Source organism: Festucalex cinctus, chromosome 12 (assembly GCF_051991245.1).
Source record: "Festucalex cinctus isolate MCC-2025b chromosome 12, RoL_Fcin_1.0, whole genome shotgun sequence".
NCBI lineage: Eukaryota > Metazoa > Chordata > Actinopteri > Syngnathiformes > Syngnathidae > Festucalex > Festucalex cinctus.
Window position 1 is genome coordinate 17,878,077 of NC_135422.1, and position 69,275 is coordinate 17,947,351.

The 69,275-nt window shown below is 38.1% G+C and overlaps 5 protein-coding genes across 10 annotated transcripts in view; 1 reads left to right on the top strand and 4 right to left on the bottom strand.

The window, feature by feature from the left end:
- Positions 1-2,883, top strand: part of LOC144031103 (otoferlin-like) — a 37,368-nt gene extending 34,485 nt beyond the window's left edge. The window contains exons 41-43 of the mRNA XM_077537861.1: positions 207-385; positions 2,219-2,319; positions 2,475-2,883. Of these exons, the coding sequence (XP_077393987.1) occupies positions 207-385; positions 2,219-2,319; positions 2,475-2,655 (461 nt within the window). The 3' untranslated portion in view covers positions 2,656-2,883. The remainder of the gene's footprint in view (positions 1-206; positions 386-2,218; positions 2,320-2,474) is intronic.
- A 2,645-nt stretch (positions 2,884-5,528) lies between these two features.
- On the bottom strand, positions 5,529-26,304 carry loxl3b (lysyl oxidase-like 3b). Of its 6 annotated transcripts, XM_077537863.1 has the most exons (18): positions 25,642-26,304; positions 24,157-24,439; positions 22,805-22,876; positions 22,385-22,732; positions 21,244-21,407; positions 20,942-21,159; positions 17,444-17,509; positions 15,852-15,908; positions 14,966-15,176; positions 12,338-12,518; positions 11,947-12,101; positions 10,412-10,582; positions 8,455-8,614; positions 7,242-7,485; positions 7,052-7,167; positions 6,785-6,921; positions 5,898-6,009; positions 5,529-5,815 (listed from the first exon to the last, which is right to left on the bottom strand). In XM_077537863.1, exons 4-18 carry the CDS (start codon positions 22,722-22,724, stop codon positions 5,742-5,744), a joined length of 2,406 nt encoding a protein of 801 aa, XP_077393989.1. In that variant the 5' UTR covers positions 22,725-22,732; positions 22,805-22,876; positions 24,157-24,439; positions 25,642-26,304; the 3' UTR covers positions 5,529-5,741. The 6 variants fall into 6 exon arrangements, with proteins under 6 accessions (XP_077393989.1, XP_077393988.1, XP_077393991.1 ...); XM_077537862.1 differs by lacking the exon at positions 24,157-24,439; XM_077537865.1 differs by lacking the exons at positions 17,444-17,509; positions 24,157-24,439.
- Positions 26,305-26,449: 145 nt separating this feature from the next.
- Positions 26,450-35,794, bottom strand: pank2 (pantothenate kinase 2). Its single transcript, XM_077537868.1, has 7 exons — positions 35,322-35,794; positions 33,150-33,502; positions 31,223-31,476; positions 30,967-31,143; positions 29,422-29,545; positions 27,933-28,058; positions 26,450-27,842 (listed from the first exon to the last, which is right to left on the bottom strand). The coding sequence occupies exons 1-7, from the start codon at positions 35,560-35,562 to the stop codon at positions 27,792-27,794; spliced, it is 1,326 nt and encodes a 441-aa protein (XP_077393994.1). The 5' UTR covers positions 35,563-35,794; the 3' UTR covers positions 26,450-27,791.
- Positions 35,795-36,566: 772 nt separating this feature from the next.
- Positions 36,567-46,170, bottom strand: mavs (mitochondrial antiviral signaling protein). Its single transcript, XM_077539577.1, has 5 exons — positions 46,063-46,170; positions 42,772-42,894; positions 41,937-42,117; positions 40,039-40,562; positions 36,567-39,191 (listed from the first exon to the last, which is right to left on the bottom strand). Exons 2-5 carry the CDS (start codon positions 42,892-42,894, stop codon positions 38,721-38,723), a joined length of 1,299 nt encoding a protein of 432 aa, XP_077395703.1. The 5' UTR covers positions 46,063-46,170; the 3' UTR covers positions 36,567-38,720.
- A 6,383-nt stretch (positions 46,171-52,553) lies between these two features.
- Positions 52,554-55,142, bottom strand: LOC144031669 (G-protein coupled receptor 151 protein). The gene has a single exon (XM_077539024.1). It carries the CDS (start codon positions 55,041-55,043, stop codon positions 53,895-53,897), a length of 1,149 nt encoding a protein of 382 aa, XP_077395150.1. The 5' UTR covers positions 55,044-55,142; the 3' UTR covers positions 52,554-53,894.
- Between the last annotated feature and the right edge of the window lie 14,133 nt (positions 55,143-69,275).

The following is a 69,275-nucleotide window of genomic DNA, read 5'->3' on the forward strand; positions in this document are numbered from 1 at the left end:
ACACGAAAATAAGGAAGCAAGGGAGGACAAAAATGACAGATGGAGGGAATGAGGAAGTAAAGAATAAAAACAGGAATGAACCAAGAAAAGACGAAAGGGATGAAATAAGGGTGGCAGAAGAGATGATTAGAAAAACAAGGAAAAGAAAGAAGTAAAATATAAAGCACGGTCGTTGATTTTCCCACAACACGTTTGCCCGTGAACAGGCGCCATCGAGCTGGACCTGAACCGCTTCCCACGTGGCGCAAAGTCGGCCAAGCAGTGCACCATCGAGATGGTGACCAACGAGGCCGACATGCCCGCCGTCTCCATCTTCAAGCAGAAGAGGATCAAAGGCTGGTGGCCCTTCGTGGCCCGCAACGAGGACGACGAGTTTGAACTCACGGTAAGCTCCGCAGATGAGCTTACCGTTATTAATAATAAACCGACCGAATCGCATCATCTGAGTTACAAGTGGTTCCATGAACTGGAGTCATTCGCCTGATTCAACCGAAAGCGTTCTGGTCTGCTGATTTTGTGATATTAACAAATAATCTGTTTCCATGATTCTGATTCAGTAGTGTTAATTTTGTCTGCCATTTTGAAATTTCGTCTCAGCTTTAGTCCAATTTCAGCCACGCTTGTAAGTTGTTGTTGTTTTTTGTTTTTTATCACAGATAGTCAACCTCATCCCATTTTTATGTAGTCCATTTTTAGTTGACTATAAATCTAGCATTTTAGTGTTTATTTTGCTCCAAAAAAATATAATTTTAGTCATTAGTTTTAGTCAAAACAAACTGTCAACGTTTTAGTCAGGACAACCATGTTACCCCTGTACAGTATATATATTTTTTGTCAGTAGATTATATCTTACATAAAATGTTCTCATCTTTTTTGATGAAAAACAACTTCAAACGCAACTAGACTAAGTGCAATTTCTGGAGAAAATGTGGGAATGCTCAAAGTTGAATGCTAAGATTTTGAATGCATGTGGAATGCTTATGAAGCATATTGAGAGATAAATTATGAAATTATAACCTCCTGGTTACTGGACAATGCACTTTATCAACTGTGCCACCAAGCAGTATCAGACACCTGGTAATGATGATAAGTTATATGTATAGAAGTGGGCGTGGAAAGTGATGCTTAGAAAAAGTTCAATGTCTCTACCATTAAAAACGAATGGGGAAGAGTTGATATAAAACGTTCAATTGTGCAAATACTGTAAGTAATGTGGAATCAGACGATATATACCCCAAGAGGCGTGAATTTTTTAAGCTAGTTGAAATTTGAACAATGTAAATTGGAAGTATTATGTGGGCAATGTTACGCGGCAAAAAAGTGTGGAGAAGAAAAATCACAATAACTTATGTGGGAATACTTCAGCATTCCCACAATTACAGTGGCTGCTTAGGTTCCATGCTATGAGCTAGTAGGTTAGCGAGCTTTAGTTAGCGGTTGCATTAACATTATTGTTGGAACGTTATAGCCATTGGATTAATGTTAAGTTATAACTATAATTTACTTTTTAAAAAAAAACAAAAACAAAAACTTTTACAATGAATCCACCTCCTGTCTGTCTCATGTTTGTGCATGTTGCACTCGTTAGCTGCAGATTTGAAAGGGGGCGTGTCACTATGTGTCACATGAGTGTCACAGTGACAGATTAGTAGAGATGAGATTTTACAAAATCATATCATTTTTATCTCGTTTTTATTCATGAACTGAAATGTCCATAGATTTTAGTCCAGTCCATTCTCATCTCGTCTTCATTAGTCAACGAAAATGCAGATTGATTTAGTCCCAGTTATTGTTTATTTATGAGGGTTTTAGTCTAGTCTAGTCTAGTTTTAGTCCGGTGAAAAATATGTGTTGACAAAATTATTTTTGTTTAGTTTTTGTTGACAAAATTAACACTACTAGTGAGTCAGTGAACCAAATGGTCCGAGTCGGCGGCGTTTCTGTTGACCCGACTCGATGAATAGAATCACCTGCATTTCCAGTGATTCTTGATCGGATTCATCTGAATCATTTGAATCGCTCACCCCATTAAACGCGATCATCTGACTCGAGAGTTTGTCGAGCCGAATCGTCCCTCGTTCGCAAATTTTTCTGGAGAGTCTGCAATTGAGTCAGTGAGTCCTTTTCAGGAGTTTGATTCATCGTTTGCGTTCTCCGCTCTCACAATGCAAGTTTTTTTTTTCTTAACAACGATCAGTGCTTGTGTTTGTCATTCTAGGGCAAAGTGGAGGCGGAGCTTCACCTTCTGACTGGTGAAGAGGCGGAGAAATCCCCGGCCGGCGAAGGACGCAACGAGCCTGAACCTCTGGAGAAGCCCAAGTATGAAGTTTCTTTTCTGTTATCAAAACAACCAGTTGTGATCTCTTCTCACTATAAATAAACAACAAAAAAAGATTAAAAGTCGGTTCTATCATTCATCAGTTTGATGGAATGACTTCTAACTAGCATCTAACTTTGTTGTTCCTTCCCCTCAGCCGTCCGGACATCGCCCTCCTGTGGTTCCTGATCCCCCTCAAGGCAGCCAAGCATCTCATATGCGACCAGTACCGCTGGCTCACCATCAAGATCGTCTGCGCCCTGCTCGTGTTGGCCATCTTGGCTCTCTTCCTCTACAACATGCCCGGTTACATGGTGAAGAAAATGTTGGGAGCCTGAATTCATCATCATCAACATTATAACAATTGTTTGATTTTTTTTTTTTCTGAGCTAATTGTTCATGCCATTTGTGACATGATTAGTCATAGACATTCTGACAAGATTTCCATTGGTTTGAAATGTGGTGTTCTGTCACGTTTTGCACCTTTCAAGTGTTTGGTTTGGGTTCAAAATGTGTATTTTGTCACAAACAGTGTTTGTATGGGAGAGGATAAAGTCGGACTGCATTACTGTATGATATTTAAAATTTGTCAATAAATCATCTAAAGAAGCATGTTGGATTCATCGAGGCAAAAAAAAAAGGATAATATTGATTTAATATTATATTAAATTCATTCAATTTGTATTCATACTCACAAGCTCGTTCGCTTGTAGCAATGTTTTTGTTGTTCCAACTATTAAGTAACAAATTCGCTTGACGTCTTTGTAACATCGTGAAAGAGGAAATCTGAAGTATATTTGGGACTGGACTGGAAACGATAGTTATTGTTTTGAACGTACTGTACTATATTATTTTTTAAATTTAAAAAAAAAATGTTTAGCTATAAAATGAAGGGGAACATGGAAGATGCCAGGATTGAACTCTCACATCGAGCATTTTACCGATGAGCTGCAGCACTCCGATGTTAGCGCCAGAGTAAGCACAAATGCTGCATTCGAGGATGGTCGGAAGTCGGATATATCCGAGTTGGTCTTTCGTTCCGGTGGACTTACTTTTGACCAATCACACTGCGCCTCCCGGAGGATGCGGAAGCGGCGGAGGAAGAAGTCCGCGACAACGAGCGGTAAATTTAAAGGGGCTGTCTGCCGGTTTGACTCAGGAAAATGCACTTTTTAAATACAGGATTTAAAGAAACAAACGGCTTATCAATTTATAGATATGGGCTTTTCATAACGTGTGGGAGTGATTTTGTCCTAACAAACCCTATTTTTTTTTCACTCACTCACTCACAGAACGTACATGTGTGAATGAGTGAGTGAAAAAAAAAATCCGCGCGTGCTTTCAAATTGCCGCGGGAGTGACGTCACGCAGCAGACACGTTCGCCCGGCCCCGTTTGCGACACGCCACGCCCCCGCTCTGCGATTGGCTGGAGGGGTGTAAACACTGTCTTTCCACAGAAACGGCCCACTGTTTACAAAACAAACACAAAATGGCAAAATACAGGATGGGGGGGTGCGGGTTTAGGACAAAATCACCCCCACATGTTATGAAAAGCGCATATCTATAAATTGTGAAGTAGTTTCTTTCTTTAAATCCTGTATTTAAAAAGTGCATTTTCCTGAGTCAAACCGGCAGACAGCCCCTTCAAACATATTACCCTGTTTTTAACATCCAAATGTGTTTGATATTTACTGTATCGTGTGCCAAATTAGTTAAATATTGACGGCATGCTTTGAGCTTGTCTATTAAAAATGATAAAAGACGGCGCTAAATACTCATTTATTTCCGTGACATACACGTCCTGTTTACTCGTGGGTGAACGCATATCACCAGGAGAGTAGCTATAATATAGTTGTAATGCTATCTGGTTCAATTTGCTGTATAGTCAAATTAATATAAACGCAGCTTCTACAAGGTATTATAAGGAGGCTGTTACGAATTAGTATTAGATCAACAAGATTATACCAACATGTGATATTGTTTTTATATAATGAGATCTCATGTTATTTCTGTTTGCCTGGCAGGCACTGTAGAAGTCGTCATCTCCCTGAAGGGGGCAAGAGGAGGATCCACTACCAGCCCAGACACCAGGCCAAGCGGACGCTACAAAGCTACCTAAACAGGCATCATGATTCACAGGTGGACACAGTTAAAAATATTGTACAGAGGGCGCTGTTGAGCATCGCGACCAATCTGGACATTGCAGCCTGATGAAGCTTAATGGGATTGCAGTAACGAGTTAACAGCTAAGCGCTTCTTAAGTCGATTGAAATAACCTCTGCACGCACGCGAGCCACACACGACAGCCAAGACCGTCGCACACTCGTGGCGGCTCGTCAACAGAGGGCGCTGCTGACTCACCTTCAATAAGAGTACAATTCAGTCATTCTGAAACGCATTCACTCCCAGCTATTTTCACTGAAGCAAGCGGATTTTGACTGATTTTGCAAGGCCCACAGAATATTGTGTTCTATTGCTATAAAAACATGGGACCTACCAAAAGAAAGATTAGAGTCTCTTCTTTCATCAGTAAAAAAAAAAAGTATTTTTCTATCTGTTTCCGTTCTGCAGCAATTAACATTAGAATATCGCTAAGTTTCATCATTATTCACAAACCTGTTGAAAACACTGGCAAAAACACCTTGTTGCAACGTGGCCTTGGCTGATCTCTTATACTCTGCTGCCACCTGCTGGCCGTTTCTTGTATTAACTACCATTGCTTTAAGCAACCTCTTCAGGTCAGAAGCTGTATCAAAGCCTTCTGTGTGCCCTAGCATAGAAAAAATAAAAAAACGTATAAATACGTTTTTGGTCGGGAAGGAAAACGGATTAAAAACATACTTACACGTTTTTGTGATTGAATGAGTTAATAGAAAAGATCAGGAACACATTGATTTTCAGAACTAGTTTTACCAACCACCTCTTAGACGTGGATCCGAGTCAGCCAATTATATTATTTCCGGTCCGGCTCTTGCCAATCACGTTGCAGATTCTGGAAAATGGCAAAAAAAAGAGAAATTTTGTAACTCAGCCAAGTCACATGTAACATCTTTAGAGTTGTGAACGTACCAGCAGCAGCTCGAACAATCCATCCGTCAGGATCTTCACCAATCTTATGTAAACATTTACGAACATTTCATTGTTATCAAATAATCGTCTCATTTAATTGAGTGCAGCAGGTGCGATTACATCAGTGTACATACAGCAACATCATTTCATTTATTTATTTTTTTCTAATCCTTTATCGTAAAATCCTAAAAATAAAAATACTGAGAATTTTTGGAGCACCTTTGAACAGGTAATAAATACATTCATAAGAATAAAAAACAGCTCAAACACGGTTTTTCAAAATGGAAACGTCCCCCCCACAAAAAACGATGACGACTGAACAAAATGTCTCCTTCCATCCATCGGTCGTCGGGATTAAGAAATCTGGTTGTTCAACTGTCCCGGGTACTTCTCGAACCTTCTCTCTGCCTCCTCGCTGAAGGCGTCGCCTGTGGGGAGGTTTTTGCGGGTTTGAACAACACACCATCCAAAAAAAAAAAAGAGTGCTACTTTTTATGGGGGGGGGCTTACCAACGTGGCAGTTGTGGAACCAGATCCGATGGCCGTCGTACTTGCAGTTGCACTTCATGGCGTTGTTGGTGAAGTCGCTCTCAGCTACTTCCAAGTTAGGGTTGATGACCACCTGAGTGGACCAGGAAGTTAAAAATAAAAATAATAAAAAAAAAAAAAAAGGTTATGTTAAATGACTACGTGAGTGGACGAGGAAAAACAAACAAAAATGCTTCCTCGTCGTTTACCATTTAAAAAAAATAAAAAATTCTCAAGAATCTATGCCCCAAACTGAACAGGAAGTCAGCCATTTTGTATTTATTTTGGGCGTATTTTGTCAGTATTGCGCCCTGCAATGTTGGAATTTTATTTTACCTTAACTAGTTTTACTAATTAACATAAAATTGGACATAAATGTCGATTACAACAGGACGCACAAAAAAGTCCCAAGGACCGATGCCCAAAACTGCACAGGAAGTTGGCCATTTTGGTTTGAATCAGACACTTTGGGCAAGTTTTCTCAGGCGCTCCCCGTGTAAAGAAAAAAAAATAAAAAAATTAGCCCCTGACACCACTTTTACCAATCAACACAAAATTCGGCCTACACGTCAAACACAACAGGACGCGCAAAAAAGTCTCAAGGATCTATGCTCAAAACTGTACAGGAAGTCAGACATTTTGGGCAAATTTTCTCAGTCGCTCCCCGTGGAAAAAAAATAATAAAAAATTTGCCCCTGACACCACTTTTACCAATCAACACGAAATTTGGCGTACACGTCGTCACAACAGAACAAATAAAAAAGTCTCAAGGACCTATGCCCCAAACTGCACAGGAAGTCTCCCAAGGGTCCAAATGAGACCCAATTAGTGGCCACTGGCCAGTTATCCCACCGATGTACTCAATTTACCTGCATGATGTAATTTCCGGGTTTGACGTCGGTGATGTCGATCCACTGGCAGTCAATGTCGTGGCGGTACATGTCCCAGCATCCCACCGTGATGCCCTGGTCGCCAAAGTTGGCGCACTCGTAACGCTTGGAAACACCTGCGACGTGTGGCGCCACGTTAGCATTGGATGCTCGCCAGGTAGACACAACTGCTCCTTATATTCATATAGCGCATTTATGGGCATAATATTGCATCAAATTTTACTGTTCTGAAAAGTTTGTGTTGACCTTCCTGGCAGTCCGAGTCCTCTAGACAGAAACTTGCTTTGTGCCCTTCGGCCACTTTGGTTCCGTTGGCGTTGAGGAGATCGTAGTGGGTGAAAATGTCCATGCTGTGGTAATGTCTGAAAAAAACCCCAAAAAAAAAACAGATTCTATAGCTTGAAATACATTTATTTTATTTATTTATTTTTTTTACCCGTGACAAGCGTGCCACACCCACGAGTGGCGCCCCGCCTTGGGCTTGAAATCGGCGCGGCCGATGTTGTGGATCTGCGAAGAGAAGCGCAGCAGGCGGCGGTGACCGTACGGCCAGTTGGCCTTGGCGGCCGACTTGGACAGGCAGTCCTCCTCGGCGGCGCAGTAGAGCATGTGCAGGGGCCGGTCCTCGATGTAGACCGACTGCTGCACCAGCGTCGCGTTCAGGACCAGGTCTGACGCCGCTGCTCGCCAACCAACCACAAAAACACATTCGAAGTTACACTGTTGCAGAAATCAAGCATGGAGCGGTCATATGTTGACAAGTGGACATTTGGGGGCAAGTGGTGCAGTGCCCCACCAGATCACAAAGACTATAAATATTAAAAACGGACTAAAGTCAAATTTATGTCACCAAACTTTCAGCGTCAGAAACTCCAAAATCCACAAAAAGTCACAAAAAAGATGTCCCAATGTGACATGAGATTTTCTCAAAACTGCTCAGTGATTGTGCATTTTGGGCAGGTGAGGCAGTGCATCACCAGATCTCAAATATTACACGTACTAAAAATGAATTTGAATTAAGAAAAAAAACAATAATTCTAAAAATAAAAATATGCATAAAATTTGGGGGCAGGTTGGGCAATGCCCCACCAATTCTCACTGATTGTTAATGCCAGATACTTCAAAATACAAGAAAAGTCAAATTTTCAATGAAAAAGTTACCCCAAAATTTGCAGCATTCAACTTAAGATGTCCCAATGTGACGCAAGATTCCAGAATACCTTAAAATAGCTCCGCCATTTTGCACTTTGGGGCAAGTGAGGCAATGCCCCACCAGATCAAGCAGATTGAAAACATGTACTAAAAATAAATTGACAAAAAAAAAAAAAAAAAAAAAAAACAATGCTATCATAATATATTTTTCTAAAAAAAATAATAATAATAATTGCACAAAATTTGAATTGCAAAGTATGTCAGCACACCTCAAAAGAGTGCATTTGGGCACCAAATGGGGCAGTGCCCCACCAAGTCCCACAGATCGTAAACGTCCCAAACTCCGAAGTCCAAGAATAGTCGAATTTGACCACAAGAGATGTCGTCAGCACAGCTCAAAAGGCCAGAGTTTGAACAGTAATACCGTAATAAAAAAAAAATATATATATTTCATGTAAAAGATGTCGCGTTATAAAAAAAAGTTTGTGGCCACTGACTCTCGGAGCAGATGACGCCGGCGGCGAACTTGGCGGCGGCCTTCTGGCAATTGAGCGTCTTGTGTCGCTGGCACTGCGTCAGCGACATCTCGTTGCCGGTGCACTTGACGCCGCTCAGAATCATCTCGGTCACGTTACTGCTGTCCCAGTACCACGTTTCCTTGGAGGGCGGGGCAAACACAGAGTGGCCAGCCAATCAGAGCAGAGAAGACACACACTCAGGAAGTAATAACTCAGGGTGGGCACTTTTGGAATTAAAGGCAATATTAGAATTTTTAAACAGACAGAAATGCCATGTCATGTCATGTAGATGGTCTAAGGAGACCTTTAGATATATATGCAAAATAATAATCATTCATTCTTATTTTTTGTATTATTCATAACGTAATTTGAATTAACTAATCAAGGATTTAAATACATAATTTTAAAAAATAATACACGTGGTAATGTACATGCAGTATACTGTTCGACAAGTTTTACTTTTAAAATAAACACATTATTATTCCACACACTTTACTCAAATTAAATTAACCAAAAATGTTAAACATACATTAGAATTTTTCACTACTTTTTTACATTATTTACAATAAATTATTCAACCAACTATTCAATTCAAGTTATGTTTATATGCAAAATATATTATTATTTACAATAAACTAACCATTTATTGAATCAAGTTTCAAATATTAAATATAAGATATTATTTCACTTTTATTATTTTATTATATAGAGTAAACTAAGCATTTATTTAAGCAAATAACTAAATACATTATTAAATGTAGATGTTTTTTTTATTTTTTTTTAGAAAACCCTTTTGTCATTTGCAATAAATAATTTAATCAATTAGTAATAATTGTAAAAATGTTAAATGTATATAAAAATAAGTTTTTACATTATTTACAATAAATTAAACATATAGGCTAAAATATTCAGGTCAGTAATATTTTATTCTATTACATGTAATAAATAAATGAACCGATTATTCAACATAAATCATTTTAAATTATAATAAGTGTACATGTAAATGTGTTACTCATATTTTTCATTGTACTACTTGGTGAGGATAAGCGGTTGGTAAAATGGCTGGATGGATTAATTTCATGAAATGTTGAAAAAAATAAAATAAAATCACTGGTTGATTATTTAAAAGATAAGCGAAAGGTGTACTTTGCCCATCCCTTGCACTTGACCTCAGCTAGTATACGCAACTCCCAACTCCCACTTTTATTGTGAAGGCCATCGGGCAATCATGTTATTCTGGAAGGTATCCGTGGCACTTACGGTGATGGCGTGCATGGAGTAGCCCAGGCCGAGCTGCCTGCACGCCACCATGGCCTCCCTGGTGCTCCAGCCCGCGCTGCACACCGTACCCCACCTGGAGCCCACCCGAACCTCCACCCGGCCCTCATACGTGCTGCGGCCGCCCACCAGCCGGATCTGCGGACCACACGCCCTGCGGGGAGTCACTCGGGCGTCCTGCCCTTCACTCGCAACTCAGACTTAGTTAGTAATTGCATATGTCCGACCAGTAACTTGAACCTTTTAGAAGATGTGCAAGAGTGACCAATTATGGTTAAAAAAAAAAAAAACTAGAGCTAGTTAGAAATTCTACTTCAAACTCAGATGGCAAAAGTGGAAAATGTGTGCTGTGCGACAGTGTTAGAATGTCAGTGTGGGCTTTTTTTTTTTTTGGCGGGGGTGGGATGAGGTCAGCGCTTGGACCACGGCTTTTCTTTGCGCGCCACAAAGAAAAGTTATTTATAATGTACTGTCACACTTCAAGCTGAAAGTGCAAAGGAAAGAAAACAATGTGAAAAAAAAAAAAACTAGCGCAACTCTAAGGTAGTTTTGCCTCGCACCAAACTATGACATCACCAGGAAACATACGCGCAGTTTCATTTTGAAGGTGACAGTATATTATTATAGGCAGGCGACAAATGATTTGTTAGCAACCTACTTGGTTAGCCTGGTTAGCGTAGCCCAGGCCGAGCTGCCTGCAGGCCACTATGGCCTCCTTGGTGGTCCAGGTCTCGCCACAGATCAGACCCCAGGCTTGCGTGCCGTTGGCGTCCGTGCCCAGGACCTCCACACGGCCCTCGTAGCGGGTGCGCCCCCCTCCGAGTCGGATCTGTGTGGCGGTGGTCGAGCGAGGGTTAGCGCAAAGGTCTGGTGGAATCAGAACCGAAAACCTCTGATCCCACTGGAGCCTTTGTGAGCATTTACATGGCCAAAGTGAGACGCTTCAAGCTGGAAACAGTCCATGTTGAAGCCTCATCACTGCTGTCAAGACTTATTTTACTAACAAATCAAATTTGGCTGTGTAGGACGTACACAACATTGTGGAGCGACCATGTGTTTGGGTCTACTAGAATGTTAAATTTGAGAAACACAACATTGATGTGCGACCACATGTTAGGGGGGTACTAGAATGTAACATTTGACAAACGCAACATTGTGGAGCGACCATGTGTTAGGGTCTACTAGAATGTAAAATTTGACAACATTGTGGAGCGACCTCATGTCAGCACCTACTGGACCTTAATAACACTGACGCACACATCATTGTGGAGTGACCACACACTAGACTCAATGGAAACAAACAGGGACACACACAACATTGTGGAGCACTCACAACATTGTTAAGAGACCACATAACATCTACAGCAACATAAACAGCAACATTGTAGAATGACCACGTCAAGACTCTAATGGAACTTAAACATGGACCGACACAGCATTGTGGAGTGGCCATAGGATAGTGAATTCACACAGCATCGTGGCGCGACCAAGTCAGAGTCAACTCCGCACAATATTTAGAAGCAACCACACATCAGAGTCAACTAAATCTTAAAAACAAGGACGCATACAACACTGTGGAGTGACCACATGTCATTCTACTCCACTACATGAACTCAAATTGTTGATACACACAACAGTGTTGAGCGACAAAAGTTAGTCTACTCCTGACACAACATTGTGGAATGAGCACATGTCAGCGCCTACTAAAACATAAACATGGATTCACACAACATTGTGGAGTAACCACATGTCAGCGTCTCCTAAAATATAAACATGGATTCACACAACATTGTGAAGCGGCCATGTGCCAGAGTCTACTGGAACACAACATTGTGGAGTAACCACGTCCGAGTCTATTGAAACTTGCAGCACAATTGAGCAAACTCAACAAAGAATGTGCATATGGCCATACGCAAAACTGTGGAGTGACCACGTGTACTGCATCAGTGTAAAAGTTTGTCTTGACATCAGTGAGGTGACCATATCAGTTTGTTAGTGTTTTTGTTATCAAATTAGTAGACTAGGCACTAAATTGTCATGACAACGTCGCAGCATGACATCATCACAAAATATCAGTCGCAAACAAGACATGTTCCTGCACAACCAATCAGAAACTCCTCGCACGCGTCTTGTGACAAAACTGGCTGGCCCGAAACAGAGTCGTGCGGATAAAAAGCGAGGCGCGGCTCTGACCGAATTCTCCAGGCCCATGTAGGGAACGTTGCAGCGCACGGCGGCGTCCTCCGTGTGCTGGCAGTCCTCCGACGTGATGTTCTTGAACGGGCAGTTCCATATGGAACGCTCGTGGCCCGAACACTTCACCTCGTTCATGTAGATGGGACCCACTCCTGGAAAAAAGAAAACAAAACAAACAAGCGGAATGTTTGAGGAACATTTACAGGAACTGGGAAAAGACTTTTAACCAGGAAGGTTTATTTGCCGAAGTATGTCAGCATTAAAAAAAAACACTCCAAAGGAAAATTCCAGAGAGAAGTGATGCCTGTGAGTTCAAAGTTGAGGTCCCTGGGGTCGAGTCAAACAACCAAAGTCTGCAAAAGTGTGCGTGTGTGTTGGAGCGTCCCACCTTGGCCCATGCGCCCGCCCGTCATGGCCTCCTTGGCGCTGCCGAAGCCGAGCTCCCTGCACACCACGCTGGCCGATTGCAGGTTCCAGCGGTCGTCGCACACGCTGCCCCACTCGCTGCCCCTCAGCACCTCCACGCGGCCCTCGCCCAGATGGGCCCCACCCTTCAGCCTCACGTTGCTCTGGCGAAATAAAAAATAAATACATACTACGATGCACGCAACATTATGGAGCCATCACACGTCTGAGTCTACACAGGTATCATCGAGGAACGCAATATTGCGAAGCCAGTTTACAGGAATATATACATGGACTCAAGTAACATCGAGGAGGGATAACAACATTGCGGAGCAGCTTAACATTGAGGAACAATCACACACAACATTGTGGAGAGACCACAAGTCAAAGTTTACTTGAACATAAACAAGGAGGTATACAACACGGCAAACTAGAGCACCTACAACACCACGGAGGAACCACAACATTGTGACACGATCAAACACACAACATTGCTGAACAATGAGATTTTGGAACAATAGCAACATTGTGGTGTGACTACACATTTTACTGGAAGAAACACACACACACACACGCACACACACACAAAACAATGTGGAGCAACCATACGTCAGTGACTCCTAGAAAAATTTGTGGACACACACACAACATTGTGGTGTGATCATACACACAAAATTGTGAAGCACCACATGCCAGTGATAACTGAAACTTAAACAGGGATAACACAACATTGCAGAGGAACCACTACATTGTGGAGCGCACCCACACACACACGCACGCACGCACACCCACACACCAGTCTAATTGAGCAAATGCATGAACACACAACACTGTGGAGTGACCACACGTCAAGACTCGGGGAAAAAAAAAAAGAAAGAACACACACAACATTGTGGAGTAGAGGTGGGAATCTTGGGGCACCTCACGATTCGATTGCGATTACGATTCAGAGGCTACGATTCGATTATAAAACGATTATTGATTTCCCCCCAGGCAGCAGAAAAAAAACAATGTATTTTGGTGCTTTTAATGTTTCGTACATTAGTTACAAAAATAGTACAAAAGTCCTCTCAGGCCTAAATAAACTACTATTTCAGTATCAAGTTAACAGTTCAAAACAGTAAATAAAATACTCAAGTCCTCATTCTGTAACAACAGCTTTTAAGTATATTCAGTCTTCAACAGAATAAAACATAGCATTGAGCAAAAATATATTATTTTTATCCACTCAAAAGTGCACTGAGATATAAATGAAAGACAATGTGAACTACTACTTCAATACAAATGCCTAAAAAAAAAAAAAGTGCTTTCCTGCTTTTTAAGTTGTGTAAAGATGAACATGTAAACATTAAAGTTTCTCAGAGGTACAAAAAAAAAAACCTCAAGTGCTTTTCTGCTTTTTAACTTGTGTAAACATGAACGTGTAAACATTAAAGGGATCGTTCGGCTTTTTTAACATGAATCTCAATTTGATCCTCACCTCCCGTGTGTGCGATCAGCACTGACTTCTTTCTGACAGCGTTCGGTGACACGCGTTCATGTTCGACGTTGGACGAGAGGAAAATAGTCCAGCAAGCTGGCTGGGGTCTCGGAAATAAAGCCTTTTTCTTCTAAAAACTATTTGTTTTCAAAAGCGTGATACATTTCCACCACAATACTCTTTTCTGAATAAAGTCAGACGCCATTACCGCCAGCCACTACTTTTCTGTTCGTTCGTTCGTATCACTGCGCGGCGCCCTGTAGAACGCTAACCGACGCACTGCAGCCAGCTAGCTGATACTTCCGCCTGAAGTTGTTTGCCTTTTCGGAGCAGGTCTGATCTGACGAAGAGGTGGGTTGGTCAGCTCAGCCATGCTTGTTGTTGTTTTGAATGTCGAGGCGTGAGTTGTGGATGTGTACTCTCGGTCCGTCCCATTAAGCGTCCCGAAGACCGTGCGCGCTACTGCGTTTCAGTTCCGCGTACTTTCCGCTCCGGTCCACTTTTAGTTTCGGTTCCCTTGGCATATTTATATAATCGGAATTTGGACTTTTGTGAATCGTTCTCGATTGTTCCACGGCCGAATCGTGAATAATCTAAGAATCGGAAATTTTGCACACCTCTATTGTGGAGTGAGCACACATACAATATTGAGGTGTGGCCACATGTCAAAGCTTACCAGAACATAAACATGAAGCCACACAACAGTGTGAAGCGACAACAACATTATGAAATGACCACAACTTTGCAACATGACCATAGCTTTGTGGAACAACCACACTGCAGAGTGTACTGTAAACATAATGGAACAATAATATGGATACACACAACATTGTGGAGCAACCACACGGCGGTCAGACTACCATAACAAAAACATGGATACACACAATATTATGGAGCAACTACTGTATTGTTGAGTTTTCAATTCCAGGGTGTAAACAATTTAAACATGGCTGTGAACAACATTGTGAAGCGACCACAACATTGTGGAGTGATCACGTCAGCCATTATTAGTACATAAACATTAGACTCAAACAACATTGTGGAGCGATCCCATGCCACAGTCGCAGAGCAGGAACTAAAACATGGCGCTGAACAACATTGCGGAGTGTCCACAAACAAGTGCCCCCTTACCGAAGTTTTGGGTTTCATCTTGAGTGAGGCGTGCTGCGGCATGAAGAGCGCTCCCGGCGCGCAGCTGACAACGACGGGGGAGCCGCCGCGGCACGACGCCGTGTTGTTGGGCCCGTTGAACTCCATGGAGCACGCAGCCAGGTGCACCTCCGTGCCCGTGCACGCCACCGAGTGCACGCGGTACACGTTCTTCTGACGTTCCAAGAACAACCTGCGGGGGCGACAAGATGCATTTTGTTTCACTGTGGGACAACTTTTACCATGGGTTTTATTTTTTGTGTGTTTTATTTTTTTTACCATCAATCTTTTTTTATTTTATATATATATATATTCTTTTTTTTTTTTTTACCATGGATCAATTTTTATCATCAATCTTTTTTTTTTTTTTTAATTGTCGGTTTTTACAATTTTAGAATGTTTTTTTTTTATTATTATTATTATTTTTAACCATGAATAAATTTTTACCATTAATCTTTTTTTTTTTTGTAACTGTCGGTTTTTAGAGTTTTACAATGTTTTTTGTTGTTGTTGTTTTTTTGTTTTTTGGAATCATGGATCAATTTTTAACCATGAGTCAATTGTTACCATGAGTCAGGTGTTTTTTTTGTTTGTTTTTTTTTGTTTTAAATGCATTAGCCAATTTTTAACCATGAGCCAAATTTTGAGATGAGTCAGTTCTTAAAATGACTCATTTAACCCCCCCATTGGTCAGTTTTTGCTAGGAGGAGTAAAAATTTAATATATGTATATGCAAATGAGAGACAAAGGAGGACAGAAGAAGAAGAATAAAGTGTCAAATGTGACAACAATCTTCCCAAGCTCAGAAAAAAAAACTGAATTGGGAGTGCGCTTGTTGCCACGGCGACACGGTTAGCGCACACATTACCTTGGGGCGGGGCTGCTCTGTTTAGACTTAGCAAAAGCTTTACTTTTTGCTGCCTGCCTGCAAGGTAAACACGGGTTAGACGGCACAATTCCAGCCCAATAAATTAAAAGCATGAGGAATACATAGTTGAAAAGGAATGTGTCACTTTAAACATGGCAGCTAGCATTATGTGACCATAATAATAATGATTCAGATGGTTTTCCAAAATATTGTTCCAAGGCCGTTGTTTGTTGAAAGTGACACAATCGTTATTTCAAACACTAAAGAATGAAAATGAATGTGACTATATGACAAGGATGCTAAGTGCTAATAGTGAGCAATAATCCACTCATTGAAATAACAAATGCCATAAATGTAAACAAAAGGATGATTTTTGGGTTATCATAAGTAAATTCATGTTTTTACTCAGTTTTTCATTTTTTTTTAAATGTTTTTTTTTTTACCATAACCCAATTTGTCTTTTTCTTTTTCTTTTTTTTTACCATGACCCAATTTTTTTTTAAAATGTTTTAAACCACCAACCAGAATTTTGAGTCATTTTATTATTATTTTTATTTTTCAGTTATTTATTTTATTTATTTACCATAGGTCAATTTTACTATAAGTATTTTTTTAACATGAGCCAATTTATTTATGGGTGAATTTTTACTGTGAACAAATTTGACCATAGGTCAAAAATGTTTTTAAACTATCATTCCGTTTTTACAATGAGAAAAAAAATTGAAGAAAATATATCATATATTTTACCATGGGTCATTTTTTTAACCATGATTTAATTTTTTTCGTTTGTTTTTTGTTTTTTAAACCATGTTTCAGTTTTACCATTGGTCAATTTTTATTATGGCTCAGTTTTACCATGAGTACATTTGAATGAATTATTATTACTATTATAATTGTTTGTTTTTTTGTTTTGTTTCCCCCCCCCCCCCCCCCCCCATAAATCAATTTCACCATGTGTCATTTGTACAATGAGCCAATTGTTTACAACGGTCAATTTTACTATCGCACATTTTTTTTTTTAATAATGGGTGAATTTACAAACCATACAAAACATTAATCGTGTCATCTTTTATGGCATTTTTTGCATACTTATGGACTAAATGAGCTCACAATAATCTACCAGAGAGAATTTGGGAGGGTTCTTCAACAGGACCATTAAAACAATTTCAGCATAGTGAAACGTAAATAGAATTACGTAGTAGATTTTTTTTTCCCCAACTATTGTCCATTTGGCATAAATTTGTCAATTTTGAAATCTGCGTTATCAATTACGATGCTAACAAGTTGTTAATTGTTGAAGAATCCATCACAAGGCATTTCCTGCATGCAAACATCGAATAGCCAAACACTCACACAGAACAGACTTGGAAAAAAAAATGTCATAAAAGTCTTGTCAATCAATCACATCCGTCATCAACATGCCGCACGTGACAAAAGTCTAAATTATAGAGTTGCAAAATGATTCATTCATAATAGTGGAACGTAGTGGAACATAGTGGAAAGTGTTAATAGCTACTCTATGAAGAAAAAACACAATGCGGCCGCACGTTGGACACTGCGGCGGGCTTGTTTTCTCCCCGGCGACAGAGTACCTGGCACCTGCCGACGGGTTAACCTTTGACCTGGAGACCCTCTCGGCGGCGCGCTTTCTCAAACGTCTGCAACCACACGCAGTTCAAGTCACATTTACTATAGCGGCGGGCGGGCGGGCGCTTTCAAACGGTGTGACAGCATGTTTCTTGTTCAGTATGACACTTCTTACAGTTAATTGTGGAAATGCTGATTTATTTATTCTCACTTTTTTGCCATCAAATAACTCCCACATAATAGTTACAATTTACACGGTCAAATTTCAACTAGGGTCAATAAGTCACGCTTTCCGAGGTATTTATCATCTGATTCGGCATTACTTACAGTACTGGCACAATTTAACGTTAAATATCCACTTTCCCCCCCCATTCATTTTCAATGGGACTGACGAACTTCTTCTAAGTCCCACTCTGCTCAGTGACGCACTTGGTTAAAAGTGCAATGTCCAGTAACCATGAGGTCCTGGGTTCGAATCCCACCTCTGACTGTACATTGCAAATATATCCATGGCAATTATGTTTAGTGATATAACTGTATACCAACTGACTATCATATCAGGAAATGCTTTACAACTTCACTGAAATGATTAAATGCGAGTTGACTTTCATCAGATGGCTATTTTTTTTTTTTTTTTTTTTTAATAAATGCGCCATTAGCCATGAATTTGAACAAGGCAAGTTAGCTCAGTCGTTAAAGTAATTTCTTCCCCCATGGAGAAGTTGGATTCAAACCACATTTTGGTTCAAACACCCTCGGACCACATTTTAGTACATTCGATGGTTTGATACCAACTGACTACAGTTTCAGGAAATGGATTCTAATTTCTCTGAAATGATTAAATCCCACCTTAGACTAATTGCAGCTCAAGTTTTCTTCTTATTTATTTATCTTTCACCTTCAATTAAAACTTTTCAAATAATGTATCTTTCAATTCACCTCATAAGCATTCAGCTTTCAGCATTCCTGCGCAATTTCTCCAGAAATTGCACTTAGTCTAGTTAGTCTTACAGTTACTTACAGTACATTGTTATTTTCAGGTTTATTTCTTACAGCGTGCATTTGCTAGTAACGCGTACGTTTCCTGCAGTGGGCCGACGGGGGTCATCGGGGAATCGAGACGCCGACATTCCACAAGCGTAAATTGAGGTCAAACGTAAGTACGCAGATATTCCAAAAATTTCACATTCAGCGCACTTTTTTTTACCTCCGTCAGGCTGCATGAAGGCTTACTCACAAACTCAAGTCAACTCTATTTTTGGCCCACTAACCGTCGGATAGAATCCTCATGAAAGCAAGCGTACATTTAAAGTCGCAATTATCTACCAGGCGTCATTTGACAGCTATAAAATGCATGTCGGATGCTACTTCACTGGCTGCTAGTAGACAAAACACTGACTCGAATGTTGCCACAGCAACCGGGGATTTCCCCACTTTAGCGGTTTGTAATATAATACGGATGTAAAAATCAATCCTTTAACATTAATATGGTAAAAAAAATGTAAAAGTTATCATAAAAAGATTGAAAATTATAATAAAAAGTAAAAGTTGCTTCTTGAAAATGGTTGTTTTTTTTTGTTTTGTTTTGTTTTTTCGAACCTAAACCACAAATGGGTCCATAAACGAGGTCACCACAAGCGCCCGGTGACCAAACAGGATGTACAGTTATCCCAGGCGCGGATGTGGTTGGCTCCCGCCAAGGCTTCACACACCCCTGACAGACGCACATGTACAAACACACACACACACACACACACACGTGCACACTCCTCCTTGAGCTTCTACAAGACGCCTGCCCGACACACACACATTTTTAAATAAAAAGCAGGGGTTTTTTTCCCCCCTCTCAGGCCACCTGTGAGAGACAAATATTCTCATAGAGAGCAAATCTGCGAGTCGACTGCAATTCCCATTATGGATCTGGAGGAAACATTTAGTACAAGCTCGTTTTTGTTTTTTGTTTTTTTGTGCTCTAATTGCGAGTCATGTTGTAATCATTGCCATCTTTGCAGTCGTTGGACAACACACACACAAAAAAAAACCACAAAAAAAAAACCAGAAGGAGCCACGTGACTGGGAGCAACACAAATAGGAAAACACACAATTCATCATTGAATAATGTTGCGTTAGATGGACAATTTATTAGGCACACCGATACATGAGAGCCAATAGAAAATACCTGCCTAATAATGTTTAGATTGCATTGACACTGCCAAGGGACATTTTCAGGATTTTGAAATGTGTTTTGCTTTTATTGGCGATAGAACTAGAATTTAAATTTTCATATTTTTAATATCACAAATCAACAATGTAAATTTCATGATATTGTTACATATCTAGTTTTACTTTTCACAACAGTTTTCAATGATTTTCTTTTTATTTCTCATTAAGTTCATGGATGGAAATATACTAAATCTAAATGAACACATTTAATATAAATTGTTTAATATAATTATATATTTTATAGATGATTAAATATAACACTTATATGTTTTTATATTTTAATATAATTAATTGCATTTTTAACATACCTTTGAATGTTTTACAGAAAAAAGATAATTTAATTCTTAGTTTAAGTATTATTGATTTTTTTTCATATTTTAGTATTTATTATACTATATAGTATATACATTTAAATGATATGTTTTTACTTTTAATAAAACTAAACCTTTTTTAAATAAAGGCACAAAAGTATTGCAACAAATATTTTCATTTTTTTCCCCAATATACTTAATTACATTTTTTTATATCACTTTATGTATTTAAATTCTTATTTTGTTAAGTACTGTTGAGTTTTTTTGTTTTTTTTGTTGTTTTTTTAACACATTTTAACATGTTTAAATAATTAATTTACTTTTAATAAAACTACTCATTTTTTAATGCAACAAAATACTTATATTTTTCAATATACTTAATTGTTCATTTTTATGTCACTTTATGTACTTATATTTAAATTTCATTCCTTTTTTAAGAAGTATTGATTTTTTAAAATATTTTAATATAATTTATTATACAGTACTGTATGTTTAAATAATTAAATAATAGGCTTTTACTTTTACTAAAACTATTCATATTTTTTCAATGGTGCAAAAATAATGCAACAAATATTCTCCTTTTTTAAATATACTATAAATTTTTATATAACTCAATGTACTTTTATTTAATTCTTATTTTAAGAAGTATTGATTATTTTTCATATTTTAATATAATTTATTATACTCACTGTATATGTTTAAATAATTAAATAATATGCTTTTACTTTTAATAAAACTACTCATATTTTTTTTAATAAAGGTACAAAAATAATGTAACATATTTTTCTTTTTTTCAATTTACTTAATTATAATTCTTATATCATATGCTACAATTAAATCCTCTTTTTTTTTTTTTGCCAGTCTATTCATTTTATTAAAAACTCAATTATTTCCACTCATTTCATTGGCCTGCGTGCCTAACAAACAATGTGTCGGTACATCGCTACGGTAACCAGGGGGGTCACTGACCTGTAGAAGTTCTTGTTGACCTTCCTCTCGTGAGGGAATCCCAGCATACCGCAGACCACACGCGTGTTCTTCACCGTCCAGCCGGCAGCGCACACCTGCGCCCAGCCGTCCTTGTACTTAACCTCCAGGACGCCCTCCGTGACCGGCAGACGCTTCTTGGCCGCCGCCACCACCGGGCGCAGGCGCACCTCCTCCAGCTTGTTCTCGTCCACGTGGGCCTGGTTCAAAGTAACAAAAAAATTAAAATGACTATTATACTAAAATTGGGAACGGAAGAGTAACGTGAAAGGTAAAGGACCCACCTCGATGACGTTGGCATCGACGAATCCCGGAATCCTCTCATCTTTGCACACCACGCCGGCGTCCTCGTCGTGCGTGCAGTCGCTGTTGCCCCAGCCGCGAGATTTGCACGCGCCGACGCTTTGCTCGCCGCCGCCGCACTGCACGTTGTCCAGCCAGATCTTACCTTTAACATAATTGCAACAACTGCAGCCACAGATTTGATGGGGCTCCAGACTAACTGCCCCAAAATTGCATTTTTGTATTTTCAGAAAAGAAAGAAAAACAAAATGTAGTAACTTAATAGCTCAATGGGCACTTGTTGCTAGGCAGATTAGATTGGACTTCAGAATAACTGCCCCAAAATGTTCAGAAATTAAAAAAAAAAAACGTGTAGTAAATTAATAGCTCAATGGACACTTGTTGCTAAGCAGATTTAATTGGGCTTCAGAATAACTGCCCCAAAATGTTTTTGGGATTAAAATGAAGTGCATATATTTTGTAGGTTAGCGACAAAGTTTCTAAATAAGATTTTAGCCAGGAGTTTATCAGATTATTTAATTTGGATACATCAGGTTCTTGTTGTCAGGTAGATTTCATGGGGCTCCACAATAAGTGCCCCAAAATAGATTTTTTTCTTTTGCCGTTTTAAAATACTACATACTTTGTTGAACAACAAACGTCCTAAGTGACATTACAGTTTAGCTAACCAGGACAACTGCAAAGATTATTATTTTTCAGCAATAGCACAAAATCCCCAAATATATTTTTTGGGGGCTAAAAATAAAATACTTCCTAATGTAAATAATGTGCCAGAAAGCGAGATTGTATTGGTTAGGGCTGTGCAATTAATCAAAATTTAATTACAATTTTATTATGACACTCCACAATTACATATGAGCATATATATATATATATATATATATATATATATGTGTGTGTGTGTGTGTGTGTGTGTGTGTGTGTGTGTGTGTATTATAAATACTAATTTTGAGTTGTTTAAATGTATTTTTTTTAGTTTTTTCTTGTTTTGTGCCAAAAAAACAAAGTAATTGTCCTAATCGTGACTCAATTATTACCAAATTAATGTTCTTCATAATCGAGCAGCCCTAATTACAGTTGTCACTTGTTGCTATAGGCAGACTTCCCAGAGACAAATCCTACCTTGCCCCTGTCCGTATTTGGCGCTATGCGTCCATCCGGTGGCCTCGACGAATCCCAGCTGCCGACAAAGCACGTTGGCGTTGGAGATGGAGAAGTCGTCGTCGCATATGGTGCCCCACTCGCCCTTGTAGAAGAGCTCCACGCGGCCCTCGTTGTGCTTGCGCGGGAACCCGGCCAGTCGGACTTTCAGCTTCTCCGTCTGGGGCCGGGGGGACGGTGACGAGGACGGAGACGGGCGAAGGGTGGTGGGCGGCGTCGGCGTCTGGGCGAGGCAGCGGAGACAGCACAAGACGAGGAAGAAGAGGAGGGCCAAGTGACGGTGGCCAGTCAACGCCGACATTCTTGCGCCTAGAACATCCAACAGAACAATTCCATTAAATTCAGTCAGTACAGGACACAAACGAACACAGTAGCTACTACCTTGACTTTCGCGTGCCCCAACTTATGAGCTTGTCGAACTACGAGCCGTCTCTCGGCCGCAGTTGAAGATGACTGTACAACAAAGAATGACATTTTATGTACAGAATTTGACCATATCACATAACTTTGTCCTATGAAAGTCTGCGCACAGATTCAGTTTAAGCTAGCATGCTAGTTTAATCGCCATTAACAGGCTAACAAAAGTAGCATTGCCATTGCGATAGTTCTAAAGATGTAAACAATCGTGAAACGTCCGTCAGTAGTCGCACACAAGTACCGCTACAAATTTGAAAAAACAAAAAAAAACAAAAAAAAGAATACCCAGAAGTTGTTTTGTCTGCTAGGTTAAATGCGTCAGTTGGATACTTGTGAAGACGCAGCCATTCCAGTTACGAAAAGACTAGCGTTCTTTGGAAACACGTTCTCAAGACCGAACTTGACGAGTTGACGAGACCGTACTCCGCGTTCTTCATATTGAGAAACAGCCATACAAATTGTTGGCATAATTGTTGAAGTCATTTTGAACTTAGCATCACAATATGGATTGAAAAAAAAACAAAAAAAACAAAAACAAAAAACACTGACGTCCGACAAAAAAAATAATGCTTCAGTTTAGTATGCCAGTAGGCTAATGATATTCAGTATACGGATCATCTTATGTACAACCGTCTTTGTCAATAAATCCACGCATATTATACTGTAAATATATTTTATACTGCCCTCTGGTGGCCAACGTAGGCACACCAGAAGGAACAGCACAATGTCCATTGAATGCAGCAAGCAAAAACTGTTGAATTCTTGACATTCTATTCAATTGTTCTTTTTGCATGTTTTTATAAAGTGCATTACTGTATTCTATGATGCAATTTCCCTACTTTGTTTTTAATATAATACAGATAGTAAGTAGACAGGATTAATCAGCCATTAACTCGCATACAATAAATTGCAATTCACTATTTCCAAAAAATAGTAGCTCATACTTTTGTAACAGTTAATGGAATATACGTCATCGTACCCTACATAAAAGTGCTATTGACGACTTTCTGTGTACCGGGGTGGGATGAGGGCACGGGTGGGGGGTCCGCACAAATCCAGCAGTGTGTTGTGTTTGTACAGAGACCACCAGTCTTACGCTCAAAAACGTGACTGAGACTTTCCCGTATCAGGAGACATTTTAGGGTGGGGAAAAAAAATCTCCATAAAAAAAAAAGAAAATCAATTATAAATAAATAAATAGGCTTTCATCTCCTTTCAAAGACTCCCAAGACTTTTCCCCGCCCCTCCCCATCACACCCGGTGTGCTAAACCAAGCGTTTGTTCGATTGCCGGCATTTGTGCCAGAGGTTGCTGACCTCACTGACTCCACAGAAGGCAGCTGCACGTCTTCTGCTGCTCGAACCAGCAGCAGCCTGACTCAACATCACAGTGGGACAATTTCACACACACGTGTGTGCGCCTGCGTGGACCGTCTGGGTCAGGATGAGAAGTGGGGAATACTTTCCAGAAGCCACAAGGAAACCTCTCTGCACGATTGCTTCATTCGTTTGACGTGTGGCTGAAGAAGTAGCAATGCATCATGGGATATGTTGTCCTCATTAATAGTGTCCCGGGTCAAGTGAATTCAGAGAGTTGGTTCTAAATACACAAAATTGCGAAAAACATAAGCATAGGCTGACAACTAGATAGTATGGGGAACTATCCCAAAAAATGCACCAATTAGAGTGCCTCATTGTTGGTCGCAAGCGCTTGCATGTCACATAGGGAAAAGTAGAACTGATTTTTTGCTTCATTTTGTGTTAAGTCCACCGTGAAAGACAGTGGACTGGGCCTTCAGGTTAGCGTGGCTGTTTTAGAGTCCCTCGTTGCCGCCTGTAAGTGTGTGCTTAGGGGCTTAGTGCTGGTGTGGCCACTTTAGAGCGCCTCGTTGTCGTGCGTGTAAAAGCCAGTGAGATAAGAGTCCAGCCACTGCATCTTGGCTCGAGCCTGTAGTTGTGTGCCGGCCGATGCCTCATTTCGTATACTTGGCCATTTTCATATTCATTCAAATGTTAACAACACTTTTGCTGTATTGTGTTAAAATTATGAAACATTTTCATTTTGTAGAAGTAAATTTTACCTATGGACGCTTCTGAACAGGATATTGTAATGGTCCTCAAAAAATAAATAAATAAATAAATAAATAAATAAATAAATCCTTGACCCATTGAAAAAAAAAAAAGTATTTAAAGTATCAGTATTTTTTATATACATGTATTTACAATAATAAAGTAATGTACTTTTTTGTGTAAATCATCATATTTTGGAGATAAGCAATTGGAAAATAAAGTTAAACTTATTTTATTATATATTACATATTATTATTTTCTGATACTGTATATAATAAAAAATATATAATATATATAAATATTTATTGAATTAATGAATTAATATATTATTTAATAATGTATTGTTATTAAGATTATTATACATTTATATAATTATTAATTTAATAATTTAAAATATATATAAATATAAAAATATATATTAAAAAACAACAACGTATTTTCATATATATATATATATATATAAAATTTATTTATTTATTTTTAAAGACAGCAAACAAGAATTTAGTCTTACTTTTTCACCATGGAAGTCATGAAAAGTTGGAGCTTGCCCGATGGAATTCATATACTGTACTGAGGTCAATTAGTGACAGTTTATAGCCGCTAGCATCTCTTTTCTCTCGGCTTTTTGTAAACACACAAGCCATTCAATCACACTGTACATTCAAAAGGTGCACATAATTTAACTTTTCTTTCAGGTCATGTAAAATTGCATTCTATGATGTTCGTGCTTACCTTATTGATGCAGACTGAGACTCGTCTAACGGTTCCACAGCTTTTGTTTTCTTGGGGGGGGGATAAACGTTCCAGAAAGTAGTGAAAAGTGGGGAGTGAACCCACACGTGACAGTATTTACACTTTTCTCCGTCTAATTGCTGGTGAGGGTATAAAAAAATAAAACATTTGAAAAGCTTGTTGGGGGCACGTCGTCGTCTTCGTCGCGGTGTCTGTAAATTGCCAGCTGTACAGCTTGCTTGGCCAGACACACGAAGAGGAGGAGGAAAAAAAAAGAGGAGGAGGAGGAGGGCTGAGTCTAATTCCTGGGAAGCACACACACGGACTCTTTCACGGTTGTCTGGCGCTTGCATAATATGAAAGAGAAAAAAAAAAAACAAGGTAGCTCAAATTGATCACGTGAGCTTAATGCAGAGGACACTCCATTAGGAACAGCTGCATCATTTAATAAAATATAAAAATTCATTTTTCTTCTTTTCAACTACTCTATACATTAAAAAAAAAAAAAAAGACTGATGAAGCATATTTGCGATTTTAAAGGTCACAATTGTACAGTGTATTTTCCTGTGCAACTTTTTTTTAACACAAAAAGTCACAATATTAAAGAAATATTGTCACTTTTTTGTGAATGACATCGTTCTATTAAAACAAAAAATGAAATCTTTCTGATAAAAAGATGGATTCTCAATAAAAGTGCACTTAAAAGCACCGGCCAACAAATATTTGATCTCCTCACTACTTTTTTTTTTAAATCAGATGCAATTTCATAGTTGCAAATTTTCAAATAAAACTCACATTTTTACAAGAATGGATTTATATATTTACATTTTTTTTTTCTCCAAATTGTCAGATTTTGTGTACCGCAATATTTTCTATCGTTTGTAATCTTACAAGTCATTCAGAGAATACATTCAAAATTTAGTGAGAAAGTAAAAGTTTTATTAAAAATTGCACCTTCATATTCTAAGGTGATTTTCTTCTACAAAAAAATAAAAAACAGCTTTATTCTCATAGGATTATGACTTCCAGAGAAATTACAAAAAAAAAAATCATTTCAATCAGTGAACATGTTCTCATCTAAAAGAATAAAAAAAAGTCTGTGCCAGTAATAAAAGATGTTTATTAGGGAATGATGACGCCAGAGAAACCTGAGAACAGAAAAAAAGCTCCTCTTTCAAATCAAGCCCCCCCCCAAAAAAAAGTCACAGTATATAAAAGCGATTGTCAAATGGCAGGCACTTCTTTTTTTTTTTTTTTTTTTTTTTTTTTTAACAAGACACGTCCACAAAACTGACATATTGAGACACAAATGTGTGTTCTCGTCCTCGTCAAAAAAAAAAGCAAAACAAACAAGCCATGATGACAATTATGGACAAAATTATCAGACATGGAACGTACCGTAACATTAAACAGATATCGTCTTGAAGAGTTGAAGACAACAAAACTTCGCACATTTATCTGAATCTGAGCACGTTTAGGTCGATGCTGTTGTTTTGGTTAGCGACAGACCGCAAATGGGTTTCTGTGGGTGATGCTTTACTACGTGTTGTTTTAGAGGTGCTTGTTTGCAAACGTAAACAAATTAAAAGACTCAATTAATGTATGTAACAGCCAGAAAATGGACTCAGCAGTTAACCGTGTGTCAACAATAGCGACTACAACCTAAGACAGGTGCGCTTACTAACCATTTGGAAGGCGTCTATTTGGGGTGAGGCATTTATTGGTCGCAACTATTTTTTTATTATTATTAATCGTGAACTCTAGCTACCTCTTAGTGAGATAAGGATGTTTATGGCCCCTTTCGGAGGAGTCTATATGAGGGGGGGAGTTTATTTTTCGGTGAAACATAAACCCGAACTAACACACACAAAAACCGGAACAGTTGGCAACAGCTCTGATGCCTAATTGGGTCCAGGAGCTGATTGGAGGAAGGACGGTAGATTAATTTGCATATGAACAGCCACCTTTCGAATGCTCCCTCAGCGGAATCAACGTGAACTACGATATCGATGCTACTTTCAGAAGTGATTTCAGGCAAACGTGGTGATTGTCGTCCTGAAAGCGTCATGATCCTAGACCGTGAAAGATTTTAAAGTGCAACATTTGTTTTTGTTTTGCTTTGCAGCAGCTTGACGTTGTCTTGATGTCTCTCAGGACGGATGCAGCAGCTCCAGCAGAGCTCCGACGGCTCCAAAGTAACCCTAAAGAAAAATATTTTTTAAAAAGTGCATTGTAACAAGATAAAGTCAAAAGCTCAAGATTTGTATTTTCTCTTTTGCGTGTTTGCTCACCTCGTGGCGCAGGAAGAGCGCCTTGAGTTGACCTTTGGACCAGTAGTCCATGGCGTAGGCCAGCAGCTTCATGGACAGCGTGTTGACGCGCAGGAAGTTGCCCACAAATACCACACGCTCGATGTTCTTGGGTGGGTTGGGTTGGACCAGGTCAGGAAAGCACAATGGGTTTTTGTTTTTTTGTTTTTTTTAAGTCTCGCCGTTGGATCAGTTTTTACATTGATGGATCAATGGATGTCATTGGGGAAGAAAAACTGGTTAAAAAAAATGACCATTTTGGAAAGAAAATGGCACATCTTGACATGATGAAATAAAAATAAAAAGGAGAGTTTGTTTATGTGTGGTTAAAGCGCTATATAAGAAGCAGTCCAATTACCATGTTTTTTTAAATTAATTTATTTGAAAAAAATACAAAAGGAAATTAAAGAAAACAAATATTATACTGTATTATTTTGAATGTATGTATTTTAAAGAAAAAAAGTCAACTAAATTATAATTACATTTTACAGTGGACCCCCTCCCCAGAAAAAAAAATGGCTGGGGTCCAATATATTGCAAAAAATAAAAAATAAAATAAAAAAATAAAAAATAGCCCCATTGTCATTAAAATTAAGTCTTATGCACATCTTCTTATGGCAAATATAATGTGACAAATTTCATTCTGTTCTTACAATAAAAACATTTTCATATTATGAGTGACGGCACATTTTTGGACATGAGTCAAAGAATAAAAACAATAAGAATAAAGAATAAAAGTTTCTTCTAGTCCAATAGTTCCGATAAAAGAGTGGGCATTAGAATAATGTTGCATTGCAGCGAAGTTTTTAAACTCACAATATTGTGAAATAAAGCTGCAATATTACAGCAATAGTTTCAATACAATACAAATTGTCAGATTTTTTTTTTTCAAGAGATTTGCAGGATTATAAGAATAATGTCACTTTTTTGAAAACAAAGTAGTATTTTACCCCCAAAAATAAGATGATGCATTTAAAAAATAAATGTGTATTTTTTTTCTTAAGCCTCACCCTTTTATTAAAAAAATAATAATAATAATAATAAAAAAATCATTTATTTATTTTTTCTAGGAAAATTTACAATATTACACAGACAATCAATACAATTTACTTTTTATGCAAAAAAAAAAATGGAAAAAATGGAAAAGCCAAATTTAAGACTTTTTGGCAACATTTTTGATGATCTTGTCGCAACTAGCTGAAATACCCCTTTTATTTATTTATGTATTTATTTATTTAATTTAATGGCAAGCTGAAGACGAACAGACAAAGTGATTTGGTTGAAGATGACAAACCTGGCGGCGCCTTCATAGCCCTGTACAATGCTGCTTGATCTAGACGCTCACAAGGCAGCACCGTAAAGAGGCTGAACGCACGCAGGACAGGACAGGGCGCCCACGTCGCCAAGTTTCCCCAGGACAGACAGCACGGATTTAGGCCAGTCACGTGTTCAGCGTTAATAGGAAACTCACCTCGTTGAGCGCGCACATGCGCGTGATGGAGCCGATGTTGTTGGTGATGGTGACCAGCGTGGCCCTGGCCAGGTCCTCCTTGGACACCGACTCGCGCTTCTCTTTGGACATCATGTTACCAAAACTAAAACGGGGAAAAGCAATTATTTGCTTTTGTCATACCATAAACAGTCAAAATAATACAAGAGGAAAGCAGTATTTTTTTGAAAATTAAATGGCTTTAAAGTAATACTTGACTCATTGAACAATTTTCAGCAGTGAAAAGTTTATATTTTGTCCAGAATGAAATTGATAACATCATTATTTTTCATGTAGAATTAATACCTTTAAAAAGTAATTTTTCTGCTTGCTGTCGACTGATGTTGACATCACCTGTGCTGAGAAGTAGGTAACGGCCAATCATGGCTCACCTGTTTTCTGGGTTTGGTCAGCAAACTAAGCCATGATTGATCGTTACCAATGCTTCAGCACAGGTGATGTCATCATCAGTCAACAGCAAGTAGAAAAATTACTTTTTAAAGGTATTAATTGTACATGGAAAATAATTAGGTTACCACATTAATTATAGACATAATGTTAACTTTTTACTACTGAAAATGGCTCGATGAGTCAAGTATCTCTTTAGATAATAACAAATAATGATAATGATTTCAAGGTGTCTTATCAATATTACAGAAATAATGTTATAATAAAAAAAATAATAATGAAAGTTGCAAGGGTATAAGTGACATTTCTACAATTCAGAATCTTACAATTTTTTGGAGTCATCAGATTTTGACAAAAAAAAAAAAAACTGCAAAACTGGCAGCTTATTTTCGGAAAAAAAAAAAAAAAAAAAGGCACATTACAGTCAGTCGTACAATAATGTTTTAAAAGTAAAAATGTTCACTTTTTTTACGTGCTAATTAAAAAAAATATATATATTTCAAGATAAAGTCATATGAGAAAAAAATAAATAAATATTTATTTGATTTAAAAGAATTAAGTCACATTCTTTTAAGATAGAGACAACCTTTCTGAGAAATATTATAATATAGTTGCAATATTATTATAATTCAGTTGTATTTTTTTTTGTTTAAAAAAAGTCAAAAGTCATGAGAATAAATGGTTTCACTTCTTTGAATAAAAAGTTGGAATCTTGCAAAGATACAGCTGTTTTTTTGGTTTTTTGCATTGCATGTTTTTCATTTAAATTTTTTGATTTGGCAAGTTAGACCTTTTTCTTTTTTTCTTTTTTTTAAACAGTCACAAAACTGTGTAGTATCACAAGAAAGATGTGGGTTTGTTTTTTTTCCAGATGTCGTACATACAGATAAGAGGAAATTATTTTGAGATGTAAGTATATTTTGGAGGAAAAAACTATAAATTCAACATTTTTTTTTTTTTTTTGCTTTGACTGCATCCTTAATGTGTTTCTACATGTTTTTCTAATCGTTTCTCGTCGTATCGTAATTTTATTTTTTTGTATTATTGATTAGATTTTATTATTATAATCATTTATGTTGTTATTTTTAAACTGAGCGGGCGGGCGGAGCACAGTCGTACCTGGAAGCCACAGCCCAGCCCGGCAGTCCGAAGCGCTCGTAGTCGCCTCCGTAGATGTCCCTGACCAGTTTGTCCACGCGGGTGCTCTCGCCCTGCGACGCCATTTGCAGAGCTTCCTCGAAGGTGGAGCAGCCCGTCAGCAGGCAGCACAGGCCCAGGAACGTCCCGCCGCCTAGGCTGAACATTTAACACAGTCATTATCGCTTTGTAAAAAAAAAAAAAAAAAAAAAAAAAAAACAGCATCCAGACAAAGCACCTGGTCCCGGTGACCCGCTTGTAGTTGTTCTCCGAGTAGACGGCCATGATGCTGACGCCGGAGCCGATGTTGACCAGCAGCAGCGGGTACGGGTTCTCCAGCGCGTACGGACGCTGCACGCAGCGCTCCGGCTCGGCCGGGTTCTCGAAGTAGTAGCACTCGGACGGGCCACTGGACACCACGGCGTCGATGTACAGCACGCCACGGATCAGGCAGTCCAGCTCGTCCAGCTTGTGCAGCTGCAGGTCGGCCATCTGGATTGGTGGAAAGAGATCAGGTGACATCAGCAAACACGTGCAACTTTATTATCTTGCGGTGATGTTATGAAATTGTGTCTTTTTTAATCCACCCTTTCATCTTTGTGTCTGTTTTTTGGCCACTCTTTTATCTTGGTTCATCTTGAGTAAATATTTCATGGATTTTATATTAGGGTTGTATTGTATTTAATTTAAGTCCATTCAAGTTGTATTAAATATACACAATTATTGTCCTGATTTGATGTTATCAATTATTACCTAATAAATGTTTTTTAATCATCTAAATAAAATATTGCTAATTTTAATAAAATATTTTCTGAAAACAAAAATTAGTTAAAATGATTTTTAAATATTTGAACACGTTATGCAATTAATAGGTAAATTCATTAGTTAAGAAGCTTTAATTTTTTCTGTATTTTATATTTAAGGGTTATGCATTTGTGCATTTCCTGTTCACAAAATTATTTAGCTACATTTTTTTTAAGTAAGTTTAACATGTTTGAAAAAAAAAACAAGTTTAACAGCTATATTAATTTAACATAACATCATTTTCAAAGTAGCTATTCATGACAATTTGAAAAATAAGAATGGAAAAATGTATATAAAAATATAGTCATATTAAAGAATAGAATATCTATACTGCAATGTTATAATAATTTAATTAAAATTCATATCTTATATTTACATATTTTCGTATCTTCTTATTGCAATGTCATATTTTTGCATTTAACTAGTATGCTGTTGTTAAGAATTGTTTCATATATTAAAAAATAAAAAACAAATTATTCGGAAAATAAATGTAAAAAAAAATCTAAGAAAGTAAATGGTGAAATGAATTTGAATTATATATTTATTTTTTATTTAATGTTTTATATTCAAAATAAATATTTAATCATGAATAAATGTAATCAATAAAATATTAAATGGTAATATAATTCCATTTAACTACTAAATTAGAATAATTGTCCAATTCTGTGTAATTCACGTAAGAATTTCAAGTTTTATACATTTGTGCATTTCCTGTTCACAAAATTATTCAGTTAGAAATATTTAAAAAAAAAAAAAAAAAAGTTTACCATAATTGAAAAAAAAATAAGTTTAACAGCTAAATGAATTCAACATAACATCCTTTGCAAAGTAGTTATTCATGACAATATGAAAAATAAGAATAATGGCCAAACTAATATAAAAATACTTCAATTAATTGTACAGTCATACTAAAAAAAATGAATATACTGTATATACTGCGATGTTATAATAATTCAGTTAAAATTCACATCTTATATTTAAATATTTTAGTATCTTATTATCACAATGTCATATTTTTGCATTTAATTAGTATTGTTAAGAATTGTTTCATATAATAAAAAAAAAATATTCAAAAAATAAATGTAAAAAAATCTAAGAAATTATACATAAACGGTCAAATGAATTTGAATATATTTATTTTTATTTAATGTTTTATATTCAAAATAAATATTTAATCATGAATAAATGTAATAAATAAAATATTCCATCCATGGTAATATAATTTCAATGAATTACTAAATTAAGTAATTGTCAAATTCTGTGTAATTCAAGTAAGAATTTCAAACAATTAAGATGACAATCTATCCCTAAAAGCGTTCTCTTTTGGTCGACGTTGCCGCAAGTTTGGTTTGGAAACGCACCGTGCGGAAGTCGGCCTCAAACTTGTAGGCGCCGCCACCGGTGGCGCAGAGGCTGGTGTGCAGGCTGGAGAAGTGCTTGTTGCGGCCCATCTGCAGGAAGGCGGGCAAGTCGTGCGTGGGGAAGCGGATGAAGTGCAGGTTGCCCGTGCGGCCGCACAGCGTCAGCTCCCGCAACTCCAGGTGCACGTCGCGGATGCCCGTGGTGCCGTACGCCGTGTTGGACGTCAGGTAGCGCCGGATGCTCTTCAGGTTCTCCACCTCCTCCTGCTCCTCCTCCGCCGTGATGTCACGCGGCTCGAAGTACACCAGCTTGACCAGCGTGCCGCCGATGTCCATGCCGAACCACGGGAAGGCTGCGTTTCAATGGCAACATTCACAAAAGTATTTTGTATCTGTTTCCATTTTGTATCAATTAGCATTAGAATACAGCTAAATTTCATCAATTGAAATTCCTGGTAAAAGCACTGTCAAAAAGCTTGTTGCAACATAGCCCTGGCTGATTTCTTATACTCTGTTGTCACCTGATGGCCGTTTTTTTGTAATAACAACCATTGCTTTAAGCCACCTCTTCACATCAGAAGCTGCATCAAAGTCTTCTGTATGCTCTTGCATTAAATAAAAAAGGGTAAATACGTTTTGGGGAGTGATGGACAAAGTATTAAAAAACGTGTTTACACGCTTTTGGAATTGAATGAGTTAAGACCAAAACACCAGTGTATAATAAAGCTGACGTTATGCAGATGGCTTGCTGAAAAATACATGGGTAGATGTTAGAAAACCTGAAAAAAATAATCGCATATTCATAAATACAATCGTAATATTAGTGGGGAAAATGCAATTACATTATTTTCTAAAATTGTTCATCTCTATTTTACATGACATTCTATGTACTATAAGGCTGCACAATATATTAAAAAAAATATCTTTATTGTGATATTGGCTCATGCAATATGCATATAGCAAAGACATGCAATAAGTTTCATATGGAATTTGATGCTTTTATCTGAATTTTAACCAGTCAGTCGCTAACTAAAATGTGCACCACCATCCAATAGTTGATTATCGAAAGGTAATTACTATTAATTAACTAATATTATATTGAGTTTGCTTATTTTGCTGCATTAAAAAAAAATGTAATTCTTTCATTAGATAATAAAAATGGAATTTCTTTAGATACACGTTAAATATTGCAATAATATCGATATCGCTATATTCAGCAACCTTATCGCATATCGCATGATTTTCTAATATCGTGCAGCCCTAATATACAAGAAGTTGCCAATGAATATATATAAACAGAATATTATACTGTGCATATGCCATCTTAAGCAGATTTGAGTGTGACCAAAAGCAGCAACAAACAATAGGTCGCAGCATTATTGTGTCAATAATCTATTATGTCAACAAATGAGACTGAATGAAAAGGCAAAACTATACTTTACTGTAGTGTATATGCAGATATAAATGTGAACAAAAAGTAGCAAAATTAGTCAGCAGCATTACTATACAATCATACAAGTACACTGTGGATATGACTGCACTAAAAGCAGTAATAGTCAAAAGTCAACATGAAAGCAGTTGAGAATACGTCTGCTTGACTATATTTTCAGATGTGAACAAAAAAGCAGCAACAATTGTCATCAGCATCGTTTGCGACAACATAAGTATACAGTCGACCGATAACTGACAAACTAAACATAAACAATTAAGTTTTTCTATTGGTTGTACCTAATCAAGTGTACAGTTGTGTTAGGGAGGTAAATGATGATGATGATGATGATGATGATGTTGATGATGATGATGATGAACACATGACGGCATGCAGCTTCATCCGCACACCCCACAGTGATCATCATCATCATCATCATCATCATCAGAGGAACAGTGTGTACCGCCAACGCCATCTTGTTGCAAAACATAATTGAGTCCAACACTTCATAACGCAAATATTACCTTGTAACGCCACTGTCGACCATTTCTGTGTACATCAAAGCCCGCGAATTTAGGCCGACATTTTCCCTTCATTCATTCATGTGTCTGACTCATTAAAAATAAAAAAAATGTTACTGACCAGTCGTCCATACTAAGATTAAAAAAGTCTTCTTCCCAGTAAATTCAAAATAAGTCAACTTTTTCTTTATTATTTTTTTTTCAAGGCACTAAAAGACTTACGCGGCCTGCTCTTCTTCACGGAGTCGCTGCGAAGCCTCGGCATCGCGTCGGAGGCGCGGCGGGGCGACGGAGTATGTCCGGCCGGCGGGTCCGCCGCCGCTGCCTCCTTGTCGGCCTCACTCCGGAGAAGACAGCCCGAGCCCGGCACGTCTTTGTTGGAGCGCGTCTGCTTCTTCGTGGGCGTTTCGTCCTCGTCGTCCGCGCTGTCATCATCGCGCTGGTGATGCCCGTTGGACGCCATTTAAAAAAACAAACAAAAAAACCCCAAAAACAAACAAAGAGCGAGTGGGCTAATTTACGACATAGATGCGGTTGTTAATGGTAACGGGGGCGGGGAGTTGATGCTGGCTAGCTGGGAATAAAAAAAACAAAAAACAAAAGGCCGAGGACGAAGAAGCTAATTCCCGAGCTAACTAGCTAAATTACCTTGCCGCTTTGCTTGTTCTGTGTGTTCTTTGTGAGGTGGGCGTGGCCATCATTTGATTGACGGGTGAGGAGCCAATCACAACGAGAAACATGCCTAAAGAAGTAAGTGTAAAAATCCGTTTGTCAAAACATTATGTGAGCACAATCTTTAGTAATTACCGGTAACACTTAATAAAAAATGAAGGCAATAGAATGAGCTACGCTTCTTTCTTGTCATACAAAATCTCTGAAAATTCTGCTGGAACCGCATAAATATAATTACTTGAGCCTTGAACGTAACCCCTGGTGGTTACATTGAAGGCTACGCAGGTCAGTGATGAGGTCAATGCACGGCATTTCCTACGCCTGTTGCTCCAAAATGAGCAGGGTGACTCCAGTTGGTGTACTCGGTGGTAAATTTCGCTTTGAAAAACACCCCGACGGGATTTTAGATAAAACAAAAGTAATTTGCGTTTAATTAATTAATAATTGCTGAATTGCACCCAATTAATATGATGCTGTTATGTTTTGAGCAATACACGCATAACTGCATACAAGCATTTAATCAATGTTTGCAAATGACATTCAGATAATAAAATGCATTAATGTCAAAATATTACAGTATTTTGTATTTATTTTATATTACGCGCATACGCAAGTAATTTAGCTGATTAATCGTGATTAATCAAAATTAAAGTGTGATTAATCAGATTAAAAATTTTAATCGTTTGACAGCACTAATATATATATATATATATATATATATATATATATATATATATATATATATATATAAACTCGAAATATTCAATAAAATTACAAATAATCAAAACATGACAATCACCATTGTTTGGTACAATTTTATTATCACATTATAGGCTCTATAGTCACATGCATCACTATTTACAAAATGTTTGTTTTTTTTTCCTTAATAGGACTCTTTATTTATGACACATTTTCACCGGTCAGCAGCACCATTGCTCTCCCTGTTTTTCACATTTTTACACTTGTATGGCAGCCCGTAACATGAAAAGATCAATTTGACGGCGGCTGTTTTGACCCTGCGACCCAAACCATGACCATCACTTGACTCGCAAAACTGGACTGATTGTTTTACGAGTATATGTGGTTAGCCTTTTTTTTTTTTTTAAACAAAAATTAATAATAATAACACCATTAACCTGAAATAGACCATTTCTCTTGGACTTTAAAATGACTAAAATATCTATGGATTTTTACCTTATTAAAATAAACTGTACATAATTTAAGTGCACATTTTAGCACTTTTATATTCTTTTTCATCTTTTGTGGTCTCTTGAACTACTTTGAAATACAAAGGTACAGTATATTTATTACAAAAAAACAAAAAAACTTTGACTTAAATCTCATGTATCTCCCCATTTTAGAACCAGTGCCTGAATGACAAACATTTAAAAAAAAAATTCTAATAATTCGATTAAAACATGGCATTAAAATAGTCTATTGTGAGTATCCAGCTTAGCACAATAATGCATTTTCAATAAATAAATAAAAATATCTACAAAGTGCTGATTCTACATACTTAGCATTTAGCGTTAAAACCATCACATCCTTTCATAACAATAAGGCACCTGTAAGATGGTCTCCTTAAAGCAGTGATTGACAACCAGTGCTGCGATATATCATTGTGCAATGACAGATCATCGGGTGTGCTACAGGAAATTATGCAGTTTAATTTAAAGTCCCTGCAAAGCAAAAATAAAATCTTATCTGTCCTGACATACCAGAGAGAATGGTGTCATTAACAAGACTGCCAAATTTGAATACAAAACGCGGCAAGTACTGTATAAAAAAAAAAAAAAAAATGAGGATCCAAAATGGTGAAAATAGAGCCCTGCTTTCAGTGGTCGCATGTACACTGAAAGCGCTCCACAAATGAACATGTGTTCAGATCAACAGTTCACTTTCCCTGGAGTGTCTCGTTTATTTATATGAATTATGAACCCACGCAACACAAAACCGAGGCAGTGATGTGGATGCGAAGTGCAGGCTAACGTGCTAGCAAGCTAGCGGGTTAGCAAACAGACCGGCGGCCGGGTTGTCTGGAATGACCGCACTCCTTACTTAAAGGGGAAGACAACCTTAAACATTTCTTGACAATGTTATGTTACCTCACTCGTCTAAAACATGACATTCTGATGAATATTACATTTGTGGAATATGAGTTATGCGTCAAAATCCAGATGTTTGTATCCATCTCCCTAGGCGGCCATTTTGCCACTTGCTGTCGACTGAAGATGACATCACAGCTGCGCAGTGCTCAAGCAAATGACCAATCACAGCTCACCTGTTTTCTGAAGCTGAGCTGTGATTGGTTGTACGATCGCTTGCCGAAAAAAAAAAAAATTGCCGCGACCTGAAATGGATTAAAAATGGCTGGATTTTGCTGCTTAACCAACGCAATATTAACCAGAATACTGTATTTTTTAAGAATAATGTTTTGGTTAGATAATCAGGGATGGCCAACTTGTGCCAGAAAGCTCAAGTGCTGTACTTGGGCATCTTGTTGCCCCGCGCCCCCCCCTCCAAAAAAATCCTGGCAATCTAGCGAGTGTGCTGAACTGCATTTTGGTGTTATGTTATTTTTCACCATTTCAGTTCAGTTAAATTCAAAACAGGGCCATGTGACAGACTTAAGAGTCACAACGTGCAGTTAGCTAGCTAGCTAGCTAGCTAGCTATTTAGTTAGTTAGCTAAGCCTACTCCCAAAAATGCATAATCCTTTTGGCTAGTCCACTGATGTGGCTGCTTTGGAGCGCCCCATTGTTGGCCCTGGGTGCACGCGTCATAAAGACCAAGTCCAAGCTGTTAACAACACTTCTCTGTGCTGTGTCAAATTTAGAAGACATTAATCTTTACTTTACAGAGACTTGAATTGGCCAGAAATGCATTTACTGACTCCAAAGTGGTTGAGGGAAAAAAAGAAAAACTAGCTAACGCTAAAGCTCTCCTCCCTCAATGCTTCAACTTCCACGCCAACAACAGTGCACAGGCGCCCACTCCCACCGCCGTCGCCATCAACTTGGCGTTGGCGCCCAGCATGCCGCGGGGGGCCGGCTTCTCAGGTTCGTCGGGGCACACAGTCGGCGAGGCGGGCTCCTGGACGGCGGCGGCGGCGCCGTTGACCACACGCTGGCCGTCCAGGTTCAGCGCCGATGGCTGCTGGGAGACGTGCACCACGTTGACCCGCGTTTCGTCCTCGTCGTCGTCATCGTCCTTGCTTATTTCCAGACGGTCTGTGTCGCCAGAGTATGGCGGCTCCAGCGACGATCCGGATCCGGCGGCGTCGGAGTTCGGATCGTCTTGCGGCAGGACGCTGGTAAGCTTGCGGGGCGTGCTCAGGCACACTGAGGGCGGGTCGGGCGCGGCGGGTTCGACGGGGCTCGCGGGCGCGCTTCCTGTCTCTGTACAGTTCTCGATGACGGTCTGGAAGTGGGAAACGAAGCAACGTTTTTGATGTGCCATATGAATTCACCTGTCTAACGGAACGTATGGTGTTCCGCAGGGTTCAATTCTGGGGCCTCTGCTGTTTTCATTGTATCTGCTCACTTGCAGCTATTTTCGCTCCCGGCTGTTTTACTGGATTTTGACTGATTTTGCAAGGCCCACAGAATATTGTGTTCTATTGCTATAAAAACATGGAACTTACCAAAGGAAAGATTCTAGTCTCTTCTTTCGTTTTGCAGCAATTAGTATTAGAATATCGCTAAGTTTCATCATTATTCACAAATCTGTTTAAAACACTGGGGAGCATGGCCCTAATTGATCTCTTATACTCTGCTGCCAACTTCTGGCCGTTTGTGTCATAACTACCACTGCCTTATGTGTTCTCTTTAGTTCAGACACTGCATCAAAGCCTTCTTTCTGTATGCTCTAGCATAAAAAATAAATAAATAAATAAAAAACATCAAAGAAAAACAAACTAACAAACGTATAAATACGTTTTTCGGACCATGGCAATATTTAAAATAGAACGTGTTTATACGTTTTTGGGAGCAAATGAGTTAAGTTATGAATCCAACTGGAGGTCGCTCTCTGACGTTAGCACAATTAGCAAACCGGGATTTTGGAAGAGAGTCTAGGTCCTAAAATTGATGATATAGTTTTCTATGTAGTAAGATGTGTGTACGTTAGGGACATAAAGAGAAAAACAATCAGTCAATTTTCCCACCGATGATAGAAGGGCTATAATCAGCTGATTTAATTTAATGTAATCAATCGGTCAGCCCCTAGTTACTACATCCAAAGTCATATGCTGCTTTTTGCTTCTCACCTGTGGAGGCGGAGCTTCTGACATATCTTCAGCCGGCGGTGTAACTGCGGTAACAGGCGTGACCTCCTCCACCGGCGGGGCGGTTTCCTGCACGGGGGCCCTCTCGGGGGTCGAGGGGGCCACATCCAAGTCGACGGGACTTTCTGGCAGGCTTTCGATGACGTCGGACGCGGCGGTAGCCTGAGCGGACTCGCAGTTGAACGAAACCTCTTCAGGTGTCATCGCTTGGGCGTCCTCGACGGCACATTCGGAGTTTTCCTCGGGTTCCGGGTGATCCCGGTCTGCCGCTTGCGGAGGAGGCGAGGGCGAGGGCGGTGTCTCCGGGGCGGAGGTGGCAAGCGGAGGTTCGGGGGCAGCAGGAGTCGGGACCGCCTCCGGCTCCGCGTGGACTTGAGGAGGGGAGGGGGGAGAAGCGGCAGCCTGGCTGGGGCCGCTGGACTCGGGTCCCGGGAGGTGAGCGGCGGACGGAGCCGGGTGGACGTGAGCCTTCACCACGGTGGTCGGAGGTGAGCTGGGGGTGGAGTCTACACAAAACCATGATGAAATAATTCATTAATTATTTAATTCATTCATTCATCTACACAAAATGATGATGAATCAAGATGAATTCATCCACAAAAAACAGACTCACTTGAGCATGATATTAATGCAATTAACCGAAATTCAACTACAATTTCAGTTATTACACTCCACAATTATAAAATTGGCATCGTCGGAAACAAAAATAAAAGATTATTAATACTAATTTTGAGTTGTTTAAATGCATATATTTAAACTTTTTAAAATAACTCATTTCATAAATAAAAAATAAATACCGTAATCTTGTTTGGCCCTAAAGAAACGTGCATAATTATAGTTATATTTATATAAATATTGATTTATTTATTTTATTTATTTATGGTGAATATAATTACAACATGGAGTTGTTTCAATGTATATATTTAAACTTTTCAAAATAACTAAATGAATAAAAAAATTTGTTTGGCCCAAAAAGAAAGTCGCATAATTATAGTTTATTATATTTATATAAATACTTATTTATTTATTTATAATGAACATAATCACAACATGGAGTTGTTTAAATGTAATATTTAAACTTTTTAAAATAACTAATTAAAAAAAAAAAAAAGCTTGCGTAATTCTAGTTTATACATATATACACATACATATATATATATATATATATAATTTAAACTTTTTAAAATAACTAATTTAAATTTTAAAAAATCTTGTTTGGTACAAAAGAAACTTGCGTAATTATAGTTTATAATATTTATATAAATATGTATTTATTTATTTATTTATTCATTCATTTATTTATTTATTTATTTATAGTGAACATAATTAAAACATGGAGTTGTTTAAATTTATATATTTAAACTTTTGAACCAAACAAGATTTATTAAATTAGTCATTTTAAAATAAAATAAAAAAATATATATATATATAACACAATAATCTTTGAGTTTTGTTTACAAATATGCCAATTTTGTAATTGTGGAGTGTAATAACTGAAATTGAATTTCGATTAATTGCACTGCCCTACCATAATGTGTAAAATAAATACATAAAATGTACATAAATAAGTGACATTGCTTCTTTTCAAAATGCTTCGTATTTAACTTTGTATTAGTTTTAGTTTTAAATGTATGGTATGCAAGATAATTTTAAAAAATGTCACTAAGTGTTGTGTAATGAGCTGAAATTCTCACATGCATGTACGGACGTACAGCAATACCGAAATAAATACTTGAAAAATCACTCCCGAAAGCTCGCGTATGACCTTAAATCGACACAGACGGGGGAAAAAAAAAAAAAAGGACATTTTGTGCTATCAGCTCCTCTCAATAGCTCACAAAGTCAAAGCAAAGACGAGGACTAAGTTCGACGACGCTTACCGCCGGCGCCTCTGAGCTTGTCGTACTCGGCGCGGACCTCTGCGGCGATGGTGGTGTGCTCGCACTTCTCCAGAGCGCGGATGAAGTGCTCGGGCCAGCTCTCGCGCCGCTTCAGGCAGTCCAGCAGCAGCACCATCCCGTTGAAGTTGCCGCACATCTCGCGCTTGGCCTCGATGGTCTCCTGACGGCAAGCGATCGTACAATCGTTTATACCGGAAGAAACTTGGGTAGCAAGCCACATGCTGCTTCAGCCTGCTAATTAGGGATGTAACAATAACGACGATATCGCGATATTAAAACTGCCACAGTATATCGTCGTCGTGATGTCAGGATATTAAAAGCAGAACATCTGTCAACAAAAGTCAGGTTGGTTTCCATTTGTGCAGTTCTAGCACCCTCTGGTGGCTAGTTTTTTTTAGTGCCGTTTCACTTTCATAAGGCATCTTTTGGCCCTTCTATGCTTAATATGCAATATTAAGTGTTGAGATTGTAGGTTGTTTATATTAGGGGTGGGAACCTCTGTGTACTTCACGATACGATACGCGATACAAGGCTCACGATAACGATTACTTCACGATATGACGATACTGCGATTATCGATATATTGGTCAGGTCATAAATCCATGACAATCTACGATAAAGTAATCATAAAATAATAATAATAATATAAATAAATAATAAATAAAATAATCTATAAATAAATAATAAAAACAAACCAATAAAAAATTAATAAAAATTAATTCATAATATAATAATAATAATAATATAAAGATAAATACATAATATAATGTATAAATATGTATCTATATAAATTAAATCAATGCGAGAGTCTCACCCGGTCGTGAGAGGTCAGACACGGCAAGTGGACCATGATCTCCCGCACTTTGACCGTGCTGACGATGGTCGGCATGTTGGTGCGCAGGTAACCGTCGTACAGCTTGTCCTGAGCAAACGACATCTGCGAAGAAAGCACAACAATGTATAATTGTTTCCCTCCCAAACACGGGAAATTATGTTACATTTAAAGCAGCAGCAGCATCCGCGCTTGCTAGCAAGGCTAAACTTAAAAGGATACTTGACTCATTTAGCTAGTAAAAAGTTCATATTTTGTCTAAAATTAATTTGATAGCGTCATTGTTTTTCATGTTCAATTACTGGCAGCCATTTTCATAGAAGCAATCTGCTTTACCTGTTTTACTGGATTTTGACCCGTTTTGCAAGGCCCACAGAATATTGTGTTCTATTGCTATAAAAACATGGAACCTACCAAAAGAAAGATTAAAGTCTCTTCTTCCATCAGGGAAAAAAAAAAAAAAAAGTATAATTCTAGACAATTAGCATGAGAATATAGCTAAGTTTCATCATTATTCTCAAATCTGTTTAAAACAGTGGGGAAAAGAGCTTGTTGCAAAATGGCCCTGGTTGATCTCTTATACTCTGCTGCCACCTGCTGGCTGTTTGTGTAATAACTAACAATTTCTGCAACCGTTCTTTGTAGTTGAGAGGCTGCATCAAAGCCTTCTGTATGTTCTAGCATAAAAAACAACAACCATAAAAACGTATAAATACATCTTTGGCACAATTAAAAAATTTAAAATAGAAAGTATTCATACGTTTGTGGGAGCAAATTAGTTAAACACTTTGAAAAACACATTTTGTCACTTATTGTCGACTGGAAATGACATCGCAGGTGCTCAGAGCGCAGATAACGACCAATCACAGCTCACCTGGGTTTGGTCATGTGACATTTGCAAACTGAACCATGATTGGTCGTTACTTGTTTCCTGAGCACATGTGATGTCATTTTGCACTTTATAAAAAAAAATTTTTTTAAATCATTAAAGAGTTGGTTAAATAATTACTAAAATACATTAATAAAAATAATCAAATTAATAAAAATACATTCACAAATTTGGGTTAATTTTAACAAGGAATGGGTGCGTACTATTACCGATTTTAATATATTGGGTACTCGTGGAGGCTGCCAATACCAGCCACTGATACTTAAAGGGATACTTGACTCATTGAACAATTTTCAGCAGTGAAAAGTGAATATTTTGTCCAGAATGGATTTGATAACTTCATTATTTTTCATGTACAATTAGTATCTTTAAAAAGTATTTTTTCGACTTGCTGTCGACTGATGTTGACATCACCTGTGCTGGGAAGTATGTCACGACCAATCATGGCTCAGTTTGCTGACCAAGCCCAGAAAACAGAAAACATTAATTATAGACAAAATGTGAACTTTTTACTGCTGAAAATTTCTCAATGAGTCGAGTATCCTTAGGGGTGGGGGGGAAAAAAAAAAAATCTGACATCGAGTAAGTCCTCCTCATCAGTAGTTGGCGCTATGATGCCGCAGTTTGACACATCGAATCATCTGAGTCAGAAAGAAAGGTCTTTGTACATTTTTTGTCTTTGTGTTAAATAACATTGAATGTAATCAAAAGCACTGGAGGTATCAGTACTCACTAATCGATGAATACTCCAAATGTGAACACTCGTAATGGTATAGGTCTGAAATTTTTTTATATCTTATGCTGCATTTGAGGATGGTCGGGAGTCGGATGTATCGGAGTTGGTTTTTCCCAGTTCCAACCTGAAAGCGTTCGAGGCGAAACTAAACAATCAAAATGGCGGATAGTGGTAAATTGTTTTTTATTTTGGTCCTCAAAACTCATTTTTACCTCCAACATACTTACCTTCTTGCAATTTTGCTACATTTATTGTTTTAATCTTATTTCATAAGCATTCCATACAGTTCAGTAGTTCACCGTATAATTTCATGCCGGGATATAGCGGCATATTGTCACATAAGTTGCGTTACGTGGAGTTATGTCAAATATTTATGAATGAAGAAAGCTATGGCCGCCATTGTAGAATGACGTCACTTGTAGTCCGTCGGTGAGGTCGCGGTCCATCTTCGCAAGTGGAATTTCCGAGTTCAAGTTCCCGTACACACTTCCTGGTTTGAACTCATTCGCAGCAAAACATCCCTAATTTTAATCCAGCACTTTTTTGAGAGTACTTATTGTTGTAAAACCCATTTATATAGTGTGTAGACGCCCGTCCAAACAAACATCCTCTCAAGGATCTGTCGCAACGTTACATCAGTTTCGTCCCACCACACGGCGGCGGCCATTTTATTGAAAGACTCTCACTTTCACTTTCATCTCCTGCTTCCTTGTTTACTCATCATGGCTAAACAGAACTGAACAAATTGACCACAAACGATCTCAAAGATGGTAATGGAACGGATTTGTTTCCTCACTTTTCACTCCTGGAGCCCTCTGAAAAATGAAAGTGAAAGTAAAAGTGAGAAAGAAACTGAAAGTGATTACAAAATAATAAATAAGGACTTTAGCACAACACAAGGTCAAACTTGTGAATTACACGAGTGAAGAGAGAAAATAAAAAAAGGTAAATCTGTCAGTTATTAATCACCTTTCACTCCCTATGGAAACGTCACTTTTTTTTTTTTGCTTTCCAGCTCGTTGTGTTGTGTCCACTTTTCTTTTGTTTGCACTAAACATTGGGGAATGTCACTTTGGGGCCTGGATCGCCTCAGCTCACCTGGACTCGGGTGGTCAGGTGTCAGCACACTAAAATTAGGTAGGTGCGTTGTGTAAAAAGCTTTGTGTGTGTGGTGGCATGACAGCTTGCAGATTAACAAGGAAGCGCACACACATGTTTAAGGAAGGGTGACAGCTCCTTGAAACAAGGACAACGGTCGACCTCTAGGCGATATTCCAATAACACTTCTTGTGATATTATTATCATCATATTAACGCCACTGTGTAACTTTACTATTATTATTAGAACAAAACAACACAAAAAACAGGTTGACTTTCTAATTATAGCCCACAACTGGGAACGCTTCTTAAACTCGTTTAGTAGCACATGAATGACTCACACCGATACTCAACTGTGTGAAAACTCCCCTAAAAGACAACACGAGTATATATATTTTTTTTCAATTTTAAAGAGTTTTTAGGTGAACATGAATCCCCCGACGCCACAGTGCTTCAACTGCCGCGGTCGCGGGAATAAAACGTCATTTATTCGACGCGACGAGGAGCAAACGGCGGGAAAAGTGGACCGATGGCCGAGTTCCAGTGCTCACCTTTCGCGTGCGTGGGCTGCTGCTGCTCGCCGAGTGTCACCTGAAGACCAAATCCCGCACTAAAGCCGTCCAGCACAAGTCGGCTGCTCCTTTCCACGCACATCTGCCCCGGCTCCACCCCCTCCGCGCCTTCCCATTGGACGAAGAAGCCGCCCGTCTACGCGGGGACCAATCAGTGCGGGGTGAACGCGGGAGGGGGGCGTGTCTTTAGGGCTCCTAATCCAATGTCAATGCTCTGCTGTCAGGATTAGATTTGATCTCGATTTCTGCTTTTACATCTGTCTCTAATCCCGTCAAGATAATCCGCGCGCGCGGACAAGGACGAGGCACACTAATAAAAACACACTCACTAATAAATACGTTGTGTTTTAATTAAAAAACAACAACAACATAACCTTTATCGCTTGTTTTCCAACCACTGCCCAATTATATCCTCATTGAGAGCCTACAAATCATTTAAAGAAAATTAAATGTACAAAATATCAACCATTCTACTTACACAGAAAGTAACTGTATGTATGATTGAAAATCTCGAAGTGTTTACTTGTTTAATAAAATAAAAAATAAATGAAATGTATAAATTAAACATTATTGCATCACATATTAAATAAAAAAATACAAAAATACCCACTTTTCACCCCATAAAGTGATCGTAGACAAATAAACTATAGGGTAAAGTTAAAAATTAAACTTAATAATATGCCCAAATTGTCTGCAGTGCTCTCCTGTAACCACACGATGGCGTCATGTCCACATTGTACTATTGATAGGAGTGAAAAAGAGCAAGAAACAGGCTTCCCACTCCTTTTCAGGCAGAATTTGACTTTTTTATTCTTTCTCTCTCTCCTTTTTTTTTTCTGTGGAACCTGACACCGACTGTGTGCTTTGTTATTACCTGAAACAAAAATAAAAATGAATTAATTAATGAATCTGAAGTGTGGGAGGATTACGGGAAAGTAAGGTGACGGTCACTGGGCAGGATTTGTTTAGTGTCAAAGATGGCCGAGAGGTGCAATGTAAATGTCATTCATGATGATGATGATGATGATGATGATGATGATGATATGTGCCCTTTGGAAGGAGGCCTCCAATTAGACAGCTTTGCTTTTTCCCTGCTGAGTGGCCCTTTATTTAACTCTTGAGGTCCATTTCGAGAAGAATTTCTAAAAGTGTGAACGTTCTCAGTTGCGGGTATACTACTCCTTAGAAAAATGGTGTCAGAAATGTTGGCGCTCTTGTGTACATGAAATGGTTTCTACGGTCAGTTAGGGCTGTGCAATTAATTGAAATTCAATTACAATTTTAATTAAATTAATAATAATAATAATAATAATAATAATAATAATAATTGAATTCCAATTATTACACTTACAATTACAAAGTCAGCATAATCATAAAAAATATATTATTACTATTTTTTGAGTTGTTTAAATTTATACATTTGCAACTTTTTTAAATTTTAAAATAACTAATTCAATCAATTTTGTTTTCATCAAAAGGGACTTGCATAATTAGCGTTTCAAATAATTTTGTCTTATTTTATTTATTTATTTTTTTAACGTTTTAACATTTTCTTGTTGTACCAAAACAAATAAATGATCGTCCTATGCTGCACTCCAAGTTTTTGCCAACATAAATAAATAAATAAATATTATAAATATATATTATAAATTCTGTTTGATCCAAAAGGAACTTACATAATTATAGTGTTTCTATTTTTTATTTTTTTAATTGGTCTTAATATTTTTAAATGTCTTTTGTACAAAGAAATATAAATATTATTATTATTATTATTATTATATTATTATTATTATAAATTCTGTTTGGTCCAAAGGGAACTTACATAATTATAGTGTTTATATATATATTTTTAATTTGGCCTTAATATTTTCAAATGCTAAAACATTGTTTTTTTTGTTTTTTTTACCAAACACTAATCATTGAATAATCGTGATTTCAATTATTGCCAAAAATAATCGTAATTATTTTTTTTTTCCATAACGAGCAGCCCCTACAGTCAGTATATTATTTTTTCATATAAATGATTTTCAATCTAGTGGGCTGGAGTGAATTCCAGATGAGGATGCTATCCCTGCGACAAATCAGTCGGAAGCATCCTTAACATTTTGGTGTCAGAAGTGGAACCAAAAGAAAAACAAACATTTTTAGTGTGTGAGTGTGGATTTTTCTTTTTTTTCTCTCTCTTTGTCTCATCATACTAAAAAAAATCAAAAAAACAAAAAACAAAAAAAACCTACAATTATGGCAATGTACAATTATGTAAATGCAAGGTACCTTGACCCAGAATCCTCCAAGTTGCTTTCAGGGAAAAAAAGCAAACATTTGTTGCTGTGTCCCAGTTAGCGGAAGAGAAAAAAAAAAAAAAAACTTTTGCTGTACAGGACCCATGAAGAGCTCGGGGCGCCAACGCATCATCACGCTTGAGAAGAAAGTAGAAAGCAGCTGTAATGCTGCTATAAAAGCGTCTCATTCTTCAAATTCCAAAGTGCCTTCTTTCTCTTTTTTTTTTTTTTACATTTCTAACACTACCAGACCGTAACTCTGCCATAGTGTTAATAATTTCATCAACAAAAACTAAACAAAAATAATTTTGTCAACACACATTTTTCACCGGACTAAAATTAGACTAGATTAGACTAAAATCCTCACTAATAGACAATAACTGGGACTAAAAAGTGAAAATAAAAATATATTACATTTAATTTTTGGGATATAATTTTCGAATTCTATATTTGTATTTTCATTTTCACTTTTAGTCATTTATTTATTTATTTATTTAGTCATTTATTTTATTAGAAATTTAGCAGTTTTGGTCCTCCATATACATTACCTTGGATAGCATGACCTTTGACCCTCGCAGCAGATGGACTTAATGTCGACATTATTGCAAAGTGAACAATCGTTGCATAAGTGCTGGCGAGTCGTCGCTAGTTCCTCTTTGAACCTGAGCACTATTCAGGCTGCCAAGAGAGGAGACGGTGGCGGTAGTGCCACGGCCAGGTGGGCATGCACGGCTGCCAATTTGTATTGATGACATAACTGCAGCAGGAGTCATTTGAAGTGTTTTGGGCAATCTCATTATCTTGCTCATATTCAGCCAAATGCTTCAGAACTCTTTGGAGGGACGCCGGCCGACGCTTCACAGTGCAGATGGAAATTTGGAATTTTCACTGTGTCAAGTAACCAAACATAAGCTTAAAACTAGCCAAATATTGCATCACAAAGCTTACGTGACCACATAAGGTTCCCAGCCTGCGAGCTAACAAACATATAAAGACTCAAGGACTTGCAAAATCATCATTTTGTTTCATACTATTCTGTCTTCACTAGTGTTTAGGAACTAGCTTGTACATCTAACAGCTTTTCCAAAAAATGACCAGGAAGCCCCTTTCTATTTTGGTAATTTACTGGATGAAACTGTAAAAGAGTAACATAAAAATCATATCAGGACATTACAATCATGTAGGGATGGGCGAGTACCGATACAAGGTATCGGTATCGGGCGGATACCAGCCTTTTTTCAAGTATTCGAGTACTCGTGACGCAGACCGGCGCTAGCTTGCAGCAGTTTTTCACCAAAACTTCACTGGTTTGGAAACACTTCAAAATTGTGAATCTTAAACTAAAAGAGCATTTTTGTGTTTTATTTTGAGCATTAAGACTATTGAAGAGTGACTGTGCTGTTTTTTTGTCAAAATTAAAGGAAATATATTTATTTAAAAATATCTTTTAGTGAATTTTTTATTTGTCAAAATGTACTACTGGTATCGGCAGTTGGTATCGGTATCGGTGAGTACTGAGGGTCTGAGTATCGGTATCGGTCTGAAAAAAAGTGGTATCAAACATCCCTACAATCATGTTATTTCAAGTTTGAAACAACATAGATTTGCATCATTTACTAAAATTAGCTGCAAACACTAAAAAAAACGGGATCGTTTTATAGCTGTTAGCATAATGCTAATTTACATAGGCACTACCACTGAGATGCTACGCTAGCTAGCGCCTTGTAACTTATGTCACATTGGAACTTAAAACACAAATTAAACATCCGATTCAATAACCTAAGTGCAAGCAACACTCCTCATAATTAATATACTTCCAGACAAATATTTCTGGAGCCAAAATTACACGCTAGGCTTCAACACTTTTGATTAGCTTGGAGTACAATATGCCACGGTAGCACTCATGGGTCAAAACATACAAAGTCGCAAACGCCACTTTCTCCACAAGAGGGCAGTACACGTAAATTTCACAGTTTTATCTTGTGTCAACAAGAAAGCATAAAATTAGCATGAACACTTCTGCTACCAATTATGGTTCCCTGCTGGTGAGTTAACCCAGCAAATGTAACGATTAAAAGACTTGTCAAATCTTTATTTTGATCACATGTACAATTCAATTCAATTCAATTTATTTCATTCCTTTAAAAAAAAGATAAATGAATGGGGTCAGAAGTAAAACCCATTTTTATCTGCCCCTCATCAACAACAACAGAAAATAATCAACACAAAGTAAACGACAGGGAGCAGTCAAAATGTTTTCAATATAACAATTTTATGTAATAATTAAGCACCATGTCTTTGACTTTATGTATTTTTTCAGTCATTGGACTTTCGTCAGGTTTTTAAAGATAATGATAGACTGGGATGGTTTTGTTTTACAATAAGGATTGTTCCATGAACTGACTCCTTGAGTTGAGATACATCGTTCTTTTTGTTTCGTTCTATATTTAGTTTTAGAGAAAATATCTGTTCCTCTTAATTTATACTTTTTTTAAAAATTCAATTTGTATATTAACCGGTAAACTTTCATGATGAGCTTTAAACATTATTTTGAGACAGTTAAACTCCATCAGTTCATTAAATTTTAAAATGTTTAGTTGTATAAATAACGGATTAGTGTGGTCTCTGTATCCACAGCCGCAAACAACACGAATAGCACGTTTCTGTAAAAGAAATGTTGAACTTTTTTTTTTTTTTGTTTTAACCACACGTCAACTAGCAAATGGCTGATGATCGAGTGTAGCAGATCTGGAACTGGAGAGAATAATAAAGTGAGGCGGCAACGACCACGAGGGCAGACGCTCGCAGCGACCGTCCATACTGTCAATGAATAAATGATGTGTCGCCACACAATCACGGTCAAGAGCTTTTCAGAAGGATTTTTTGGGGGGTTATGAATTCCGCCTAACTCCTCCTCCACCTGTAACCTTTCTTTTCACTCGAGACTGGGAAAATGTCAAAGCCGCCGCGACGCAGCCACGGGGCTCAAAAACACATAAGACCACTAAAAGCTCGTTTTGTTTTTTTTCTTTCTCTCCCTTTCACAGCCCAAGAAAGGTTAGCGGCGGGAAGACGCCATGCTGACCCATTTTTACACGTTAACCCTTTAATAATGCTTCTAAAATCTTTTATAGTTTTTAGTAGATTTACCATGTGTCAAGTGGACAAATACTCCAGCGTAATACTGCTAATATGGTTCCATGACTGCGAGTTAACCCAAGGAATGCATTGTCAAAACATCTTTTTGGTAAGTCTAACTAGTTTTTGTAACAGCTTTACTGTCAACAACTGTCAGTGAACGCGGATATTACAACATGAAATTGATGGTAGCAAATTGGGTTCCCTGACTGCGAGTTAACCCAACACTTGAAAGTAAATCAAACACTTGGGTTAGCATATTTTTTCATACTTTAAAGGATTTTACCATGTGTCAACTAGCCAAATACTCCATCATATAATTGAAGTTATCAAATTGGGTTCCCTGACTGTGAGCTAATTTCACACAAGAAATAAATCAAACACTTGGATTAGTATAATGTTTTCATAATTTTAAGGATTTTACCTTGTGTCAACTAGCCAAATACACCATCATATAATTGAAGGTACCAAATTGGGTTCCCTGACTACAAGTTAACCCAACACATCAAAGTAAATCAAACACATGGATTAGCATATTTTATCATACTTTAAGGATTTTACCATGTGTCAACTAGCCAAATATTCCAGCATATAATTGAAGGTACCAAATTGGGTTCCCTGGTTGCGAGTTAACCTCACACTAGAAATAAATCAAACACTTGGATTAGCATAATGTTTTCATACTTTTAAGGATTTTACCATGTGTCAACAAGCCAGATACTCTATCATATAATTGAAGGGACCAAATTTGGTTCCCAAAACCAACACAAGAAGTAAATCAAACACTTGGATTAGCATAATTTGTTCATACTTTTAAGGATTTTACCATCTGTCAACAAGCCAGATACTCCTTATAATTGAAGGTACCAAATTGGGTTCCCTGATTGCGAGTTAACCTCACACAAGAAATAAATCAAACACTTGGATTAGCATAATGTTTTCATACTTTTAAGGATTTTACCAAGTGTCAACTCGCCAGATACTCAATCATACAATTGAAGGTACCACATTTGGTTCCCAAAACCAACACAAGTAAATCAAACATTTGGATTCGCATCTTTTCATCCTTTTATTCAGCATTTTTTTTTTTTTTACCATGCTTGTGACAAGTAGCCGGATGTATTAAGGTATACATTATAAGCATGTATCAAAGCAACTCGTAGCACACTTTGAAGCAAAAAAACTTTTGAAAATGTCATAACAACAGTAATGATAATACAGGTTTTACACACACTGAAAGTATGTTCCATTCGGATTGGCAAAATAGGCAGAAGCTACGACAGCAATACTTGACGTCAGTTTACAACTATCGTGTAAAAGTTGCGATTAAAAAAAGGGGGCACACGTTGAACTACTGACTTCTTTTTTTTTTTTTTTTCTCTCGAGCTCCAGCTGCCTCGCTCCCGTCATGTAATTTCAATTTGGACCCGCCCGACCATCCAGCACTAGCGCGGATTAGCGGCGAATGCAACGAGATGTGATACGTTTCCATATCTGAAAAAGATTGGATTGTCTTTTGATCTGTGATTAAAAAGGTGCAGCTAATCTCTGTCGCTTCAGATTTAGATGAGATGAGTCCATATCGCTGATCATGTTTTGTTTATCATCCGCGTTGAGCCTTTTAGTAGGCTGCAATTTGCACAAATTTGGTCTTTGTCAACACGTCATGTACAACACGACTGTTCAGACACTTTTGAAAGAAGAAACTAAAAAAAAAGTAGATTTTTATGTAACACTTTTTTAATTTTTAATAAATCTAAAATATAAACTAAAAAAATGTTCACTGCGACAAGAAAATTGACAGTTTTTTTTACTTCAAATTAATAAAATTGTAAAAAAAAAAAAAAAAAAAATCTTAATGTTCTCCACTATCACTTGCACTATTTTCTTGATTTTTTTAAATTACAGTATACTTAACTTAATGTTACATTACACAAATAACAGTCTATAAAAATCACAGATTTTAAACAAAAAAATAATTAAGACATGACAGAATTCTCCATGAAATCAATCTTTTTTTTTTCATTTAAAAATGTTGACCATTACAGGATAGCACATTCAAATAAATAAATAAATAAATAAATAAATAAATAAATAAATAAATAAATAAATAATTGCCGGTATGTTGATTCGCTGAAAATATTAGTTTAAGTCCAAAAATTAAATATTAGTTGTTTCACAAAATGGAACTTTTTTAGAGCACACATTTTTTTATATGTTGCTTCATGTGACAAGATAATTATTTAATTTCCATATAATAATACTAAAAATGGTTTGTAAAGACGATGCGACATGCCCCCTTCCTTGGAATTTTGAACATCCCTGACGTGAAAGCAGCCTGCAAGACATCATGAATTCCTCTATCAGTCACAAAGCACAACATGGATGACATTAGAGCATTTTCTCTTCTCTCTCCCAGGGGACGGGGTCCTGCTCCTCCTCCACTTGCGTGTTCCTGCGCCCCGTCCAAAAGTGCTCCACGTCGGGGAAGGTCTTCTCCGCGTTGGCGAGCACCGCGTTGGCCCCTCCGCCGCCGCCCAGCTCGGCCCCGTTGCCCTCGGTGGTCTTGGGAGGGGCTCCGTCCACCGCCGCCGCCGCCTTGGCACCCCCGCGGCAGGCGTCCGCCACGCTGCAGAGGGCGGCCAGACCGCGACGCACGTCGTCGTACATGCTGACCAGCAGCACCGGCGAGAGCGCGCTGCAGGCGTACACCAGCACCTGGGCGAACAGTCGCACCCCCGCGGGGGGCTTGTGGTATCCCAGCCGCACCCAGGTGAAGGTGCCCCACTCGGGCAGCAGCGCGAGCCCAAGCGTGCTGCTCAGGCACAACAGCACCAGCGTCACCTTGCTCTGGCGGCGCGGGCTCGGCGCGTAATTGAGCGCCCGGTGCAGGCTCTTGGTGTAGTAGGCCACGGTGAAGAGCACCGGGGCCACGTAGGCGGCCGTCGGGTACACCTTGTAGAAGAGCGCCATGAAGTGCGACGCGCACGCCGGCACCCGGGACACGCACATCAGCGCGCCGCCGCGCGGCTCCAACGCGGCGAACAGCATCTGCGGGACGGCCAACGTCATGGACAGCAGCCACACCAGCGCCGCGGCCCACGCGATCCATGAGCCGCGCTGCGCGGGGGCGGCGGCGGCGGCGGTGGCGGGCTCCGGCGTGTGCTTGGCCCGGGTGCTGACCGCCAGCAGGAGCGTCTTGGCCACCAGGCACGAGTGCTGGAACCAGTCGGCGGTGGCGCACGGGAAGCGGCCGAGCACCCAGGCTTGCTTGTAGGCGGCGAGCGCGCGCACCGGGGCGCACAGGAGCAGGAGGAGCGCGTCGGCGGCGGCCACCGAGGCCAGCAGAGCCTTCGCCTCGGAGCCACGGCCCGCGCGGAAGTCGCGCGCGAGGACCAGCAGCACCAGGAGGTTGCCCGCGGCGCCCGACACGCTCACTCCGAGCAGCAGCGCCGGCACGGCCGTCCGGATGTCGTCGCCGTCGAGGAGCTGGACGCCTCCTGCGAAGTCCACGAAAGTCCCGTTCGGATCGGAATCCATTTTCCTTCCCAAAAGGTTCGGAGCTGGTGCGAGCGCGAGTCTGAGCTTGAGGCGGGCGAACTTAGGACTGTTTTACGGCGCTGCCGTTTAGGTGGCCCGAATGGGAGCGCGCCGCAGCGTGACGCCATTTGCGTGCTGGTGAGCGCGTGCGTCATTGCGGTGGGTGGGCAAGCCGTGACGTCACGCACGCTAAGCATCCGGCTTTTATTCAGCAAACAAAATGAAGGTGGTCGGTGCGGTTGACCATCAGAAAAAGTGTGGGTGTTCATCCATTTCACGGAATAGGAAAAGTGCGTTATTCCCAGCATTGGTAACAATGTGGGTGTATAACCCTTACAAAATGTGTGGGAGTGCATCATTGGTAAGAAAGGTGTGCATCCAACCCTTTAACCAAGAGTGTGTGTCGATCCCAGCCTGCACCATGAATAGTGTGTGTGAATGAACTGGGAAAAATGTGGGTGTTAAATTCTTGAACCAAAAAAGTATGGGTGTTGAACCCATTTGCTCTGATATATGTGGCTGCTGCGCACTTTCACTGGGACATTGTGGCTGTTAAAGTGTGGATGTTGAACACGTTCACTGGGGAAAATGAGGGTATGAAATGTTAGCCTGGAAAGATGTGGGTGTTTAAGACTCATAAAAAAAGTGTGGTAATTTACTTACTTTTTACTGTGGGAAAAGTGTTGCCATTGAACACTTTCACTGGTTAAAATGTGAGGCATTGAATATGTTCACTGGGAAAAGTGTAGGTGTTGAATGAATCCTTGAACTGAGAAAAGTGTGGGTGTACCCTTTAAGTCCTTTTATTGAAAAAGTGTGGGTGTACTGTACCGTTATGCCCTTTTATCAGAAAAAGTGTGGGTGTGGAAACTTTAACTGGGAAAACTATGGGTGTACTGGTAAATGCTTTTTTAACTGGAAAAAGTGTGGGTGTTGAACACTTTAAGCAGTACAAGTGTAGGTGTGCTGTTAAACCCTTCACAAAAAGTGTAAGTGATGAACCCATTCACCAGGAAAAGTGTGGGTGTACTATGTAAAAGTGTGGGTACCTCATTAAGGCCTTTAACTGTGAAAAGTGAGTGCAGAACACATTAACTGGAAAAAGTGTGGGTGCACTGTTAAACCCTTCATTTGAAAAAAAAATGCAGGTGTTGAACATTTTTACTGATAAAAGAAGGGTGTATAACCCTTACACCAGGAAATGTGTGGGTGTTGAATGCATCATTGGTGAGAAGGGTGTGCATGCAACCCTTCAACAAAATGTGCACGGGTGTCGATCCCAGCATGCACCACGAAAAGTGTGTGTAAATGAACTGGGAAAAATGTGGCTGTTCTTGAACCAAAAAAAAAGTATCATGTTGAACCCTTTTACTGTGAAATATGTGGCTGCTGCACACTTTCACTGGGACAATTGTAGCTGTTAAAGTCTTTTACATGTGATAAGTGTGGGTATTCAACACGTTCACTGGGGAAAATGAGGGTATGAAATGCTTGCTGGGAAAGGTGTGGGTGTTTAAGACTAATAAAAATTGTGTGGTTGTTGAAACTTTTTACTGCGAGAAAAGTGTTGATGTTGAATGAACCCTTGAACTGAGAAAAGTGTGGGTGTACCCTTTAAGACCTTTTACTGGAAAAAAATGTGGGTGTACTGTACCGTTAAGACCTTTTACTGGAAAAAAATGTGGGTGTTGAAAACTTTAAGCGGGACAAGTGTAGCTGTTAAACCCTTCCCAAAACGTGTAGATGATGAACCCATTCATGAGGACAAGTGTGGGTGTACTATTAAACCCTTTTGTTGATAAAAGTGTGGGTGTCGCATTAAGCCCTTTAACCGGGAAAAGTGTGGGTGCACTGTTAAACCGTTCATTGGAAAAATTGCGGGTGTTGGACATTTTCACTGGTAAAAGGGTTGAAAAAGTGTGGGTGTTGAACTTATTCAGCAGGAGAAGCGTGTTTGTTGAATCCTTTCACCCGAAAAAGTCAATTTAAACATTCAACATTTGGAATTATGACGCTTTTAAAATTTGCTGATTTGAGTTGAACGAAGCCGCTTAAGCGAGTTGCGAGGTCAAGTCTAACTCACAGACGCTGGATTACAAAATTTGTCGGAAGACATTTGCAGTCTTTCAAGCGTCATCATCATCAAGGTCGCGTATGGAGCAGCTGTCTGAAGGACTGTTGCCACGGTTACGGACCGCACGCGGTGAGGTGTTGACTCCAAGTGCATCTGGGGTGCGCGCGTGTGCGGCGGGACGCCACGCAGAGGTGAGGGGGCGCCCACTCAAATGCTGTCACCTCAATGGAGACGGCCGGTTGCTAGGCGCCCGCCTGGGCCTCTTAAGTGGCATGATGGAGGAGGAGGGCGAGGCGAGTGCGGAGGTGAGGGCACCCTGATGCGATTCGTGGAGGGGGGTTGGCATGGCCGGGTGGGGCACACCCACACCCGCATTGGCTGCCAATAATTGAAGCTCATCGGTTGTGTAGTGCAACAGACTGGCTGATGGTGTTAAACTCACAGAAGAAAACTCACAATACCCGCACTTTTCCCAGTGAAAGGGTTGAACACACACTAAACACTGTCAAAGGGTTTCGAACCCATGTTTTGACAAGGTTTAACACCCAAATATTACAGGTGAAAGGGAAGAAATGTCAGCTAGTTTGGGGGCATCACAACACCCACACTATTTCCATTGATAGGCTTCAACACCCAGACTTTCAAAACGGTTCAACAACTCGATTTTTACAAGTAAAATAGTTCAACACCCACATTTGTCCCAAACGGTTCAACACCCCAATATTAATCTGTCAAATATTTCAAGACCCACAATTTGAAAAAAAGTCCAACACCCATATTTTCAACGTACTGTTAAATTTTCAAGTCCCATATGTTTCCAGGTAAAAAGGTAAAACACCCACACTTTTCCCAGCCCAAACTTTCATCACCCATGCTTGTCCTGGTCAATGGATTCAAAACATTCACTTTGAAAAGGTTGAACACCGCTACTTTTTGCGGTTTTTCCCATGCGAAAGGGTTCAACACCCACATTTTGAAAAGGTACAACACCCGTACTTTTACTGGGCAAAGGGTTCAACTCCCAAATTTTTCCCTGGTGAAAGGGTCGCACAGCCACACTTTTCCAAATGAAAAGTTTTGACACAGACACTTTGCTTGGTGAAATGGTAGCACACCCACATTTTTCCCACTGCCGGGAACCACACATCATTTTACCGATAAACGTCTAGAACACCTGCACTTTGTCTAGTACTGTGATTCCCACCCATACTTTTCCAGTCAAAGTTTTCCACACCCACATTTTTCCCGGTGTAACTTAAAGCTACTCTATGTAGGAATTCCCCCAAAAATATCTTAACAATAGCCTTTTTATTTGACCATTTATGACTGAAACATATGATCTGCACGTCCCGTCGACATCAATTGTTTAGTGGGGATCGAGAGTCTCATTCCGTGAAGTGGCCAGCTTTGTATAACATTATAAAACTTCTTACCTCTGAAAACAGTTTCATTGGATATGAAGAGCCCAGTCTTCAGTATTGAGGTCGTGCACGTACGAGTGCGCGCAGCGTGTACGAGAGTGCAGTTTATTTTCGGCCACAGGTGGCAGTAGAGATTTGAAATTTTAAATCTTACATATAGCTGCTTTAAGGCTGCTGTTTTCTGCAATGGCATTTTGTACTTTTGCCGATTATGCCCAACAACACGAGGCAAATGCAGACGTCCATACATGTGGACATTGTGGGAACATGATTGTCCCCCCCACCCCCTTCATCGGCTCCTCCATCATTCTCCCCCCTCCCTGACGTTCTTCCCTCCCGCAGGCTGAACAAGAGGTCGGATGTGGGACACACAAAAAAAGAAAAAAAAGAAAAGAAAAAAAGTCATAATGTTGCCTTTGGACGTCCATGCACTAAAGTACTTTCGACACCACAGGGACGTACAACCAATTTAAGATACACACACGCACACAAGCTTTTCATGACACCCACACTCTTCCCCGTGAAAAGTTCAAAACCCACATTTTTTCTAATGACTGCATCCATCATTTTATCAGAAAAATGATTCAACACCCAGAACACCCACACGTTTCGTATGAAATGGTTAAAAAAAAAAACTAAATAAAAAAAAAACAATAAAAAAAAACTTTTGCAGTAAAAAATATTGAGCACCCACACTTTCTCCACTGCTGGGATAAAACATCCGTACTTGTCACTCTAGGGTTGAAGACCCAAACTTTTCCCATTGAAAGTGTTGCACAAACATAAAACATTGATAGTTTTGTCCAAGAAATGGTTCAACATCCACACTTTTCTAGGTAAAAGAATTGAACACCCACACTTTTCCTTTTTGCAATGTATGGATTGACCACTCCCCACACTTTTCCCAGTGAATGGATTCAGCACCCACATTTTTCCTGGTGAACGGGTTGAGCACTCACACATTTCCCAGTGCCAGGATCATCACCCATACATTTGCCACTGAAGGAATTGAACACCTACAGTTTTTGTTTTTTTTATCTAATGAACGCATCCATCGTTTTATCAGCACAATGATTCAACACCTAGAGCACCCACACTTTTCACAGTGAAAAGGTTAAACACTTAAACTTTTGCCGGCAAAAATATTGAGTACCCATGCTTTCTTCACTGCTGGGATAAAACATCCGTACTTGTCACTCAATGATTGAAGACCCAAACTTATCCCATTGAAAGTGTTGCACACCCATAAAACATTGATAGTTTTGTCCAAGAAAACACCCACACTTTTCCTATGTTGGAATCTTTTTGCAATGTATGAACTGACTTCACTACCCACGCTTTTCCCAGTGAATGGGTTCAACACCCGCATTTTTTCCCGGTGAACGGGTTGAGCACCCACACGTTTCCTAGTGCCAGGATCACCACCCATACATTTCCCAGTGAAGGAATTGAACACCTCCACTTTTTGGGTTGAACACCCATGATTTTACCCGATAAATGGTTGACCAGTTTTCTTTGCCCAGACTCGCTGGTTACCACGACAACCAAAATTTAGAGAACAGGAAATTACTTTTTCTCTTCTTTTATTTTACTTTTTTTTTTTTGTAAATAAATGATCATCATCTCCGTCTCCATTTCTTTTTTTTCCCTGTCAGGCATCACGCAAAGAGACAAATGAGCGTCCGCCTTTAGCGAAAGGCCAAGCTCCCCTCCCGCCTGCAAAACAGCAAATAATTCATGGCAGGCTCGTGGAGGGGTCGACGAGGGGGGGGACTTAGTGGAGGGGGGCTGGGGGCTTTGGTGCTTTTTTTATTTATTTTTATTTTTTTTATTAATCAAAACTCAACAAATAACAAAATCTGTTGCCAGGCGACTTGAATATGATGAAACTTTCGAACACTAAAAGGTGTCATTCCACGTAAAAGGCACTTTTGACTGTCTTCTTCAGAAAGTCTTGCTGATTGATTCATTAAATGATTGTTTGCCTGTCCAATATATTGGTGGCTTGGTGACGCCGGTAATACCAACCTGAATTTAAAATCAAGCGCGCCCTCCTGTGGTAGAAAGGAGAAATTGTCAATAATGGTTCAATAATCCCGATTGACAGGCTTTATGCTCTTAAAGGAACAATAATGAACCTTTGTGACTATTGTGTTCTTTAAGAGAAATCATATTTAAGACATACATTAAATTATTTCTAACTAAACATATTGTCTTATCATAACATTAGAACACAATATTTTTTATGTAGTAGTGCTGTATTCTGTATGTATGTTTTGTTAATATTGGATGATTAGTTTTCTGTTTTATATAACTACTTTTATTAAGACATGCCAAAAATGTATTTTGGGTTGCACATTTTTGAAAATATAACAATAAGAGTGTATTTTTTAATTTTTCTTTAATATGGGATAAAATATTACAATAAGAAATGTATATTGTGGCTTTTAATAGTTAAAATGTTATTTTTTCAAACGTATTTAAATTGTTTTTGTTACTGCTATTTAGTCAAACGTATATTGATATTACCAATAATAATAGTTTTACTTTTTAAAAATTCTATTCAATAATTTATATTTACATTTTATTTTAATCTTTAAAAATACACTTTTCGTGCAAAAATAACGTTGTTGTTGTTTTTTTTAAACCCTAATCAACTATTAAACAACTATTGGTCTTATTTGAGAAACGCTGGGTGATAGCATGACATGACCACTAGAGGGAAGCAGATGATTATGTCTTTTTATGATCGCAGGCAAACGCAGACGATGGCATTTTACGCCTAGAGGGGGCAGAATTGACTAGCAAAACAACAACAACAACATCATGTAAAATCACATTTAAAAAATATAGAGGCACTTTTTTAGTCGGCATTTTAAGAAATCCTACAAAAACATGCAAGGAAGAAACTAGTTTTTTTTTTTAATGAAAATAAAGTTTCCCCCCCAGAACAAAGTCATGATCGTGAGTAAAAACATGATCTTTTGTGAAAAAGTACTTTTACAAAAACAATAAAGACATAATCATGAAGACCAAAATTTAATAACCTACAAGAACAGCCTTTTTTTTTTTTTTTTACTTGAAAACAGCCACAATAAACGAGTAATCTTAAATGTTGTTCATTATGTTTAGTTCATATTTTTAATCTTTGGGGCAATAAAATGTTATTTTTATTTATGAAATCTTACATGAATTAAGTCTTATTTTTTTCTAGGTAAATGTGGTAAAGAAGAAGTAGAAGAAGAAGTAGAAGTAAAAAGAAGAAGAAGTAAGTGAAGAAGTAGAAGAAGAAGAGGAAGAAGTAGTAGTAGTAGAAGTGTAAAAAAAAAAAAAGTAGTAGTAGTAGTAGTAGTAAATTCTTGAAGGTGAAACCAACTTTCTGCCATTTTCACGAGTTTGTTTCTTTTTCGAAAAGCCTTAGACTGATGGAAAAAAATAGGAATGCTATTAAACTTGTTTGTATAATTGACAAAAATACATGTTATGTGAAAAGCCCTAGTATTTATTTATTTTTTTTCATTTTGTTGTATACTGGTTCCTTATAGAATTTTGTAGTGTGTTAGAACAAAAGATATAGTGTTGTATATATTTGTTTTTCCATAATAGATGTGTATAGCTGAAACATTTTGTGCAATTAAAATTAATAATAATAATAATAATAATAATAATAATAATAATAAAGTAGTAGTAGAAGAAGAAGAAGAAGAAGATGATGATGATGATGATGATGATGATGATGATGATGATGATTTGGATGTTTGTTGATTTTTGAATTAATTTAAAAAAAAGTAGAAGAAGAAGAAGGAAGTAGTAGAAGAAGTAGAAGTAAAAAGAAGAAGTAGAAGTAAAAAGAAGAAGAAGTAAAAGAAGTAGAAGTAGAAGAAGAAGTAGTAGTAGTAGAAGAAGTGTAAAAAAAGAAAAAGAAAAGTAGTAGTAGTAGTAGTAGAAGAAGAAGAAGAAGAAGAAGATATGCTTGTGTCCAAAATATTTTTTGGGGCCTTTTGTAGCTCTTCATCAGTTCCGATTCTGAAGTTCTGCATTTTCGTTGCCATTGTTGTGGATTTAACATCATTTTCCTAACCGCTAAACATCACTAATAAAGAATTGCACAATTTGAGATTTCCATCCATCCATCCATTATTGAGGTAAAAATAACCGTCGTCAGACATGATGTCAGCGTATTTCTTTGGAGCTCAGTTCAACAAGTATGGAAGAAGTAGCACTTTTTGTAGCTTATACAGCAGAGTACTACCCTTTTTAACTTTATTGTATAATTTTAAACAAGTTAAACAAGGAACTTGAGAGTACTACCCTTTTGCCTGACGAAAGTCAGCTAGCTTAATGCTAACACAAAATGCAACAAGTCATAGACAGGCTCATGAAACTAGCATCGATGTTGATGATTTCTATAACCCTTTAAAGCAGTGGATATTCGATCAGAACATTTGCGAATAGACAATGTAACACTCACAGGCATATTTATGTGTCTTATCTGCAAAAAAACAATAATTATCCCAATGTCCCTCGCTCACCCCCCTGGTCCGCAGTATTGCGGTTGTGTTTTGTAGTAGTTAGGAAAGAAAATGGACAAGTGTCAACACGGCGTACCTAATGTAGTGTCCGCGCCGGAGGCAACACGAGCGGGAGTCACCGCCAAAGACGCGGGAGATGTCAAGGTGTCAAACTCAAAGGCGTCCGTCCGCGCGCATTCGTTGTCCAGCTTATTTGTCAACGCGCCTCATCGATTGATCCCAACGCAAACAAAAAATGCCGCCAGCTCGCCTCTGGAATGCCAAGCGGCTACGCGGCACTTTTAATCCTGGAGACGAATGGGAGCTGGCGGACGACCTCGGCGCCTCGAGAAACAGGTTGCCGACTGCGAGGTGAGCGAAAGATTAGCCGCAATTGTCGTTTGACATTTGCGTACGTTGTTCTTACGATAATTACATCAAAGATCATTAGCACATCAAAAGATCTGTTTATCACAACTTTAGCAAAGCATGCTAACGTTAGCCATGTCGTAAAACATGCCAGGCGCTTGAAAGTGTTGTTTTCACTGCCACCTAGTGGCCATTAGTGCCACACAGCAAACTAAAATACGTTAGATTTTACTTAAAAGATCACCATTTTACTTTTCATGTTTACGTAACACGTTTTTCCAAGGCTCCTACGACTTTCTTGAAAGTTTTTGACTCCATTCTCCTGAATTTAACCTTTTTTTGTATTTAAAAAATAAATAAATAAAACTAATGCTGTAAGATTTCGATTAAAAAAAAAAAGTCTGGTAAATATTAGGTCCCTTACCCCCAAAAAGTGCAACATAACATAAAATTACACCGTTAAAAAAAATATTCTGGTAATGATCACTTTTTTCTGCCGAAATATGACAAAAATCAGTAAAATCAAATAAAATAAAAAAAAAGTGACTTTATTCTCTTACATTTCAAATTTTAAATAAGCAAAATAATTTTATTGTTAAAAAAAAAATTCATGCCAAATTTTGACAAAATCTTGTAAAATTAAATTTTTTTTTGGTGGGAATAAATCTGAATATTTGACCAAATTTCTGATGTTCTTCTTGAAAAAATACAATTTAAAAAAAATTACATTATGCCTTTTTTTCTTGAAAAATATTTTACTATAACTTCCTGGATTTTCAGTATTTGTCTTGAAAAAAGGTTACGTTAGATTATGACAAAATATAGTAATAAAATAAAATGTATATTTGTTTTATTTCAGAAAATATTTTTTTCTCCCCCAAAATATATGATGTCATCTCACAAGATTGTGATTTTTGTTCATGAAAGCGTTTGACTTTATTCCAGTCAGATTCCAAATTATTGATATTGAAGTGTTCACATTTCCACCTTGAGTTGCCCTCTTGTCCGTATGTTTGTGAATGTATTTTTCTTTTTCTTTTTTTTTGGGGTGGGGGGTTGTCATCGGCGTTTCACCCCCTCGAGCCGCTCACGTATTGTTTTGCTCCGCTCCGACATTGAACTGCTTCTCATTTCCCCGAGCAGATGAAGGATAAATTGTCTTATTATTTGCCCTTTTAAAAAGCCAGCCAGATAAGACGGTACGCCGTCATTTGGCCCCCTGGCCTGCGGGGGCGCCACTATGCACTATGCAGAACGCCGGCCCCCCAATTACCGGCGCCTAGTTTGCCGTAATGACTTTCCAATGACGCTCTTGATTGAAATGTAACTGGCGGGGCCGCGGGGCTCCACAAAAAAAAAAAAAAGTTGAGGCAGGTACGGGTGGAAAAAAAAACTTATTAAGCCGCGCAGCGCTGCCAGCTAGCATAAATTAGCATATTGAGGGTAAATATGCAGACTATTGACGATAATAAAGCGGGATTATTCAATCCAATGAATGTTAAATAGATGGAGGCAAGGCCGCGCGCTTTCTTATCTGCTCGGAGCTTGCCTTTATTTTAATGGCTTGACAATTGCGCTTATTGTTCCCATCCCGGGCCTACGATTTGATTTTTTTTTTTCTCCCCGCCGGTCACGTGACATCAAGTGGCCGTTCGCTAGCTTGTGTTTTGCCGGCGAGGAGCGTCGGCCTCGGGCCAGCATCAAGATAAACGTTTTCATTTATGCACGCGGCCTGATGCACGATGAGATTATATTCCTGCTGTGTGCGTGCGTGCGCGCGAATAAAATAAACATCTTTTCTTGAGCGGCTGAAAAGCCCATAAATCAAAAACATTTGACTTCTTATTGTGCGCAATAAAGACTTTAATCGGTTTGAGAGTATGCGTGCATGTCAAGGTTACACACGCACACACAGACACTTTTATTTGAAAAATGCATGGCTGTATTCTCGTAACATTTTGGCTATCTCTAAAAAAACCAAAAGCGAAGCTACTTATACTACTAAATAGGGGTGTTAAAAAAAAATATCGATTCGGCGATATATCGCGATTCTCGAATCGATTCAATAATCGGCAGAATCGATTTTTTTTTTTTTTTTTTTTTTTCTTTAGGATTCACACCTTGAGCATGGAAGAATGTTATATGAACTGAATATTAAGCCTTAATATTTTATTTTAATGCTGTTCAAACATGAAACAGATTACAACCTCTATAAGTCTGAAATTTCAGATAAATAAATAATACATTTTCATATAAATCTTACACTCTACAAGCTTACTGATTAGTATTTTCTAAATTTGAATGAAAAAAATCGCAACAATCGACTTATAAATTTGTATCGGGATTAATCTGTATCGAATCGAATCGTGACCTGTGAATCGTGATACGAATCGAATCGTCAGGTACTAGGCAATTCACACCCCTACTACTAAACAAACGTAACTTTATTCTCCTAAAATAGTCGTTCTCCAATAAAATACAAGTTTTCTAAGATTAGGTTTTTCTTTAACTCATTCATTCCCAACCATTTTCACGGATGCAATCACCTTCACTCCTGTTTTATTGGATTTGGACTGATTTTGCAAGGCCCACAGAATATTAGTTCTATTGCTATAAAAACATGGAACCTACCAAAAGAAAGATTAAAGTCTCTTCTTTTATCAGGAAAAAAATTCTGTTTCCATTTTGCAGCAATTAGCATTAGAGCTAAGTTTCATCATTATTCACAATTTTTTTTAGAATTGTGAGCAATTTAGCTTTTTTCAACATGGCCCTGGTTGATCTCTTATACTCTGCTGCCACCTGGCCATTTGTGTAATATCTACCATTTCTTCAACTGTTCTTTGCAGTTGAGAGGCTGCATCAAAGCCTTCTGCATGCTCTAGCATAAAAAAAAAACACATAAAACACGTATAAATATTTCTTTGGGACACTTAAAGCATTTAAAATAGAACGTATTTATACGTTTTTGGGAGCAAATGAGTTAAAAAAATCTACAAGATTACGCTTCCCGTCATGAATAAAAAATGTTGTTATCCTTTGCAGCATAATTGCCTATGTCATGAATTTACTGCTACCAGATCAATTAACAATACCTTATTATTATTATCATTATTATTATTATTATTATTATTATTATTATTATTATTTTGTTGTTGAAAATCTTCATCTATGACATAGGCAGCTGTGCTATTAGGAGTTAACACTTCACAGCGTCTCTTTATTCCCATAAAGTTGAGATTTTTTAAAAAAATGATTTCAAGCAGTTTCTTAAAAAGTACTTTCAATCATTTTCAAGATTGTGACATTTTCTTGTAAAACAAAAAAATGTTACTTCATTCTGAAAGATTCCAATGTTTTTCTTGTGGAAAGAACACAGCTTTGCTCTTCTAAATTATATCATTTTATTCGTTCATGATTGTGACCAAGGCTGTAACAATAATGGCAATATCGCAATATTAAAACTGCCGCAATATATTGTCATCGCCATGTCAAGGTAGTCCAAGTAGCACATCTGTTAAAAAGTCAGGTTGATTTCCATTTGTGCACTTCTAGCACCCTCTGGTGGCTATTTTTTATTTTTTTGTGCAGTTTAATTTTCACAAGGCATGTTTTGGCCCTTAAAATCCACGCTAATGGTCAGATGAAGGAGAACGTAACATGCTTGTGATATGTGGAGGAACTCAATGTGTGCGTGCAAGTAAGTGCCTCAATATTAATAATAATAATAATATACTTTATTTATTAAGTGTTATTTGCGATTGAAGGTTGTTTATATGCATTGCTGTTATGTCCAAAAGCACAATCTTGTGTTGTTTTTTTGTTTTGTTTTTTTAGTGTGAGCTCTTTTTTTTTCTCATTAAAATATATATAGATATCAAGATATATAGATATATCTTCCTATAGGATAACATTTTTCTCCGAAAATATGACAAATCTCCTTAAAACTTTATTGTAACATAAAACAACTTTATACCCATGTGTGTGTCATAATCTCTAAACTACAGTCACACGATCCTACTAAAATTAACTTTTTCTTCAAGATTACTCCCAGTCAATTTTCTTGACCCTAACAAAAATGTTTATTAAGATGCAGATGAGATACTTGGAGTGTAAACAACATCTGAGGTGGAACGTGACCAAATGCTACAGTTTAGCAACGCTAGCGCGGCGCTAGTGTATTGATAGTGTGTCTCTTTGACCGCGGGTCGCCACACGGGGTTAGGTTGAAGGTCGCACAGGTCCCCGGAGAGTAAACGGCGGTCTTGGTAATCCCCGAGAGGTCCACAGTTGACCGTGACGGCTAGCAAGCAGCACGTCTGGATTCGAACATTAAAAAAAAGAAAAGAAAAGAAAAGAAAAAGGTCGCTCGCTAACAACGTTAACAATGCTAAGGAGCTGCATGTTTGTCAAGTGACTTAGCCAGACGTGCTCGTGAAAATGATGAAGCCAGGATGTAAACAAAGCGAGCAAACATATTCATTCAAAAAAAGAGTGGCCATGAATACAAAGGCTAGCAAAGATAACGAATGTTAGCATTAGCTTTATTGTAGCATTTGGGTAACCCAAAAAATGTCATTTTCTTGTCATCTAATATGTATTTCAACAAAAATCTAATGTAAGGAGAAAAAAGATTTATGTTTGCGGGAGAAAAAAAAGTCATATTTAGAGATTTTTTTATGACGAAAGTGTCACCCTTAAAAGCATAAAATTATTTTATTTTTAAGTAAATCTTCATAGAATAAAATCATATTGTTTTAAGTATTTTTTGAAAGAAAAAGTCAGACTCATACAAGAATGTAACCATTTTATTTTTTTGGAAAAATGTTGTAATCAATGAAAATAGTAGCTTTTTTATCACAAAATGTCAGAATTTTACAATTAATTTTTTGAGACACCAAAATACAAGTATAAAGCGTAAACCTACAATTGTCCAAAATAAAGTTTTCAAGGAACATGTCATAATCTTCATAGATTTTTTTGGTGCAACGAAAACAGTGGGACAAATGTTGAAAATTTACAAAACTGCAATTTTAGGAGGAAATTTTTTTTTTATGAGAAAAGTGTTAGAGAATCGTAAAACCATAAAATGATCTTTTAAAGTAAAGATTTGTTGAATAAAGTCTGTTTAGAAGTACTGTAGTTGTTTGTTTGTTTTTTTCTTGAGAAAGGATCAAAATCCTACGAGAATAAAGTCATTTTTTAAATTATGAAAAATATCGTAATTGGTGAGAATAAAATCACCTCTTTTTGGAAAATATGTCGGAATCCCAAAAAATTTTTTGAGAACCAAATCTTGCGAGAATAAAGCGTATATATATTTTTTCTCTTTTTCAAGACAAAAACCAGCAATAGTCGAAGCTGAAATTTTTGACAGAATATGTCGTAATCTTATGAGATATTTTTATTTTGGGTGGGGAAAAACAGAATGTCATCAGAATATTTATAAATTTACAAGATGGACTTTTCTCGTGACAAAAACAAACTACCTCATTTGCTCCCCAAAACGTATTAATACGTTCTATGTTTAAAGACTACCAGTTTCCCAAAGATGTATTTATACGTTTTTTGTTGTTTTTTTTTAATGCTACAGCAGACTTTGATGCAGCCTCTGAACTGAAGAGATCGGTTGAAGCAATGGTAGTTATTACAAAAACAGCTAGCAGGTGGCAGCAGAGTATAAGAGATCAACCAGGGCCATGTTGCAAAAAGCTGTTTTCCCCCACAGTTTTAAACAGATTTGTGAATAATGATGAAACTTAGCTATATTCTAATGCCAATTACTGCAAAACTGAAACAGATAAAAATGTACTTTTTTTCCTGATGAAAGAAGAGACTCTAATCTTTCTTTTGATCG

What these genes read in the sequence shown, in the direction of transcription:
- pank2 (XM_077537868.1), bottom strand. Translation starts at nt 35,562, where the DNA reads ATGGCGTCCAACGGGCATCACCAGCGCGATGATGACAGCGCGGACGAC. An exon ending in CGTGAAGAAGAGCAGGCCGC is followed by an intron (nt 33,503 to 35,321) that starts GTAAGTCTTTTA and finishes ATTGAAACGCAG; the next exon opens with CCTTCCCGTGGTTCGGCATG. An exon ending in GGCTGGGCTGTGGCTTCCAG is followed by an intron (nt 29,546 to 30,966) that starts GTACGACTGTGC and finishes TCCCCGTTTTAG; the next exon opens with TTTTGGTAACATGATGTCCA.
- loxl3b (XM_077537862.1), bottom strand. Translation starts at nt 22,724, where the DNA reads ATGTCGGCGTTGACTGGCCACCGTCACTTGGCCCTCCTCTTCTTCCTC. An exon ending in GTCAACAAGAACTTCTACAG is followed by an intron (nt 17,510 to 20,941) that starts GTCAGTGACCCC and finishes GTGTGGTTGCAG; the next exon opens with ACGTTTGAGAAAGCGCGCCG. An exon ending in GTTCCACAACTGCCACGTTG is followed by an intron (nt 5,816 to 5,897) that starts GTAAGCCCCCCC and finishes ACCTCCCCACAG; the next exon opens with GCGACGCCTTCAGCGAGGAG.
- LOC144031669 (XM_077539024.1), bottom strand. Translation starts at nt 55,043, where the DNA reads ATGGATTCCGATCCGAACGGGACTTTCGTGGACTTCGCAGGAGGCGTC.
- mavs (XM_077539577.1), bottom strand. Translation starts at nt 42,894, where the DNA reads ATGTCGTTTGCTCAGGACAAGCTGTACGACGGTTACCTGCGCACCAAC. An exon ending in CAAGCTCAGAGGCGCCGGCG is followed by an intron (nt 40,563 to 41,936) that starts GTAAGCGTCGTC and finishes GGTTTTGTGTAG; the next exon opens with ACTCCACCCCCAGCTCACCT. An exon ending in CAGAAGCTCCGCCTCCACAG is followed by an intron (nt 39,192 to 40,038) that starts GTGAGAAGCAAA and finishes TCCCACTTCCAG; the next exon opens with ACCGTCATCGAGAACTGTAC.